Raw genomic sequence first — 72,089 nt, forward strand, 5'->3', positions numbered from 1 at the left:
CTTTCAAGAAGAACTTAACTCTAATCAAAGAAGGGGGATCACTCAAGCAAGGTATGAGCCTTTCTAGATTTGCCAGGTAGCAATATTGTATGCATATTGCAAATTCAATAAACAAAACTAAATCAATTCTACGCGGATTGCAGCCACATGGTTTCCGCTCATGCCTTATTTGATAAAATACGTGAACTAAATGTGTTTGCATGGACAGCGATTATCGGGTATTATTCTAGGATCGGAATGTATAAGGAGTGTTTAAGAATCTACGATGATCGATATGCAAACAAAGTGTGTTGAACCAGATAGGTATATTTTTCCTAATGTGGTAAGAGCTTGCACGCAAGCCTTATCGTTAAAGGATGGTATTTGTGTTCATAATTTGGTAGTGGGAATATTCCACAAGTGTATAATTCATTAATTGACATGTATTCGAAATGTGAAGATATTAAAATAGCTAGAAGGGTATTTGATGGAATGTGGCATAGGGATTTGTTGTCGTGGAATTTGATGATTTTTGGTATGGTTTCAAATGGGTATCTTGATTTGGCTATTGAGTTTATTAATGCTAACATCGTCGAACGCTCGAGGTATCTACTTAATTCCTTAATTTTTCGTTTTTTCTCCATTTTGGTTTAAATAGTTATACGTAGCATTATTTTAATTTTGGTTTTAATGTTGGTCAGATTCTTCAACTGGTCTGAGTTTTGATTCCATAAAATTTACTTCCTATTGGTTTGCATAAGAAAGTATATATTCGTACAAATTGTGTAAAAATAGAGGCGAGTTTCACTAAGTTTACGTCGGTGCTTATATGATTAGTAGTGCAACCTTCTTGGTAGATAACACTTGAGTAGCCATGACAAATAGTATTTTACAATTGTTTAAGGTTCCCAATGCCCCCATCCATGTACATATAATTGGTCAATACGACTATTTTCTCTTTTTCTCCATTTCTTCAATTTGATTCAATAAGTTTTTCTTTGGTCAACTATTTATTTTGAGTACGTTTTCCTTAAATTCGGCTGAGTGTAAAATTTGATTTCATTCCATTTATAGTAAATGTAAAAAATATATTTCATCCTACCTATATTAATATCCGTTTCTCCCAAGATGCTCATAGTGAGCCACATCAGCAAAGTTTTTAAAATAGTCCCTATTTGAAAAATAATTACTTGCCTTCTTACCAAACTAACCCTGAATTTGGCCTTTATCTCTAATTTAATATAAATTAAAATTGTCCTTTCATGTGTTATGCTAAAACAAAAACAAAGCTTTATTTCATTATTTCAAATGTACATAGGATAAAAAAACAAATTCTAAAAACAATGGATTAGTTAATTGATATGTATTAGTTATTGGATATGGATATGGATATGTATTAGTTAATAGATATGGATATGTATTAGTTAATAGATATGGATATGGATTACTTATTGGATATGGATATGTTAAACTTCCAAGTGTTTCCCTTAAATATAGGCCCAGACATGATGGGTTTAAGAATAACAGGCCCGGCCACAGGTCGGGCTGCATGGCTAGTTCTATTTAGTATTTACAATGTTTAGCATAAAATTCTCGGCTGTACCAATTCGATTTTTTTTTTGGGTATATTTCTATTTAAATTCCAATTGTTGTATATGTTGGTTTGATTTTGATTTAGATACAACTTTCTTTGCTTAGATTCTTTAAGTGGGCTAAATTTCTGTTCGATTCCTTTAGTTTTTTATTTGCTTTAGTATATTGATTTCAGTTATAACTATTTCGTTTCATATCCTTCTTCATACATATAGTTATTTCAGTCTATTGAGTTAGAATTTAAACTCCCAATCTAATGTGCATCTAAGCTTCCAATTTAATGTGCATCTAATTATTTTATTATATCACATCGCTTCCAATTAGGGAGTGTTTGGATCCTATTTATTTATTGCCAAAAAGTGTTTATTAGTGAAAAAATATTTTTTGAAAAAATAAATGTGTTTGGTTTCTATTTAAAAAAAATATAGTTTTTCATCCAAAAAATACTTTTTGGTCTCAAAAACTTGTTTTATGATAATTAGGTAAAACTTGTTTTTCAAGTTAAAAAAATATTTTTCTTTGAAGGAAACACTTTGGGTGTTAAAGGCAAATGAACTCCCCAGATGTTTTAGACTTTAGTGATTTATGCCACGATATGCCAAAATATATCGAAAAATATAGTGTGAAATCTGATTTTATAAAATAGCTTTTAAAAAAAATCACAACCAAACATATTTATTGAAAAACTGTTTTTAGAATAAATACTTTTTCATAAAAATATTTTTTAAGAAAAAATGATTGTTTGAAAAAATGAGAACCAAACACCCACTTAGACTTTCTACTGTTCTACCATTTTCTACTTTGAGTCTCCATTGTGCTCTTTAATTGGAACTCCATTCAGACCAAAACCAATATTTCAGGTATAACATTTCGCTCGATTTTGTTCTTAGAGCTCCCTTTATTAAACCATCATTTTAGTTATGACATTATTCATGGTCTAAGGTTTTGACATTACACTTTCTATTACGCATGTTTGACTCATTTAACACCGTGCAACGACAAAATACGGTACTCATCCCAAGAATATTTTTGACTCCCTCAATTTTGGAGTTGCCTTTCATACTATCAAAGCGACAATTCCCTATTCGACTAGCTTATGCCATTACGATTAATAAGTCACAGAGCCAGTTAATGAAGTATGTTGGCATTGAATTGAAAACATCACTTCTTAGTCATGGACAATCTATGTAGCCATCTCCAGATGTATTTCTTCAAAAAGAATATTTGTATTTCTTCCGCCAAATGCAAGAAATTGTACTACAAGTTCTACTCTGAAGACATCAATACTAATGAGAAAAGGTGAGTGGGAAATTAAAGAACCCTACCCTACTTTTATTCTTCAATATAATAGCTATAACATGATACCTATTATGTTGTATCTATGTAAGTTTTAATGATAGTTTTTTTTTTGGGACTAAACAGTTCCATATGCTCAGGCTATTTTTATTGCATAGTATACTGGTAAATGATATCCCTATAAACTGATTATTATTATTATTATTATTATTATTATTATTATTATTATCTTTTTGTCCCTATAACATTCTACTTGGAAGATTTTGATTCTTGGTTGAATTCGCATTTGTAGGTTGATATATTACTATATAAAGGAAGACAAAATGGAATACAATTCCAAGTGGAGCATCACAAGTAAAGATCTTTAGCTCCCATATTTTAATCAAGTTTCACCCCTGCTTACATAAAGGTACTTATATTTATGTGGTTTGCTTGCAGGTACCAAGTTAAATTATTATAAGTTTTCAACAACACGTTAGGAAGTTCGGACAGTCATTGGTCCGTGGTGCATTAATCTATAGGGAGGACAATAGTGTGCAACCATCTGAAGTTGATACAGGACCTCCAAATCAATTTCAAGTTAGTATCAAGTAAGATGCATTGGGGAGAAAGAGAGAAATGATGAGCTTAGTGAACCAAGAGTTATTTTTTCTTACCTTTCGTTACAAGAATTACTCCAAGGTGAAATGTTACGTGAAGTCCTCTTTAATGTTTAATGAATTGTCTTTTAGCTTTAGAAGTAATTTGTGTTATGTATAAATGTAAAATTATGAATCTTGGTAGGGTTGATCTATAAGAATTGTATTTTTCAGGTTATGACAGGATGTAGGTGTTTAAAATGTTGAAAATACAAAGGAGATTTTATTATATTTTATTATATATATATATATATATATATATATATATATATATATATATATATATCGGTTTGTCTACAATGCCACTCTAAATCTGCCACTCTTATCTCACACTTCTTCTCAGCCGTCCGATCTGTTCCTGAGATCATCAGATCTAATTCTGATAAAAACTCGAAATTTCAAAATTTCAAAAACCAAAAAACGAAAAAATACGAAATTGAATATCTTCTTCTTCTCCACTCCATAAATTTCCGAATCTAGATCTGGTGAAGCATTAAAAACTTTGATAGTTGAGTACACATCACCAACTAAGTACTTAGTCTTTGATAGTTTTTCCTCATAAACTTCAAGAACTTTGTTAAGTTTCTCAACCATGGGATTCAATGATTTTTTCATCTGGAGTTCCGTTATAGAAGACCGAATCACCTATCAATTTGGAGTGAAAAGCATAGTGAGATCATCGAATCTCTCTCAAATTCTTCACTTTCCTCCCCGAAAACTATACGAACCATCCTCAAATCTTCAACATCTCTATCTCACCATTTCCACACCACTTTTCTAACCCATCAAAAAGATCCAGTTTCAATATCCAAACATGTCTCATTCCATAATAAAAGAAATGTGTTCAGTCAATGAATACCCAAGTTTTAGTTGAGACTCTCTTGAGGAGACTTCAAATTTAGAAATTTCGAAAGACAGTGGAAAGCTATGCAAAATATTAACAACCCATATGGGTGACTCATCAAGTCTTGAACACTCCCTTGATAGTTTTGGCATTACAAATGTTTCATTACCATTGGTTGTGGAAGTGTTAAATAAATTAAGTAATGCAGGAGCTCTAGCACTTACATTCTTCCGATGGGTGGAAAAGAAGGAAGGGTATAAACATACTAATGAGAGTTACAATGCTTTGATTGAAGCATTGGATAAGATTAAACAGTTTAACTCGATATGGGATATAGTCGAGGAAATGAAGCGTAAAGGGTTGGAAACGAAAGAGACATTTGGTTTGATAATGAGAAGATATGCTCGGTGTAGAAAGACGAAAGAAGCAATTGAGACTTTTAAGATGGAGAAGTTTGGGATGAAGCATGAGTTATCGGATTATAATCGTTTGATCGATATTAATCGAGTAAAGTTGTGTTCAAGAGGCTAAACAAGTGTTTGATGAAATGAAGAAGAAGAAAAGGTTTATGCCTGATGTGAAGACGTATAGTATACTTTTGGAAGGGTGGGGTGAAGAAAGGAATTTGGAGATGGTGTAAGATTTGTGTAAAATGATGAAAGATGAAGGGTTGGAACCTGATGTTGTTACTTACGGGATTGTTATTAATGCTTATTGTAAGTCTAAGAAGTATGATGAAGCACTTGAGATATTTCGCGGGGCGATACTAGCTAAGAATTTGAAGCCTAGTCCACATATTTATTGTTCTTTGATTCATGGGTTGGGTACGGAAAAGAGATTGAATGAAGCAATTGATTTTTTTGAGCAGTCGAAGATAAGTGGTTTTGTACCTGAACTACCTACTTATAATGCACTTGTGGGAGTTTACTGTTGGTCCGAAATGGTTTAAGGATGCATGTAAGGTACTTGAAGAGATGAAGAAATCTGAGTTCTCACAATTCTAGGACCTATGAGATTATTATACATCATCTGATAAAGAACAAAAGAACAAAAGATGCATACCAGGTTTTTCAAGAGATGGAGAGCAAGTTGGGGTGTGAACCTAGTGCAAACACCTATGAAATCATTGTAAGGATGTTTTGTAGCGAGGAGCGTGTTGATATGGCTCTTCGTGGTTTGGAATCGGATGAAGGCTAAAGGCATCCTTCCTAGTATCGTATGTTTTCATCTTTGATCAATGGTCTTTCACGGGACAACAAGTTAGATGAAGCTTGTGCATACTTTCAAGAGATGCTTGATTCGGGGTTAGGCCACCAGTCCATTGTTTGGTAATCCGAAACAAGCTCTTCTTGAAGCGGGAAAAAAGAGTTAAGCGTTAAGTTTTTGGCTTTGAAATTTGGACAAAATAAGGAAAACTCGACTGGTCATTGAATGATGCTTTCTCATCATTATAATGATAAACTATTTGTACCATATATTGTTGAAAATGTATCTGAAATCTGAACTGTCAGAGAAAATTTATTCAGTTTAAGATAGAAAGTGTACGTTTTCACATGCAAATTGGTTTAAGAACATTTACAGAGTTTTCATGACGTAAATCAATTTGCCTCCAAGAATTTATTTTGTATCAAAGTTGGTATGATAGTAACTATTGTTCTAGCTACATAACGAACTTATTATCGAAGAAATATAGATTCAAAACTCAGCATCACATCTCCTATTGTTGTACATAATATTCTTGACAGAGATGGCAGTTCAATCAGTTCTTCAAGAGACCCAAGTTCTTGGTAGCATTTCACATAATCAACAAGAGTTTCTTACAAGGGCCTGTATCTCCATCCCAAGTGTTCCAATTTCTTTGAACTCATCTTTTCATCTGCTCCCACCTCGATAAAACTCTTCGGGTAATCGTAATTAGGATATATACTTGTCAGCTTCTCAACCATATCCCTAGCCCTCGTAATGTAGGCCAGACAAAGTCCTTGAGCTTTAGGCTTCTCATATGTTAGCAGCAGCGCATCAGCAACATCCCTCACTGACATCTACGACTTTCCGTACTTTGTTTTCCATTGAATCAAGCCCCTCGTTCAACATATTGATAAGTAGAAAACTAGTAGCATTTGCAGTGGATTGTAGCACGCCAAGCACTATGTGAAACTGAAACCCAGTACGATCTTCTAAAACTTGATGATCTAAAAGAATCAGCAGCTGTGAATGCTGATTCCAATCTTCTAAAACTTGATTTCACCAATTGTTTACCAAAGAATGGTGATTCCAGTTATGTATAAACTCAGTATGAAAAAAATCATTGAATCCCATGGTTGAGAAACTTAACAAAGTTCTTGAAGTTTATGAGAAAAACTTCAAAGACTAAGTAAGTTTTTGGTGATGTGTACTCAACTATCAAAGTTCTTAAAATCTAGATTGAAAATGGACAGAAGAAGAAGATTTTATTTATATATTTATTTTTGGTTTTGAAATTTTGAAATTTATTTTTATATATATATATATATATATATATAAGAGTATTTATATATAACCGTATATATATATATACAGCCGGCTCCTAAAAAAAGACTTTAAATAAGGACCAAATCTAAAACAACCACAACTTCACCTATAAAATGATTTAAAACCTAATCTTTTGTACATATGATCTACTAACCATAAAGAACATCTCTACAAAAATTCAACTCGTTTGATAATTTTTAACATTGGCAAAAGATGATTGCAAAAACTAGATATTTCTGGACCATTAGATATTTTTCAAAAATGGACAACAATTTTTATCTAAGTTAGAGGATATCAAACGAGTTGAATTTTTGTAGAGATGTTCTTTATGATTAGTAGATCATATGCACAAAAGATTAGGTTTTAAATCATTTTGTAGGTGAAATTGTGGTTATTTTAGATTTGATTGGTCCTTATTTAAAGTCCTTTTAGGAGCTGGGCTGTATATCTTACTATATTAGAAAAATCCCCCGATGAACAGTAATTTTCACGAACATTACAGGGGAAAAATCGTCTTTTCACTATCTATTGTCGGGGTATGTTAGTCTTTTCACCATCTAAAAAAAAAGATTGTCTCCGTAGTTCTCAATTATTCGTCTCCGACTCTCCCCACTCTCTTAAACCGAAGGAATGGATGCTCAATCTCCCCATTCTCTCTTTACAATAGTTTTTGGTTTTGATTAGAGAGGTTCCAATCAACATTAAAGGCAACTAAATCCAATTTTTGCACTTCTTTATTCATATTTTCTTGAGACAATTTAAATTATAACGGTGACAATATGGGTCAATGGCAATGAATGCGTATGTAGAAGCTTATGAGGATGAATACATCGTATTAGGATCTCTTTCTTCTAAGAATTTCAACAATCTCAAGAAAGTGTGTACTAATCTTATGTTTGTCTGGTGCAAAGACTAGAACTCTAAAGGTGAGAGGACCGGTCAGAATACCCACCAAAGTTCTGAAAATCACTGCCAGGAACTCTCCCTGTGGAGAAGGTAAGTAGATTGTCTATCTTGGTTTCGTGCTTTTATCAATTGTTTTTTTTTTTGGTTGGGAAAAAATACATGGTTTTACTAATTTTTATTAGAATGGGGTAAATTGAAATTTTTTATGCTTGCATATGAATTGTTCAAGAAAGTTATCAACGACACTTTCAGAGATTGAGTTTGTGGATGAAGGTTTTTGACAACAACACAACATGTGAAAGCTGGCATATCGTTGTGGATGAACTAACTTACTAGGAGTAAGATCACTTTCTACTTAATATTTGTGGATTTTGCAAATAGAGAGTTCATGTATGACATAAGTATGTACGCTACTATGACTTTTATAGAGGTATGCAATATATATGTATTGCTTAATCTTAAGCTTCCTATTATGATAAAAGGATCCCTTTGATGGCATGACCCTTCGAAGAAAACAAGGAAAGTGATAACACTATATATGTATATCAGATTATGGGATTTATACTTCGCCATGTTATATTGGTAATGGACATATAAATTGCAAATTCTCATTCTCAATTGTGATGGATTCTCACAGTCTTCTATGAATTTGCATTTTGTCATTAGCATCATGTGATGTGCATAGGCTGATTAACATCAATTATTATTATTATTATTATTTAAAGCAAGTGCCACACGATATATTTCCAATAATGTAACGTCCTATACACATTCTTTCATTATTAGCCTTTAAATAAACTTTTGGATTTCTGAAGTCTGAACAAAATTGTTGAAATGTTTTGAATGACTTTTAAGCGTATTTGATAATAATATCAGAGGTGGATAGTTATATTTGTTTAAGGTTCATTGAAAAGACTATCTACTAAAAGAAGTACTTTTATTTTCTTTTTTATTTAGTATGTATTTAGGGAAATGATATTAGTTATATAGATTCGACAAGAACAGCCATGATATTTTGGTTTTTGTCTGGTCCTCCTGATTTTGAAGCTGGGCAACTAGATACGAAAAGGTATGGTGAACAATATACCGATTTGACATCTTTCAAGTTTCTTATCATTGAGAGTGGAGGGTCATTGTTTTTGTATGCAAACACCGATGGGATTGAAAAGTGGTGCTTTGCATGTGTAGGTTTTATAAATAAGTCAAATTGAAATTATTCAGGTCATAGATGGGATTGGGAGCAGGGTTCTTTTTTTGGGTAGATAAGTGCCTACTCTATTAATGAAGGAGAAAGGAAAAGGAAAAATGTAGGTAGTAGAAAATATGACAAGTCCTATATTTTCAACTAGCAAATGTACTGTCTCAAGTGTATATGCAGTTTTCAATTAGTAATAGGTTTTGATAATTTTTTTGTGAATTTGAGCATCATGATTGTGCGTGTTTTGATTGCACTGGAAACATGTGTCATCTTTGCTAATGATATTTAATTAACTGGAAAAGTGCAAAACATTTACTAGTAGGTGTGGTGTTAAATGAATGACCTCCAGATTGGTAGTTTTAGAGAGTTGTTGTTAAGTCACGAGGGTTGCTTTCTTAGTAACAAAGTTCGTGGTGGTGGTCATAGACGTACTTAGTGTAAAATTGATTTTCTTACCATTTTCATCTTGAACTTGGTTGTAGATAAGGAACTTTTTTAGTGACACAACAATTCCTTATCTTACTATATTAGAAAAATTTGGGGTACGAGGAATAGTAATTTGATGTCACGTTTGTGTCCGTCATAGGGGTACAATTGTCAATTCGCACCTAATAGAAAATTCTATACGCCTCTCGATTTTTCCTCTCTCCCTCTCAGTCTCCCCATCTTGGTTTCTCTTCACACACGCTTTAACCTCGCCCTCCCTTTCTCTCAGCCCTATCTCAACAGTTCTTGAATATTCTTCTCTCAAACTCCATCGCTCTTTCTCAAACCCCATCAAAGAATCGGAAAAAAAAAAAACCACTGTCAAAGGAACAAATTGCATTTAAGGTTGCTTCATCAATTGTTTACGCATATGTCTTTGTAGTTGTTCTATCGTGAAGATTCGAATGGTCAAAATCAATGTCCATGTCCACTTGAAATACTTCCCTAGAATGGTTTTATGATGGCTGAGAATCCCAATCCAGGTCCAGCAGCAGAAAGAGGTATCTGCCTCCTCCCTCCTTCCGGTTTATTTTCATTTTATTTTCATAATTTCGTCCCAATGATGGTGAGCTGTTTTGCCTTCTAACTAAATTAATAAATTTTTTTTTGCTAGAAAATGTTTAAAGTGATTTCAGTATTTCTAACTAAATTAACTTTCAATTACATTGTTCATTACAATTCACACTATAATTCTATGTTTTAGTTATTTTTCTATGATTAAACATTGGCCATCCCCATCAAAACCAAACAGTGAAACTTGGATTCTTCAAGTCTGATCTTTCTGTCAAGCTCCATGGTCAATGAAATTTTCCCAGGTATTCATGCCTCTTAAGCCATTATTCTTCCGTAAGATTTTATGTGCATAAACTTGATTTTGATGTGCACTTCATGAAAAATACATTCATTATTTCTTACTTCCTTTTTACCATTGGTAATATGGTATGCATTGTAGTGAGTCATTGACTCAAATTAATGGTTATGTGACTGATGTTGGTTCTAAATGTTTAGTAAGGCCTTTGATGTCTCTTTGATGGCATAACCCTTCGAAAAACGCAATAAAATTGATAAAACAATGTGTATGAGATTATGTGATTTAGACTTCACATGTTATGTGGGTAATGACCATGTTAGAAATCATAGTTCAAATAATGATTACCATGAGTTGTTAATATCATTAAAAAGTCATAGCCAAACATTATAAAGCGAAGTTACAAAAAAAAAAAAAAAAAAAAAAAAAAAAAAAAATGATATACTTATACTATACTAACTGGGAGCAATGGTAGAAGTAGTGGTTTTCTCATTTCTTGGATTACTTCATTACTATATGAGAAATTGATAACCTTTGCTTTTTAATCCATAAATAAGTTGGTCTGTTATGGGGTGTTGATAAAGAGATGAAAAGGCTTTCTAGGACACTGTCAACAATTCAAGGTGTCCTTGAAGATGCAGAGGAGAAGCAAGTAGCAGACATGGCAATGGTATACTACAACTTAAGGATGCTTCCTATGGATGATGTGGTGGATGACTGAGCAACTGAGGCTAAGCAACTAGATTTTAAACAAGACTGCAAATGACTTATTCCAAGAAGATATGCAACTCGTTTTTGTCCTGCTTCAATTCTCAACATATCAAGTTTCGACATAAGATCGCATCAATTAACAACAAGAGATATTTGCTGACATTTTTGCTGAAAAGGTTTAAGTTCCATATGAGACAAGGAGTTGTAGAAAGGAGAGTTGGTTTATATTAAAACTGAGAAACTTGCTCATCTTTAAGTAACCTATGTGAGCTTTGTCAACCACCTAATAATGATATTGATTGATAAAGTAAACAATTCTACTCTACCACCATCATTGAGGACCAATTCTGGGCAAAGTTGATTTTACTCAAGTGTGACCATCATTTTCACATATGTATACTATATATTTGAGGGTTAACCAATATTACCCCCTAAATACAAAAAAAAAAAAAATCAAAGTGAATTGACCGAATTTTTTTTGTGTGTATTTAGGGGGGAGACCCTAATTTCCCATCTAGTGGGGGGAAATCCTAATTGGCTCATCTAGTAGGGGGTAACACTAGTTCACCCTATATTTGATTGTGATGACTAGGGAATGTGGTAGGTGCATATAGTTGTATCAAGAACATTCTAATTCATCTATTCAAAGACTTAATGAATGTTAAATAGGTTTGTGATGGCCTTAACTTATTGCAAGCTAAGTGGTATTATAGACTCTTGACAATGGTTATTGAAAACATCAATTAGTGTAATGATAGCGCTTAATGCATGGTGCAGAGTGGATATCGCCTAAAGTCACCAGAAACTGCTGTTTTTTTGTTTTTTTTTTCTATGGTTTCCTCAAATATTTTGGTACTTTGATATGCACTGCTTTTAACTGTATGCTTCTTGAGTATTTTTAGTAAACTATATATGTATAATGTTTTGTGTTTTTCATTTGATATATATTTTTTTCAACTATTAAATGTAAGGTTCGTATTTCTGAAATGTAACTGGAATTAATTTCCTTTGAAATGGGATCAAGGTTTTCAGAGATGTATAATGAAAGAGCAAATGTGGATCAGATATGGGAGCAACTCACTTATCCCTGTTGCAAGCAAAAGTCCATGAGGGTTTGAGGTGCGGTTTTGGTTCTCATATTTTTCATGTTTGCTACAAGTGTACTAGGTTTTTTGACTGATTCATGTGATCTCTAATTTAGGATGAGGAAGTCGGTTTTGCATACATAAATTTGTGTGGAACAGTGCACACCTTGCTGAGAGGGGACAAGATGGCTATGGATGATCAATTTGTCTTTTTTTAGACATGTTGTGCTCCTACGTTGTACGTACCTCCAACACCTCTTTATACAATGCAAATACTAAATATTATTTAAGAGTTACCTACTTATTGAATCCTATGTGTAGCTACCTATTAAATTATCCGATAAATAGTTCTAGCCTGATAACTCTTGATAAGCAGTACATATGCCCTGTGGTATAACATTCACTCGTAAGGTAAGTTTCAGCCCCCATATCCAACTAACAATTAGTGTTACTAAATGAATTGCATATATACTGGGCATATATTATAAAACTTTACGTGATTTCATTAGGAAGATTATTGTGTCATCTTCTACCGTTGGTTTCGTTTTTGATTGCCAAGATAAATTAGTAATGAAGGTGGTGTTGGACTGCTACTAACTCATTTGGTGATATTTTTTATTTTACTGGTTTTTGAAGCTTAGGAGAAATGATAGCACTGTTATGCATTCCATAGATAGCTCTCTTTGGTTTCAGGTAACCCTATCTATTGAATATTATATGTAGGTACTTCTGTTTTTCTTTTTACCCTTGGTGTTACGCATCTTGGCCTCAATGGATTATAGATATATGGCCAACTACAAAATCTTTTCAAGGTAAGTGAATTATGTCTGCAAATCCACGTAATAGAGATAATTCTTAGAGTATAATATGGAACTTAGCTTCTTGCAATGGGAAAATTGTCAAAATGTTCTTTGTTGTTTGTCTTTGAATCACTTTATCGTATATAACAAATTAAAGTGGTCGAAAGATTCCGATATGATAAGAATAAGTAATATATAGAATTACTTCATCACACTAAACAATGATTTTCGATCCCGCTTGCTCAAAGAACAAAGAGAACACTTAAAGTAGGAGTTGCCATTGAACTACCGATGCCTCAATGGATGAATGGATGTAGATATAAACTTACGTACATATGTTCTCAAAAAAGGAGTTTTAAGGCCACATAATTTAATATCCTCATCTTGCACTATATAGTAATTGGTCTGCAATATATTTTGATGGTGCTTATGATAGAGGTAATTTTTAACTTTATGTAAAAGACATGATGGACGACTTCTAGGTGCAGTTCTACAAAGAGTTCAAGGTACCATCCAATAGCTCGCGAAGGCTTTTGCAGTAGGGTTAATAGTATGACATGGAGATTAGAAGAGCACTGTACTATTATTTTAAAAAGCTTTTGAAGAGTGGTTTTTCAAGTGACTTTACGACCAGTTTATAGTTTTTCAAGTGACTTTACGTAAATATAATTATAACGCTCATAATATAGCTAAATGGGATAATAGGTATGGTGGAATTTGCCCGACCCTCGAGCTGGGTATATAACTTTGTACAACCTATGTGAGCATTCTTTTTGTTGTTTTCCTTCTTTCATTTAGTGTTCTTTGATGAATTGCATTCAAATAACCGCTCTCTTGAAATTGAAAGATTGAATGTCGAGAATGCAAAACTGGCGGAGATTGACATGCTTCAAGAAGTTACTAATTAAGGCAAATTGAAGAGCACACCATCTGAATATGAGACGATGTTATTGTTTGGCCGGTGCAGTGTCTTATCAGACATTTTATTCCTCAGCTTGAGAAGAGAATAAAAGAGTGTGCAAACAAAGATTTATTAGATGTTGTTGCTAGAGTCTTGCACCAAGGGATATACCTATCTGATGGCTATTGTAGGATAAAGTTTTAGAGCAGCTCTATGTGAGGAGAAAGAGTTATTTTCCTGTTGGCCTTCTATGTACTAAATATTTCTTTCAAAACTTGAATGATAATCAATGTACTTATGAACTGTACAGGAATTGAGCAGCTCGGCATTGGGTTGTTGTTGTAGTTTTTTTTTTTTTTTTTGGACAGTTTCTATTCCTGCTGCGTATTTTACTGGCCAATTATAAGTTAGTAAAAATATGTGTGTAGCACGCATGCATGATGTTAGTATATATATATATATATATATATATATATATATATATATATATATATATATATATATATATATGGGGAGGGATCTGTTTACCATGGTTTTTATACCATGGTTTATACCACGTCCCTTTACAAGATGAGTTAAAAAATAATATTTTGTGGATATGATCTCCTAACTATGGATAGATTTTCCACAAAAATTCAGCTCATTTGGAAATCTCTAACCTAATTAAAAATTGTTGACAACTTTAAATTTTTTTTAACGGCCCAGATTTTTCGATTTTGTAATCATCTTTTGACATTGTTAAATATCACCAAATGAGTTGAAATTTTGTGGAGGTGATCTTCAAGGTTTGTTGGACATATCCACAAAAAATTAGGTTCTAATTCATCTTGTGGGTGAAGTTGTGGGCCATGGTATAAACTATGGTATGAAAACCATGGTATATTGATCCCTCCCCTATATATATATGATGATGCTTTTAATTCAAGTCTCTCTCCCCTTATTTGTTCCTCATTCTATGTGTTGAATTATCAAAATGTAAGGGGTATGTATAATGAGTTGGTTTGTGAGAAACGAAATGCATAAGATTGTCATAACCTCACTTTAGAGTACGCATGAAATGGTTATGAAATATAAAACTGTTAGAAATTGTTATAGCATCGATCCACTGCTACCATGGAGATGGTATTTTGGGGAGTTAATTAAAAGTAATGTGTTTTGAGTGCCGACTGGCATGGGCATTAACTAGTTTGTAACAATTGAGAATCGCGGTGCATGAACTAGCTGCAACCTCCAGGTGCAAACCCAAGTTTTCCACCACCCACATCATAAACCACCTCAACTGTCTGTTGTTGCCAATTCCCAATTACCGCTGTCTCCTTGGCATCCGTATTTCCAGCAAAGGCCAAGCACACTTGGTATACGTTCGATGCATAAAATATACCAGAGAAATCCACATCCAAATCGGTTTCATTAGCAAAGTGCAATACTATCTTTGGTACATTGACAGTTTGAAATCCGCTGAAGTCGTAGCAAGTGTCCAATATAGACATTGCCGGTGCAGCGGGGTAACTCGCCATTGCTTGCTGAAATGCTGTCCGAAGAGCTGAATAGGCTAAGGGTGGCAGTCGGGTAATGACAGTGCCAGAGTCTATTATGGTTCCAGATAGGTTAAATGTAGATGGTGAAATCGCCAATTTCGTTGCTCCTACACTTATTCCTTGTAAGTCCAGGAAATAAAATGACGGACCTCGTGAATCGGTGAGAAGTGGTGTAAACTTTGCAGCAGTTGAATTGGACAAAGTCGAACTGGAAGCAGTTGAATTGGGAGCACCAAAGGCTAGGAATCCAGAACTGGAACCTGATGGAATGCAGTATGAGAATGACTTGTTATACTTTTGGGAAGTCTGAGATACAAAAGAGATATTGTCGCGACCAAGGCCAAGTAACCCAGCTGCTTCCCCGAATAAGCCATTATTTTGTTCACCACAACCGAATTGAAACTTGGGGAATACATCAGAGGGTGTCACTGTCAGTGTTTCTTCTGCAAAGAATCCATAGGAATATGACTGGTCTCCATATGTAATGCCATATACACAAGTAGAGGAGCTACAGCCAGGAATGTTGCTAGTGCCGGATTGGACCTGGGCGCAATCAATTGAGGTGCACGAAATGTTGGTATAAGACGATGAATATGAAGGATCAAAGATTGGGTCAAGCTGCGAATAACAACCACCAACACATGGTTGACATTGGATCCAAGTAAGGTCACTGCCTGTGTCAAAGATAATTGGAAGATCTCTCTTTGGTGTGCCAAATCCAATAGTAACAATGAAGTTGCCAGTTCCAAGGGAGTTTCCTGAATTGACTGGGAGTGTAGCTGCCATTGAGTCTATAGAGTGTACTCCTCCCTTAGGGATCCTAGACTGAATTGAGTGAATTCTTCCTTGGTCTTGGATGAGGATTTCGGTGTGGTTGAGAGGTTTTGTTTGTTGCCCCATGGAGAACAAGGCCCATTCTTGTTAAATATTGGTAGCTTTGATGCCTTCTTCCCTGGAAAATATGAAGATAGAAGGTCTACATGGTTAAAAAGTTTGAGCTACTGATCATTTATCTTTCATGCAATTAGGATAGCTAAAATGGAATTTTACAGTTTCACCATTTAATCATTTATACCAATATTATATAATATGGGTGATCCTTTTCAGCTGTGTGATTAATTAAGTAATTGCGATAATGGCATTTATCGAATATACAATGACCTCGCAAGAAAAAATAGATGTTTATTATACACAATTGAAAGCGCATGAAGAAATGTGATTGCTTTCAGGCCTGTTTATGTTCATTGACGAGTCTTAACAGAATAAGTTTGCACAGAAACCACGAGCTCAATGGTCGTGCATGCCTCCCCTGAAGACCTGAAAGTCATTAGTGCCGCTAGGGAGTTTTAGTTCGTGCAATTATTTAAGCGCTACAGGGCTGGCAGCAACAGTCTTCAGCAGTTCAGCTACATTTTCCTAGAGTATTGTAGGAACCTCTATACAGAAAGAAGTCAGTTTGGGGAGATTTAACGTACATGTTTTATATATACCCAAAATACCATGATTTTATTTATTTAAAGGTATATTGTACCAGCTAATCGAATGGAATTCGCCCATCGTGTGTAAATAACCAAAAAGACAGTTCTGAACAGCCTATTTTTTTAGTACCAGGCCAATTAAGCTAGTACAGGGGACTACAGCTCACAAGTCTTACAATCTCATCTAGACAAAGTCAAAGCATGATGAAAATAAACATTATGTACTCCTCACTATATGTATTCTGGTATATATTTATGCTTACCCCTAGGAGAGAATTCGGAACAAGAGGTTGCTGGTAACAAGGATTTGACCCTAATAACATGTTGATGATGATGAGGCCTGTTTGCTAATGTCTCTTCTATTCCATAAGCTTGGCTAAAGTAAGAGAGAAACAGTAAGCTACACAAGAGGCTGAGATTGTGAAAGACGGAATTGTCGTTGTTCATCACCATGTGAGAATAGTACTCTTATCTAAGTTTGAGTACTCTTCTCTTTAAACCCATTTGATTTTGAGTTTGGCACATTGTAATATATATAGAAGAAAAAGAAGAGGGAAGCCGAGCGTGGAAAGAGTACAATTTTGTTTTTTTTGTTCTTCTCTTCTTAAAACAAATGATTCGAGAGTACTTAATTGTCACAGTTGATTTTTTAATCTAATTTTAAAAAGGATGGTACATACATTCGTAAAATATTTCAAAAGTGTACGTGAAGACAACAAATTCTAATTTTTTAAAGTAAACAATAAATGAATTTTAGCTAAGAATAGTCAAATTGAATTTTTCGCTATGCTAGTTGATTATTTGTTCTTTTTTTAATTTCATAAGATTTTTTCAAATTTCTGGAATGTTTGAATGGTTATAACATGACATAATTTTATTTAGTTCACAATTACACCCAAAAAAAAAATGTAAACGGACTGTTTCTTGCGTCGGCCAAATGTCAAAGCTTCCTGTTCAACAACCAAAGACTAGAAAAAGAAATGTCTTCTGTTATGAAGATAATTTTGTTTTTATTAATTAATATTAATTGCATCTACTTATTATTTTTATTGTAGTTTAGGTAGTACTGATCTAGCTAGTAGTGCAATATAAGTAACATTGTGCAGCAGGCCTTCTCTTAGACGGATAATCCGTTAGAGCAAGTTTAATGGGGGGCTATATGGGCTGCTAAAGGCAAATATAGCACTCCAGCTACAGAAATGTCATTCCAATGGGGTTATTAAAAGGGTCTTAAATTTGGAAGGAGTCAAAACTCAGCCAAAGTTAAGACCTTCGCTAGTAGCTGCCACAATAAGTTTCGGGATACGAACGACATAATTTATGTCGTCTATTGGTTATTTATGTACGGACGGCAGAAACTATGCCGGCTGTCTCCCGTTTTAATTAAATGGACGGACACTCTGCCATCTGTACCTGGTAGACCTGAGAAATCAAGAAATTTATTTTCCACTAAAATTTATGTACAGATAACCATTAAGTTTCCTCATTTTCTTGCTAATCACCATTAAATTTCCTCATTTTCTTGCTAATCACCATTAAGTTTCATCATTTGTACAACTTTTTTGCTTATATAAAAACCATCCTCAAACTATATGAGATTAACTAAAAAAAACAATGTCTCCTCTCACATATTTCTTCCTTTCTTTAGTTGCTTTCATAGCTATCCCCGAATGGTCTCACTGGTCGGATTACCCTACCAGTGAGTATTCAAACGAAGAAACAAATAAAGAAGAAAAAAAAAAAAAAAAAAGATGATGAATGGGCTTGAGACCCGCATCTTGTTATGAAAAGGGTAATGACGAAGCAGATGAAGATGAAGATGATGAGGCAGATGATGAGGATGAAGATGATGAAGATGAAGATGATGATGATGAACATTGATGCTCTATTTTAATGTTTTATTTTATTTTCCTAATGTTAATGTTCTATTTACCTTTAAAAAGTTTGAATAATAAAACAGCTTCATCAAGTGAAGGATTGCCTAAATGTTCATAATAATGTTCCTAATTATGTTATCTTATATTCTTTTATTTTCCTAATGTTCCCAAGTATCTTTGAAAAGAGAGGCTATTAAAGGGATATCGCTACCATCAATAAGGCAAAATTCAGGTCTGAAGACTTCATTGGCATCGGCTGACAAGACGGAGTTAAGGTTTTGACCATCGGGAAGGCCACTTTCACCCCATGAGTGAGTTTTTCTTCTTTTAGAAGGGATAGTAGTAGTTGGAGGGGGAATGGTGGTGTTGTGCTGAGAAGCAGAAGGAGGCTTATCTTTAGGAGCAATAGGAATGGAAGAAGGAGCAGGTGGTTTATCAGCAGCAGTTGGTGTTGAGGAGGGCTTAGATGCTTTCTTTTTCCCTTTCTCAGATAAGTATCGACCAGCGTTGGTATTCATCGGCATTCGAGGAGCCATATCTGTATACAATAAAAGATGCTCATTAAATATACTTTACAATATCGGATATTCATAAAAGTCAAGAACCTCTTCTTTAATATCAAGGAAAAGATTGGGAGTCATGGTGCAATTGTCATCTAGATAGTCATAGAAACTTTTGGGAAGGTTAGGAGGTAAGCCATGCAAGGCAAAGGAAGATACGAGAAAGGGAAGATCGTTTGAGGAATTGTTTAAAGGAGATTGAGGGGGAGTTGGCGACTGACCCATTTTTTGAAGAGCTCGGTGTTTGAGTACGTAAAGAGGTGCGCAATAGTTTGAGATGTCAGGAAGAGGAACAATAACTTTGGGATTCCCTTCTTTATCGGCACCCGTTTTAACATTGACATCGACTTCAATTCCTTCTAAAAGGCTCAATACTCTGTCTAAATTTCCTTGGCTTTTTGCAAAATGAGGAAGAAGAACTGAGAACGCACAAAGAAGAAAAAGGTTAGGTAGGAATTTCGCTATTCTTAAGATAGAAAATGAATCTAAATGAAGATATACCTGAAGAGTTGAAGACTTGATGTTTCAAAGGAGGATTTCTTTGGGATATCGGGCGCTCCCCAATTACCCAGAACGACAATCGGATACTGGGTCCACTGTTTGTCACTATTGCGGTTTTTTCAAAGGATGCCCCTAATGTTTCGGTTGGTATGTTTTTTGGGATAAAAATATCCGATAATTTTTTCACAAAATCTATAGTGCATAAGAATATTGGATAGCCTAATACGGTCAGCTTCATATCTATCGGGAGAAAGGTGGCTATTGTAGAAATTACAGACAAACAGTAACCTCCAGAAGTTACCCGTACCCTAACCAGGGGAAAAGTTCAAATGGTTCAGTACTTCACAATCGAGGTTGGATAAAGGAAATCTCAATCCAGCGGCGAGTTGGCCAACAGTGACAATGATTCCATTTTTGGTACCACTCTGACATTGAGTAAAAGTCCGAGTACCAGCGTAATGTTGTAAATAAAGGGTGGAGGGAATTTGATAGGCGGCTTGAACTAAAGCTAGGTTTGGTCGCCTGATGAAAAAACCACAAAGTCCATCGCTCTATCGGCTGGTATCTTCAATAGTATCGCGCTCAGATTCAGAGTTAGTGGTTTCAAAGGGATGGCAGGGAACACCTTCTACAACATAAGATAGCTCCCACGACATTTGGGGCCGAGATTTATTGGTTGAGGTAGAGGCAAAGTTTTGGCTGTAGGGTCTATCATCAAGAAGCATATCATCAAAAAGAATGTCATCCGATATGGTATCCTCAGAAGGGAGACTAGCATCAGAGATGATATCTTCACTGGCCATTTAAACGACTATACACAAAGAAGGAATGACAAAGGTATTTTTAATATCTGCAATTCAATATTTACAAAGCGTTATTAGCAGCATGATATTAGAGTATCGACAATATCGATATAAGGGTTGAATCATCGGAAATACCGATGTATAGATTCATATTGGAATAATATAGTGTTGGAATATCGGAAATATGGTGGTACATGCCGATAGTAAAACCAGAACAAAAAAAAAGATGAAAACAAGGTTGTGAATAAAAAGATTCGAACTTTTACAAGTTTTGGAGTTTAAAATAGTAATGTATGTCAGTACATAAGCATTAGCACGCGAGTATATGCAAAATAAAGGATTTCAAATGTAAACAACTAAAGTTAAGATAAAATATCGTATCTACTATTACTAAGATGAGTATATCAATTCATGTTTTAGAAAGATTAACGAAGTGCAGGATGAAAGAACATACCTTATGGGTTGCAAGATTGATGGATTTTCAAGAAGACGAGATTAACTTTCGGGAAGGTTGAAGAAGAAGAAAATCAGTGTTGTTTGCTTTGAAAGCGTACTGAAGAAGCTAAAGAGGTTTTGTGTTTGGAAGCGTACTGGAGAAACTAAAGAGGGAAAAACGGTTCAGGTTTAAATTTACAATATTGAAAAATTGGGCCGAGTTGATATCTGGGCCCGATAGTTTTTCATATCCGTTATCTGATATAGTTTCTTCTCGAAAAGTTGAAATTTCAAATAAAAATTTCAAGATTTCGAGAGGGGGCAATGTAGTGGGCAAATATCGTACCTATAAACATATTCATTTCAGTATTTTTAAACTCGAGATATTGGCATAAAGGCCAATATCTCGGTATATCTCGTGGGTGTTTGAATTGTGTTGCAGGTAGAAAGCGGGAAATGAAAAACAAAGACAAGGGACACATGTCAAAGATTGACTGGGTCTAAGACAAATTAAGACACTATATAAAGACTGGAAGAGGATCAGAAAAAGATTCATGTTTTCATTCAATCCAGATTACAAAAAAGTGTAAAAACAGGGGAGAGAAATAGAGAGAAAGAAAGATTGTAAAATTCTATCGCCAATCAATAAAACTTTGATTCAATTCATCTTCTTCATTCATTCTTTTCATTCATTCTGATTCATTAGTAAGATTGTGTGATCTTAGAACATTTAAGAAAGGTGTTCTTAGACATCACAATGAATGTACTGGCTTGTCCATGATCCTCTGTACATGACTGCATGTAATGCCTACCAAACCAAATTGTAATGTTCATCACTATTGTAGGTTTAGGACAACTCCATGACCACAATGTGGTGTATGATAGTCCATTTGTAGCTTTTGGTTGTTTTACAGTTTTACCATTCAAAATTCCTACCTGCTACCCAGAAAGTCACCTTGCACGCACTGGGATGGGCCGTGTTTTTTGAATAAATGGAAAAAACAAAGTGTGTTCCATTCATTCACCGAGCAAAGTAACTTGCACTGTGAGTTTGGGAGTGCTCTAAAATGTAGAGTAATCCTACAAATTCAAGCAAAATTGGAACTGCAAGGTGTTCAAAACCAACGAAAAATGCAATTGTATTGGCGATGAACTTCCAAAGGCTTGAAGTTTGAACTTCTTGTTTCAAATAGGCATTCAAACTAGATTACAACGGTGTGTATAAGCTTAGAAACTGAACTAGCCTCTTATAACACCTTTGAAAAGTACAAAAAATTGTTCAAAGGGAGCGATCTAAAGTACACATAGTGTAAGTTTCATTTTAGTTTTGGTAAAAGTCAGCTAATTTTTATCAAGTTTCACAAACCAGGGGGAGGCCTCATTTTATTTACTTAGCTTGCATTATTAGTGCTAACTCAGGATCATCTCTGGAGTTACTTCTACATTCACACAAGCATACACTAGTATCTCGCTTAGATAAGAGATCTGGGCAAAGTTAGGGTCTTAAATCAGGTTCACCATGGTAAACGGCTAGTACGTATCTAATGTTTTGTAGAGTGCAGTTGTGCACGTCTTCAGCAGACAACATGTCAATCGTGGTTTTAGTCCCACATCGAATAAGCATACAAGATGTCATGTGAGACGATTGTAGAAAATCAAACTAAATAATACATGCAAACGTACTTACCTGGACGGGGTCAATGGGGAATCAAGAAGGTCCATGGCCAAGGTTAGTGACCTCCATTACACTTAGGAGGGGCGCTCGCCTAAGATATCTCAAAGTGGGATAGTCTACGTCATAATTTGTTGTAAAGGGGGAACGCTCGCGTTATACGGCCTACCAAATTTGTATTCAAAGTTTTGAATCGTGAATCATGGTAACTAAATTCTTTGTTTATCTTTGGACTCAATATCAGATTTTAAGGGAAAACCTTTCAAAGCTTAATCCGAGGACTTCGGTACCTACCAACTACCAATCCCGAAACCAAAAATATTAGTTGGCGATTTTTGTATCATGCATATATGGCGTGATTTATTTGTTTTTCCTCATTAAATCGAGGAATATATATATTGATCTCCTCGCTTCTGGACCCGAACTTAAAATATTTTGATCGGAGATCCATTGATCTCCTCTCTATGTAGATTAGTAGATACAGTAATGGTAGGTTTTAACTTAATTTATACATTATTTGATTTCCATTTTCCCGTGTCTAACTCGAGAAAATCCTTGATGTGCCTGCAGCCCAACTAGGCAATTGACAGTTTAGTAGCCTATGTCCACCTGGTCTGACCTGGCAGTATCATGGGAATCAATCCATCCATATTTGTGGTAGATGTAATGGAGATTTAACGATGTAATATTTTCATTCTTTTTAAAATAATAGAAACGAGATTCCACAAAGTTTTTATCCCGTCACATAAATTTCCTTTTGTTTGGTTTTTCTTTCCGGTATATTGTTTATTTTATTTTATTTTATCTAGCGTCACAATGGATATAGAAGTGCCTTAGCTCATTTCAAATTTCTATTGTTAGTTGCACAGCCACGAGCCCAGAAAATGCTGCCAAAATATTGAGTCATTTGAGTCCGGTGACACTTGGCCCACATTACCAAATATCTGTCTCTATGCCTAATTTATCAAAAGTTCAATATTAACATAAAAATTAGTGAACAAGAAATCAAGAATACTAAACTTGACTGGAAAATCCAGAGCAAAATTTATGATATTAAATAGATATCAAAATATAAGCTTCCATTGGCAGACATGGATGCACAACAAATAAGCAAAAAAAAAAAAATCATAGTTTAATGACAAGTAAAATGTAAATATCACTTAGCACCACAGAATCTCTTAATCACAGGCAAATCTCATGTAGCATCCCAATCCAGTCAAACTTCTGCACAGATACACTTGTCAGAAGTTCTATAAGTTTGGCATGCCCCTTCCAGTTTTGGAATCGTAAGTCTTTTCCAAGACAAGCTCAATTGGCGTATCTTTGGGACCAGCTGCAAATTAACCAAAAAGAAGGCCATTAAAACAAGTTCCAATATGCTAGATCTCTACCGAGGAAGGTTCACATTTCATTAGTTTCTGTGAGATTTTTCAGAAACATCACCCTCAATAGGTACTTATTCTTTTTTTCTTCTAGCGGAAGATAAAAAGCATCAAATAATTGAAGGAAAGAAGCATTTGTTGATAACTCATGAAAGCTTTACTTTAATTACACACGAGAACAACATGAAAAGTGATGAGCAACGTAATAAATACCTATAGTAGGTCTAGGTGCGGTCCTTATTTTTAAAATCTCAGGACGAGGAATAATGGATCCTGATGTTCCTTCCCCTCTAGAAACTCTTACTTTCGTACTGTCTTCCAAATATTCGACTCCAGTCTTACAGGGCTTCCTGAACAATTAAAAATAAGGACACCAATGAATATGGGAACAAGTGGTAATGCAAATTATATATCCTCTCTATTTTCCTTTTTTTTTTCGATAATCATATACCTTCTCTATTCAAAACCTTAAATAAAAGGTATAACATCGAATACATACCCTGTAATAGGGTCAAGAACTTGAACATTTGACACATGAAGTGGTGCCTCCACAGTGAATATTCCACCCTCATGACCCTGCCCTTGCTTGATGTGTTTCTTCACCTGAAAATTCATATATTCCAATCAATTCACCTGTCACCATATTATAGATGAAATGCAAGAATTGCATAAACAAAAGTATTGTTCCTATAAAATCTGTGGTGGTAGGCAGAAATGGCGAAGTTCATAAGATCTTGGTGGAAATCAAGAAGCTTTTGTATAATTAGTCAAGAAGTGTCAATCTTTTTAGGAAACTTAGATTTCAAAACTTTATCTGTAATTTGGATACTTTAGATTTGTAAATCATTTCGTGTAGTTAGGTTATGTTGTGGGGTTGTTATTAGCCACCACTAGCAACCTGCTAAGGATTAGCTACTTTTTTGGGAATTAATATATGTTTTATTGATCAAAAAGAAAATATGGCAAGCTAGATGTGCCTACTCCAGCAAATTGCAAGGTAGAGTATCACATAAGTCGTTATATGTAGTTCGACACAAGAAATATGTAATAGGAAAGTTCCATTTTCTAGAAATTTACTGTGTCCGAGACTTCGGAATCGTATTCCATAATAAAGCATGTTAAACAAGGACATCCTCCTGATACTGCGACGACACAAACTTACAAAAACAAGATCAAGGGATAGCATGATTTTAGATGTATTAGAAAGAGAATAAGAAAAAGGAAAGAGAGATCCCTAAGACGAGGAAACTCAATCTTACCAAATTTTTGCCTTCAACAAGAACACGATTCTGAGAGCGAATGACATGCTTTATGACACCAGTCTCGCCTTTATCTTTTCCCCTGATTATCATCACCTGCATAACAATGTGATGAAGGGCAAGATAATAAAAATAACGCCCGAGCAGATGGAAATTAAAAGAAGAGAAACAAATATATATATCAAGTTAGATAGACCAAAATATCTATTGTTTTCTTTTACATTGTCTCCTCTAAGAATTCTCCAGTTCTGTATCAGCTTTTGAGCTGCTTTCCAACCCATGCCAGAATAAGATCAAATCAAGCTCAAGCTATTTACTTTCTGCTCTCTGCCTGAGTTATCTGCATATGCAATAACCAATTAGAAAGTTCACAGTACTTGTTCCCTTTAGAAGTCTTAGCATATATGTCAAAGCTAATAAAGCAAACAACTACGATTGTGTTGATATTCTAAAAGCTAAAAAGTCCGTTAACATTTGGAGACTACATGAAACTCTTTTCCTCTAGTGATCATGCTTTTTATACTGTTGATTACAAATAATATACTACTTAATGGCTTTTCCATGTATACAATATCCTATCATGTATAAATAAGTTCATTCCACTACCACATAGCCACCTTCAAAAGACTTTGGCCTAACGCAGACTTAAGTAAAAGATAAAAGCGAACAACGCTATCCATTGCTAGAAACACAACCAATTACTTATTTTGCACAAGTTCACTATGATGCTCCATACATGGAACCACCAGGTTATATAGCCATAGGCTTAAGGTAAAAACGAAAGAACTTCTCTTAACTTACTAATTAATAACTAATAATCAACAACAGAATGAAAACATACATACTAATAAAGTTCAATCACATAATAAATATAACGTACACCTAATAACTGAGCAACCCCAATTTTTTTAATGAATTGAAGATTGAATTTTTCTATTTTTAAGAAAAACTCGGTTTTTTTTAGTTGAACTAGCAATGGCATACACCACTTCCTGAAAATGAACAATTGATGACTGAGCCGAAAATAAATCCACCAAAATCGAAGTTAAGAGGAATAATTGATCCGTAACGAAATTGAAGGGGAATAAGATATTACCTGAACGAGAAGGAGAAAGAAAACAACCAAATGAGATGAGTAGGAGAAAAAGTCGACCAAATGACCAATCTTTACTAAAAACAACTCAAAGATTTAATCTTTGAATATGAATTTCACAAAATAACGATCTACTAGTTTTCTCCCTCTCTCTATTTTGAAAATTTTCGATAGGTTCCTTTCTCAATCCTGCTAATATTTCGGAATAAGCGGAACTGAAATTTTGGGTTGGGGCCTCTTAAATCTAAATTTTCGTGAGCCCCCGAGAAGCTCAATTTTTCATGTTCACGCTAGGACGGCTAATGCCCCTATTATTTTTACGAACGTTAGCGACCGTCGTTTATACCGGGTTGTGGCTGTTGTTTTTTTTTATCAATTTGGTGTAGTGATTGATCTTTCAAAGGCTTGGACATTTTGTGTGTGCTTGTGAGATGTGAAAGCCAGAATTATACATACTGATACTAGCTAGGAAAACATTCTGATAATCAATCAGGTGCATGATATTGCTCATAGACTTCTTATGGGGAGTAGGGAAAATGTATAGATTCAAATTGAAACTTTGTTTGATGAAGTGAAACGCATGGACGCTTCACCAGCATCTGCATTTCACAATGGGCTAACTGACGTGCTATGACATTTTGGTCAGGTAAGCTACCTCTCTTGCATGTTCAAGCAATTGACTTAAAAGTGCACATAATACCGTATGAGTTGGTCTCCAACTCGGTTACAAAGTGTTCGACATAAAGGTCTTTGTCTTATGACCAATAGCTAGGGTTTATACATTTGAGTGGATTGATTAGTTAGTTGCATACTTGCTGCCCCATAAGTTGATTCTAGTAGTGGTTGGAAACACTCTTTAGCACCTAGTCTTGCTACTGTAAGTGTTTAGCAATTCCATTTAGTGTTATCACTTTCAATTCAAATAACGTTTTTTTCCTTTTCGTGCTTTTTTCTTGGTGCAACTTTGATTTTTGCAGGTTAAGTTTGGACAAGGCTCGATGAATAAAACTCAACCCATGCAAACCGTTCTTGTTGAGACATATTTTTGGTTAAATGTATGTAATATTTTGAGATGGTGGAATGTAAAGGATTATGTTTTGTGAATGAATCACGATCTGGCTAGTTTGTTACATTTGTGATCACGGTGAGTTGTTTTCAGTGGAGTTTGATTGTATACATGTTAAATGATTTATTTAATTTTTTAGGATATTAAATAATTTTTATTAAATAATTTTTTTTCCATAAAATGTATATTGTTATGACAGCTTTGCCAAAACCGTCACAAATTGAACTGGTTATTATGTAACAGTCAATATTTTACTACCTATTACGACGGTTTTATCCCTATTTTTGACATAACACCTTTGAAGTACATAACGTTTTTACGAAAACCGTCATAAGTTTAATGACGGTTTTTGTAAACTTTTATAACGGGCTCTATAATGACGGCGATTGTTTCTTTAATGAAAAAATGACATTAAACTTGTTTCATGACGGCTTTTATATTTTAATTATTTTTTAAATATTTTATTTTAGCCGTAATTACAAATCATTTTTTTAGTAGTGCGGAAAAAATGGAAATCAAATAATGTATAAATTAAATTAAAATATGCAATTAATGTATTTACTAATCTACATAGAGAGGAGATCAATGGATCTCCGATCAAAATATTTTAAGTTATGGTCCGTAGCGAATGGCTGCCTACAAAATCTCATGGTGTTATAAGAAGTAGTAGCCTTCTACTTAGCATATATGTGAAAGCTAATAAAGCAAACAACTACAATTGTGTTGATACTCTAAAAGCTAAAAAATCCGCTAACATTTGGAGACTACATGAAACCATTTTCCTCTAGTGATCATGTCTTTTATACTGTTGACTACAAAACCAGTGACAAATGTTACATGCCTAAGACTCGAAAGGGCCTCTACCACCTCTACCATGGCACAATAAAACCCCTCATACCACTAGTTTTAACAAGATCAACCCCGAATACTGCATTGTTTTCCCATTCCCCAGAAAATCGTACATTTCAGATAGATGATATATGAAGTAATGGAAGGCAAATCATCCATATTCAACAGAAATCAAACCAGTAGATAGTTATCCAAAAAGTTATATTTGAATAATTGTATATCTAAATGTCAAGGTTATTTGAAGACATTTGATTCTCATTCAGCTCTATCTAAAGAACTTAAGGATGCCTAACTAATGAAGAAAGTATATTTGTAGATAAAAATAAGCCAAGGAATTAGTAACATCTCTATCTCTTATTGGACGTATCCCAAAATCAACCATTTCAACATTTATATGCTCTCCAGTGCCGGCCCTAAGGCAAAGCCATACAAGCAAGCGCTTTGGGCCCCCATTATTTTGGCAAAGTAAAGGGCCACCAGTCCACCACTAGAGTCTACTGTAACAGTTTAACGCCCACCTTGCAATATACACTTATTAATAAGAACAATATAGTTATAAGCTTAATTGAAGCTTATATATGGGTAATGAAATTATTAAATCCACTTGCTATTTCATATATTAAGAAGTCAAATGATGCATAAAATCTTATTTGTTACATAAAACAATAAAACAAAAAGAAATTCGACTAAAAAGAGGAGATAACAAATAATAACACTAGACAAAAAATGCATTGATTTTAGTTTTTGACATGTGAACTTACACATATAGGGCCACATTTTAAGAGTTGGTTTCGGGCCACCAGAAACTCAGAACCGACACTGATGCTCTCCTCTAGAGATCAGCCATAAGAAGTAGCCCACCCAAACGCATTCACCACTAGAGGAATCTCATGCTCTACGAGCCAAGAGTAATTAAGAATCTTAGCCAGAGTGGAATTTGATAATGAAGTCAAATCTCTAAAGTTTCAATCTATAGCCAAAAGATAAATGCTGAAATTGTTAAATGTTATTTGTATAACAATTTTAGACCAAGGTTAAATACTTACATGAGTCCCACTATTTCCATTTTGTTAGTATTCTTATTTCACATGAAACTGATACTTTGTTTCTTGAAGGTTGCTTTGAGGACAAGGAACATGGAGTGGAGCTCTCTCTGGTGGGTTTTCTGTGAATGTTTAGAATATATCGTCAAAATATTTGATGTTTTTTTTTGGGTGCAAAATGTTTGATGTTTTGATACACTCGTGATCATAGCATGTTTTTCATTTTAAAAACTTTGAAAGTTCAACATTGCAGTGCTATTTTTTGCAAACAATCAAAATGGAAATCTCAAAATTAAGAGCAAGACAATCTGAACTCATAACTTCATTTTGTTTTATAAAAAAACCTGCAGTAAGTTTTATTTGTTGCTTACAATCTTACATAGTAACATACACTCCCACTTCCGTAGATAAACGAGAATTCATAGTTTACAATCCCGCTCTCTTCAACATCAGATTCAGATGGAGATATGATCTTTGCTGATGGCAAGATCCAGGTTTGACACGAAACACTCGAGTATAACTTTGACATTCTATTCATGATACTTCTTGATCCTAACTTGAGTTTTTTGACTATGGATTTGCAGGCCTGGGCTCTGGACTAAGAGGTACATTGCCACACCGGAAATTAACAGTTGAAAATTGTAAATAATGTAATTTTGTAGCCCTATATGCAAATTACTCGATGATTTGCCACAAAAATAAGTCAGTGTAGCTTAGAATGAGATTCAAAAAGGTAATACTAGTACGTTAATTTCTTTACTTGGCGAGGCACTCCTTAAATTACGAATGTATGCAAGGACACGTTAAAAGATCAAAAATATGAGTTTGAAAGATTCCAATACCAGTTCTATCAAGCCCTCCCCCCCAGAGCAATCCCAGGAAACTGAGAAGCTGCAGAAACACTGATATCTAAAGGAATGTCCCAACACCACATAACATCTATTTGCACCCCAACTAAACAGGACTGTTTTCCCTTTGCAAGAACACAATCATCAAGCAGCACTGAAAGTTTTATGTTAATATTTCTAGGTCAGCCACAAATCCTAGAAGTATCTAGTACCCGTATCGGTATCGTACCTGACCGATACAGGTGCAATGGCATTTTAGGAGTATCCATGCATCATAGGCCACAATAATCTTAAAACATTCGCAGTTTTTATTTCCCCTTCCTTTTCACTAGGTTGAGCCAGTGAAATTTGTTATTTGATGGCTGCAGTAAATTGTTTCTTTATTTGAAAAACATACAACCGAGGCTATGGAAAAAACCATATAGTTTTTCTTTTTCTCTTTCCGCATCAGCATTCATGAAGTATATATGTTGGAGTGACTTCTACAGTGGCCAAGTATATAGCTTCAGTTCCTTTACATCTAGGTCTAGCACCCTGAAAAGTGTAAGAAATAAAATCATTCTACATCACCTGTAAACCATGCAGAATCTCAGGCATAGGAAGTTCGGGAAAATGTGCAAGATTTATGAATCCCATTTCCTCTGCCCTGTTGGCTGCTTCAGTGGCTTGCAGACAGAAAATTCAAAACAAGAACTGCAATTCTATAAATCTGAATTGTGACTACATCCGAAAAATGTGTGTGAGAAACCAAATCACTTTGAGCTGTCTGATCCGCACAAAAGGGAACCAACACAATGCTTGAAAATACACGACTATGAGTTCTAGGCATGCACCCAATAGGCAAAAGAGAAAACCACCCATGTTTGCAGTTAATAAATGAAGGTTTTCTGTTCAAGTCAACCTCCTCTTTAAGTACCGGAGGGCACAGGAGAGGTGCAGTCCTGCCAGAAGATTCCGCAATGCACTGAGCTCCCCTGCTTATGCTAAAAGATGAATACTTCTCTCTCTTATCTGTGAATTCATTTCCTTCATTGATTTAAGCCACGACTTCCGATGTTTTGCAGCTACGCAGATGAACATGAGAGTATGCTCTATTTCCCTCAGAGCAGTTAGAGAAGTTTGTGTCTTCTGAGTCCGAGCTCTTTTTTTTCCAAGAACATCAGATGGAAGATATGGAAGATCAAGATGATATAACATTACATAATCTTTCTCAGAGAAGAAGTATGGTATGACAGTGTCCACAAAATCAACACATGACGAACTGCCTCCAAGAGAATATATCATTACTGTGACAACAGTCAAGCCAAGTCCCCATATATGCTGACGCTTTTCATCTTCACCTGTTGAGATTGGAACCCCACTTCCATTTTGAACAGAGAAGACAGTCTTCTGGTCCAATAATATATTTATTAGCACTTTAAGAGAGAAAAAAATTAGCAGTTTGAAGCATCTCTGCCCCTCCTCTAATTCTTGCAAGGGTCAAAAGAAATTTCAGAATTATCGAAACGCATGGGAAAGAATCCCTTTCTCGAAGCTTCTGAATGACAAGTTGCAACCTTAGATGCTTCTGAATAATGGGTAACCAAGTACTAGAGGTCAAGAAACCATTCAGTATTAGGTCCATCAAAGCCACTGAAAGATTACAACAGTCGACAATTTCCGTACAGCTGCAGAGAATTGGTAACAGCCCCTGACACAGGAGAGAAACTTCGGTGAAGGCTTCAGCAGATTTCTTATCTTCTTTTTCTTGAAAACTTGAACTGGACTGAAAGCACTCAGCTGACAAGAGAAGTGCCAGAAGAAAGAAGTTCATGATCGCAACAAGTGCATCCATTGATGGTACTATGCTGCACAGCACTCTAAGGCTGGTAGCTGAAGTTTTCAAGACAAGTGCAAATATACGCAAAGAGAGCAGCCTGTTTGTTTTCTCTGAAAACCTTTTGCATAATAGTCTGATTAAACAGAGAAGTAATTCTGCTTGTGCTCCAAAGAAATTGATAATATCTGCAGAAGGTCCCACAGCAGAAACTAATGATTCTACAGTTGTCTGCAAACATTTGCATACACCTTCAACGCATGAGCTAAGGAGTGTCTCAGACATCCCTCTACCAATTGATCCTGTCTTTATCTCAGTCCACTGCAAGAGCATGGAAAAAGAGAACAAGAAAAAAAAATCAATGCATATTTGCATTCGAGATTTGACTAACATAATAGTTTCCTGTGACAGAAATATGTCACTCGCACAAATGAAAACCAAACTAAAATCAACCAACCAAGACAGCATCACCAGATCAACACAGTACCGAACCAAATCCAGAGTGTATAAATGCGTGAAAATAACATGAGACAGTATCTACAAATGATGTGGACGGCTCCTTGAGAGTTTAGTAACAGAGCCATGGATGAATCGTTTCTTAGGTGGTGGGAATTATACCCCATGAGTATAGCCCTAAGTGGGGCCTGTTGGTGTTTACTGGCCATGAGTGGTGATGGTAGGAGCAAACTTTACTTCCAAAATGATTAGGAAGTTGTCAAATTATGTACCATATACTAGTCTCCAGGCCCTTACAACAAACAGGTTTCATTGCTAATGTCTATATTTATTTCTTCATTTTCCTCCCCACATGCCAAACTAAAAACACGTGATAGTGTCACATAGAGAAACAACGAAACCTTGACCACTTGTCCATGGGAGGTCAAGATGGTTCTTATAAAGGTTTGTACACTTGCAACACTGTTATCTTAACAGTGCATGTGTTGTGCACATTGTCAAGACAATGAACGGAAGAAACAAACAATCTTGATTTTTGCTCAGTGGACGAGTGGTCAGGTTGTGGTGTTTCAACATTTCGCCATGGGACGCACACCTACTCTAGACTGAAAATAAGGTGAGATGTACCATAATGCATGTCTGCGTACTGTGGGGACTGCTCCATACAACTGATTATATTTGGTGCATGTGATACACTGGTTTTTATTTCGGAAACTTACATTCCCCCCATACACAGATAAGATGGTTGCCAATGCCTTCAACGCACGAAGCTTGGAACTCAAGAAAAATGACATCAAGTTTGCATCTTGCATGTATGACAACATCTTTTCCACTATCGCTTTCGATGCCTCCCACTTCGAATGGTCCCAGAACGGTAAACCCAGATCTTTTCGTATGCATACAAGGTCAAACACGTAAACATCACTGACATGACCCAGAAAGTCCCTTTTATAGTTGTGCTCGGTCTGAGAGAAATTCGACTGCAGCAGAAACTGGGCGAGCTCTTTGAATGGTGGAGAATTCATCTTACGACCCTCTAGTTCACCTTGTAAATGATAGTAGAGATCGCTGAGTATTAAACTATTCAGCTCCTTACCTCCACTGCAATCAGAAATAGATGAATTGAAGAAATTGGATAAAGTAACAGAACAAACCGAACCCAAAGCATATGCAAACTGAAATGTTCATAGTATCAAATTAACAGATAAAATTGAAAGAAACACTTCAAACGAGGGATCATAGCAATATTAAAAATAGAAATGTTCATAAATGCTTTATCATTTTCTCCAGACCAGCCTTCTGATCCCCCATCCTCCTGGACCTGTTAGTTAACTTCTTCTCACTGGCGGAGCCTACCTTCTTATTTATGATTGGGATTGTGACTGGAATAACAAGAGTGTCACAAAGCACAACTTCCAATAGATCTTGGAACTCAAAACATCTTGTTATGATACCAACAGATATTATACGATTTTCCTTGTTCTTTGGAATATTTGATTTCGTCAACTTGTGTAGAAACAATTACACCTTCATACTTAGAAATGAAATATTTATTGCCACCCCAATAATACTTCTTCCACTTCTGAATTTCTGATATGCCATTCACATTTATATATACATCCATCGCATGTAAAGCATGCCGGAGCTGATCAGAATCTGAAATCATTAAACTAGTGAAATCAAGGTCAACCCTAAGTTTGATCTCAGGTCCTAGTCAACTTCAACTTTACGGGAGACCATATCATTCCGCCCGGGTGAAGGAACATAGGGTCCTTCAGTAGAAATTAGGCCATGTAACTCGTTTGGCGAGAAATAAACAGGGGAAAAAGCTTTTAGTCGGAGTTCAGAGGAAAAAGATAGTACTATTAATACATGTTTGTTACTCGATCCAAACTGGGCTGATTATCCAAACTCGATCCCATATAACAAGCATCAGTATAATTTAAAATGACTAATCAGGACTATGCATTTTAGAACTAAATTGTAGTGGCATAAGAAAATAATAGTTGGACTGACAAATTATGTGGCACTCTACCTGTAACCATGCTGTGAATATTGAACTAGAAGTTCAGAAAATGCAGGTTGCCCGCATAACTGTGATAGAGAAAATTAGAAAAGACTTAGGCTGAAATACTCATTTAAGGAAACATCTAAATCTGATTAGTTGAATAAGCAACTAATTAATGCGTAAGGATGCCATATCATTGCATTGCAAAGACAGGAAGTATACCAACCTCCTTTGAAATGTATTGAATCTTCCTAAGTAATGATAAAGACAAACTCCCAGTGTCTCCAGTAATTACTTTCTCCATCACATGCACCAGGAACATATTCGAGGCGATCTGAAAGCTCATTTACATAAGCTCAACACATCAGTAAATATACCACAAACGAAAATAATACGAAAAAATATTATTACTCCACACATGTACATACTTCGTGGACCCCTCCATATCTGGACACATGGCACTTCAACAAGCATCAGGGTCATTAAGACATAGACCACTCAATCGGTCAGGTTTGAAAACATGACCACCAGATCAGACAAAAATGTGTGCAGCATATGACGACAAAATTAGACTGTTGATCAGCAACATGAACAGATTCAGGTTCGCCTAGTCGACCCACACCATATCCATTCTTTTGGACTTTTGGTAGGTGGACCAGCAGTTTTGAGCCAGATCAGATACACCAGGTTCCACTCTTGTCCTAATCTCCAATAGTGACAATATTACCCATTCCAACTCCAAAGAGCACATTTAATTTTTATTTTTATTTTTTTTTGCATTCCTATTTTCTCATTTGCATACTATTTCTAACCCCACAAGAGTGAATCTGCTGTACACAACTGGTCACTGTTGTCACGTAAGAAAATCCTACAAAATTTACAGGAAAAGAAATGGATCGGAATATACCAAAACAACAATATGGATTAACTTCTATGGGTTGAGTTGAGACTTGAGAAGAAGAACAGTTGGAGGAGATGTAAGGTAATGGGAAGCAAACATGTGTCACCGTGTCGCAGAGGGGTATTAGTTTATAAAAAATAAAAAATAAAATCGGAGAAAATAATATATGAAATTTAATAATTTATTATACCCTACAAAATTCAGTGCCTTTTCTTTGTAATTCAGATTAAATATTATTTGTTAGAAGTAAATCCTTCTAGCTAAGGCAAAGATATGCAAACCAAATGAGAACACACTTATACATGATGTAACTGAGAGAAACAAAAGCATAAAAAATGGGACTTAACAAGGGTACCTTTGCTTGAAAATGTATTTCACTGTCATATTCACAAGATGCATATGACTTGATCAGGTTTTCCATGGCTGTAGATTCACACCACGCTAAAACTATATTCTGTACATTGGCTGGACTAGCAGCTTAAGATTTTTCAAAAGTCTGTTCTATAGAAGATTCAGTTTGTAATAGTTTTTTCTCTAAAAACAAGTCATATGCCATTATTTCTATTACAGCCGATTGACATTGTTACTTGTATGCAAGGCTTGGTGAGTCATTTCCAGTCAAATTTCGATGAGGATCTTTGTTGCTTGCAACTTCCAAAATGGAGCACAAGGACCTCCAGAATACTTCTGAGGTTCTAAACAATTCCAATATTTGCACATACTGACTAGTCCCTTTCCATAGTACTTTTAGGAAGATTAGCACATGCAGTAGTAAATGGGGGTGGCTGGAAATAAGAAAATATCAAATAATGCAATCACATTTTCAGGGATAAAATCATACAACATAGAATAAAAGATAAAGCAATCATCAGCCTGGCAAAATAACAAACCTCTCAATAAAATCTTTTGAGCTTTGGACATAGTGGAGTAATGCATCTATGATATTAATTTTCTTCAACTCCAATGACTGTAAAGAGGCTTTCACTGGCGGCTGTTTAACAATGTCGCCATACTTAAAGGAGTTACTACATTCTCCTTGGGCGCTATTATAGATACAAGAAAAGCAGGCAGCAAGAAAGATTCGTAAATATTTCTGTATCCCTAGAAAAATTAAGAGACAGACATATCTGGATATTCAAAATGACTGAAACTGAATTTGGAGGTAATTTAAATAAGATCTTAATCCCTTTGCTCTTTGTTGGGGGTGCAGGGGGGATTCAGCTTAAAAAGACAGAAAGACACATTTCGAGAGGCACTGTCTTTGGAGTGACAATCAAAAGTCTATTCAGTGTTTTCTTTTTCTTTTCTTTTTTTCCAAAACAAAAAACACACATTGAGGAGTGCCTCGGAGCCTCAGAACCATTTTTCACATCAAGAGGTAGTACAAGAAGCTTACGCTTCTATGATATGAGGTGCACACCTTGAGGGAGTTGAGGCAAAGCAAGAGGTAGTACAAGAAGCTTACGCTTCTATGGTATGAGGTGCACACCTTGAGGCTAAGCACTGAGGCGTATTAAGGCTATATAGTATCCCCACATTAACCCTCCACACCCCCTCAAATATTCAAAGAAACTTTACATCATTCTGTGTAGTCTGATAGTCTCTAAAGCAAGGACACGGCAAAAATTTCACTGTGTCGGTGTCGGACACATGTCAGACGCGGCTTGGACACGTGTCCGACGCAGCACATGCGCGTCCCACGTGACACAGCAGTTTGGATGCGGATTGGACACATCATGGACGTGGATTAGGACTGGAATGGAATAAAAAGAAATGAAAAGCCCAAAAGTACAATTAAACAGACTTCATAAGTCGCTTCCAAAAGTCTGCAAAGTTTCTCACCCCCAACAACCACTCTTTTTATTGTTCTTGTGGTTTTGAATCTTGATAAATTATGATATATGACCCTAAACCCAATGCTACATAAATACAAATAAATTTTTAAATTTTATTTAATATCTGCATCCTTGCTGTGTCCGCGTCCTACTTTTTTAAGATATGCATGCGTCGCCGCGTCCACGTCCATGCTTCATAGTTGATAGTATACCCACAAAGGGATAGCCTATAGCCTCAATAGTTATTAAGTTTGTTTTAGCTTTATTAGTCGCAGGACATGTTGCATCGCATATATTTCGTTATTCAGTTTCTTGAAATTTCAAGTTTTTTTCCTTTTTTGACTTTGAGGGCTTTCCTTAAGCCTCTAAGAGGCTTGGCGCCTCAGGCTCTTTTGTGCTTCTCAAAACAATGATGATATTGTTCCTATTGTCAACAAGATGATTGTGATTAAGCTTTAACTCTCTGTTTTCACATATAAGTAAAAGGGGAAGTCTGTTAGATTTCTTTTTACCCATCATGTATGTCAGTTGTCTTTATTTGTGTTGTGGTTTCACTGTTGCCTTCACAATTCTTGATATGTTCCTTAACTTATTTCTTATCATTTTCATTCATATGGATGAGTTAAGAACCTTTTCATGTAAAGTTTGACGCATGAAATATCTCTGGTAAGAGCAAAATATGCAAAACAGACCTGATAACGTGCTGCAGATGTGAGAAGTTTCAGAATAGCAACAAATAAATCTTAACTTTTAGGTGTTTCCTCGCTCAAGATGTCGTAAATTGAACATCTTAGATTTGTTACCTGTAGAAAACCACAAAAGAATTAAAACAAAAATTAGACGATAGCTGTATAACGAATTTTTCAACAGTGACCACAAACAAACAATAACAAGGGCAGTAAAGCAAGTTTTCAAGCATGTCATACCTGCTTATCATCTGACACAAGGGAGACATTCCCAAACTTATAAGGTTGTGTGTTCTCCGCTATAACGCACAACACCGATAGAACTTTAGCAGCACCTACTTGTATTGCCTACATGTACAATTCAAAATCCTTCAATTAAAACCCTATCAGACACCGGGAAATGGAAGGCCACCAACCCAGAGAGAGAGAGAGAGATGGAAAACAGTGGCAGAGAGAGAAAATGAAACAAGGAGAAGTCAAGAAGAAGCATACATTCGGCATCAAAGAACACCTCTAGCCACCGAAATTAAATGATATAGGCATATACTATTCGAGAACACATGGAATTTTTCAAAAGCAGTGGCAGCTTTAGACATGCGTCATTGTTGAGAGAGAGTGCTCGAATAGACCAGAGAACCGTTTTGTAATGATACCTTGCGGGGCGGGAAGGGGGGAGACCAAATGTGTATTGGTGTATAAGACTTCTTTATAGCATAACCATTAAGCAGTTCCCACTGAATGTCTAGCATACTAGTGAAATATTCACACCAAAATATCTCTGCCTACCACAATTACCCCAATAACAAAAGTATAACGTAAACATAAAAATGGCATAAAATTATAAAGGTTCTCTTACTTTCACAAGTACTTGCGAAAAGAGTAACTTGTGCTTTTCTTAAATGTGATGCATGACAATTATGTGTAACATGGCGTAAGAGATTATTTAGGAAGCATCTTTTCTTTAGATTAGGATAAATACGGATGTTCTAAAACAGAGGCATTATCTTTTGATTGTGTATAAAGAATACTCTACGTTGAGATACATATTACAATCCCGCATCGCGAGTTTAAAGCCTTGTGTATTACAATATAAGTACCTGGGGACGCTCCACTCATTGCCAATATGTTTTATGTTGGATGCTCCAAAAAATTCAAAATGGTAGTATGCTATTTCAGTTTGGTCCAACGGCCAATTTCTCTCACATTAAATGTTAGTCCACGTGTTAGGCTCAAGTAACGTCATGCGTGAGAGGGCGTGTTCTCTATATTGTATTCCGACATCAAGAGTTTAAAGCTAGGTTACATTGACACGGTGAGCTATAAGAGATCGACACAGGGACACGGATAGGAATAATTAATTTTTTTTTTAATAATTAGAAATTAGAAATTTTTTCAGAAAAACAATAATAAATTGGGGAGAAAAGTCTTATCTTACATACAAAACAAATATTAAAAATATTAAACTAATGATATAGAAATACAAAATGAGCTTACAAAGTTCAGGATATTACATAGTTACAAACTGTACTGTTTTATTGGCCCAATTTGTTTTTGAAATGTCTGTCCATAATATAAGGCAAACTGAAGTCTTTTGAAACATTAAGTTACAAGCCCAATTTAAGGCCCACTAGGGCTTACAAAGAAACCAATCTCTCTCTCTCCCATCTCTTTCTACTGGCGAGTGCTCTCTCTCCCATCTCCTACTCGGCAGCTCTCTCTCTCCCATCTCCTCTCCTACTCTCTCTCTTTCTCTCTCCCTCTCCCTTTACAGCCGTATCTGAACGATTTAAGCCGTGTCAACACGCGTATCCGTGTCGACACACATTTTTTCCAGAAACTGCCGTGTCCATGTAACCTAGGTTTAAAGCCTTGCATAATTGCATGTAAGCTCCTAGGACCACTCCCCTTATTGCCAATTGGTTTTGAATTGGATGCTCAAAATTCTAATAAGACTATATATTAAAATTATTAGTTGGTATTTGTAGAGAATAAGCATCCTATGAGCTAGGAGTACTAGATCAAATCCTCATATTGAGGATATTTCACAATATATGAGATCTAGAAATATCTCATAGTATATGGGATCTCTTAGTATAAATAATATTTCATAGGAACAATATAATAGATCTTATAGTATAAGGAATATTTCATTTATAGTAATGTTGTAACAAGGTAACAATGTACCTATTAATATATGAGATCTAAAGAGTTGGGTATTTATCTCAACCATTCTTATCTTTCTCATTCTCTCTCAATACTTTTCCTATTTACTTCTTCATTATCAGTTGATTTCTATTATTTCATTCATCATATATAACTGATGCATCTAATACTGAAATCAAACATGGTATCAGAGCATTAGATGTATCAGTTATTCCCTCAAAACAACTCATACGTAAAAGTATTTATCACACTAGTATGAAACCCCAGATCTAGTTCAGTTTCCAGTTATTCTAGTATCATCGTTGTTGACCCTCTCTTCATCGATTTATCTCTTCTCAAAGTATTCAAGAGTGTTTTTTTTTTTTTTTTGAACCTACCCAAGAAGATATGTCATAAGCTATTAAAATGGCTGAAAAGGGAACAAAAGCGGAAAATCACAAGTGATCAACCAGAATTTTTTTCTTCCCCAAATAACTTCTTTTCCATGAGGGATGACATCAGTGAAACTTAAAGGTACATCTAACTACCTTCAATGGGCAAAGTCAGTAGAGGTTTTCCTTACAGCCAAAGGGAAACTGGAGTACTTAACAAAGGAAAAACTAACAGATAAGTCTAATGACAATGGCACCTGGATCAAGGAAGATGCACAGATCAAGACATGGTTGTGGAACAGTATGGAGACATCCATCGAAAATAAATAATGTGTAGTTCTTGGAAACCTCCAAGGTAATCTGGGATTTCCTAAAGGATTCTTATTCGGCCGAAAAGAATTCATCTCGCACATTTGAGTTGTATGAAGATATTTTAAAACTGGAACAAGGTGATAAAACACTAGGAGAATACTATGCTCTTCTACATGGCATGTGTGAGGAGTTAAATGTATATCATCCTCTTGTGTTAGACCTAGATGTTTTGCGCAAACAACAAGACTTCAGAGTCTCGAAATTTCTCTCGAGTTTGAGCCTGAATTTGAAGTAGTTAGATCTAAAATTCAAGCTGAGAAATCTCTCCCTACACTTGCAGAAACACATTCTCGTCTATCAAGAGTTGCAGTTAATCTTCCTTCTTCCGAGAAAAGTGACAGATCAGCTCTAGTTGCGCCTTTTAGTCGCTATAATAACACTCTGGGAAGAGGTCGTGGTCGCGGAAGACGAGTATCAGGTAGAAATGGACGTGGTAGAGGTCGTGGAAACTCCAATTTTCAGCCATGTCAGAATTGAGGGTTATCCAACCATGCCACTGAGTTTTGTTGGGATATTGTTGGTAGACCTGCCACACACCATGCTAATCAAGCATCCACCATAAGGAATATTATATTGTTCCTATGAAATATTCTTTATACTAAGAGATCCCATATACTATGAGATATTTCTATGAAATATTCCTTATACTATGAGATCTCATATAATATGAAATATCATCAATATGAGGATCTAATCTAGTACTCCTAGCTCATAGGATGCTTATTCTCTACAATATTAATGTTGTCATTGTTCTCTATTCATATGATCATATGCAACACTATGATTTTCTACTTATCCAACTTTTATCTAAAACTTTAACAGTGAGCATTTAAGCAATCCAAGAAAAGGATGTTCTTCCACAAAAGTAGATCTCTACGAGCAAAAAAAATCATGCCAACTCCGTAGACAAAGCTCGGTGATAATGTTTTTTATAGGACAGTTACAAATTCAAAGTCGCACCAAATTACCATGATATGAATATCTTATGTAAATAGGATTGTAAGTCCGTGTATTACTATAAATAGAAAATGCTATTTACATCATACAAGCTTTCTCTTAAACGGACATATTCGTGGGCAGTTTATATAGTGTCTTGAACAGCTTATTTAGTGTCTTGAACAACTTTTTAATTTCCGCTGATCAACTTGTTTAACAGATGACACGTCGACACTATATAAGTTGTGAAAGACACTATATAAGCTGCTCAAAACACTACATAACATGTCCGTTTAAAAAAAGCCTGTTATATCATAATCACATACGCAAATATATATAAAGTTAGTGTCAACCGCTTGTGTGAAAACAAAGAAAAATATAGGTTTCACTGTAGATAGCTCTTACAGGATCCCAGAAATAAGATGTCAACGAAATGACAGCTGTTACAACCGGTATGGGATTGGTCGTGTAGATGACAACATTGCTTGGTGAAAAACTGGCGTGCTGAAAGGAGTATCCTGCAATGTTCCAGACCAGGAATTCAGTTCAAAATTGAATAATCAAGTAGAACATGACAAACCATCTGCAAATTGCAACGAGAGAAAATATTGAAAATATGCACATAATTTTAAAGAGCGATTAAAATAAGGGGAAGAAACATTGTGCAACTTTCAAACCAAATGTATGCAACCATTACCCACTAGCTAAAGAGAAATAAAAATATCCAATTAAATTGTCCACTATCCCTGTGATGCCTTTATCTTGACCCCTAAACCGATAAGTCACTTAGGATATCTTAATGACTCAAGTTGAATTAGGCATTAACACTTGAGCAAAAAAATTCAGAAATATTTCTACTTTATCGCTGGTTTCCTTGCGGTGAGTACTTCTCAATGACACAAAGCTAATCCCATGGCTAATTAACACTGAAAGTTATGAGTCGGTGCCCGACACTGGTGCCAAGAGCCGAATATGACACCCAAGATACACCTGGATATAAAAATTATAAATATACATGTGCCTATAAATACAGAATATACACGACGAGGGACCCCCATGAAATCCGTCCTCTATAGTCCTACCAGGCAATAGGTTAACCGCATTTTAAGAATAGTTGTCAAAAAAGAGATTCATACCATCCAAAAATTTGACCAAAAACCCTAAATCTACACTCCTGCTGCTAGAAATAGATTATTGAGAGCTTTATGAGATTCAGATCTGGATTAAAAATTTTATATGATGATTTCCATGGTATGTAGAAGTTATTGAAAGGTTAAATTGTCCAGGCTCCAGTGTGATCAACCGTGGGCTCCATAAGTCGGAGTAGGAATTGGGAGCAAAAACAGAGAGCATGTTCACTCTCATCCATTGTTCTTATTCATGGGCAGTCTGGTGTTATTTTGTTCATCAATTTTGAATAGTGTGGTCCTTCATCGGTCAGTGAAGGAGATGTTACGTTCCTGGGTTCATTCTTCTGTCTCGATAAGGTTGTGGACTATCATAGCATTTGCCGCTATGTGAGGCCCTCTCTGGCTGGAGAGGAACACGAAAAAGTTTGACAATAGATCTATATCAGTGGAGTAGGTGATTATTTCGATCAAAGTGCCAATTTCCCTTTGGTCAAAGGTTTCACAGATGTGATACCCCATTTTTGGAATCTGAAATCATGCTTATTTAGTTCTTACTTATTCATGGCCTCGAAACACAGCTACACAAGAGCAAGCATAACTTCCTGTAATAAGTCTTTCTAGAAAACAACATACAACACAAAGTTCACACAACAAGCCATGATAGAATAGGGAAGCAACGCAAAACGACAACACATTTAACATAATTGTGAACCAAATTGTAACACACCTTTGGAAAAGCAGTGAGCATAGCGAATACAACATCTAAGGCAGAACATACAGACATCCGTAATCCTTCAATTTCCTCGACTTCATAAAGTCCGGGCTAAATTTAAGTTTCTGTTGAAACGTAAGTTGTAATAGTAAGTAACTTTTTCTTGTTGGATAGGAATGTTGTGTGTCTCTCAAGGTTTAGAGGGGCATATGGCATACCTCTAATGTTTCGGTAGTTATACACATTATCCAGTAAAGTGAGCTGTGGACAGAAGGATCGGAGAGCAAACTGTCCTTAACAATCCCACCCAGTTTCTCTGAAATTGGGACTGCCATGACGCATATCTTCATCAATTCCAACACCTACTTCCACATAAATCAATATGACGTCAAGAAACCCACAAACTCAAAAGAATATTACCACATAATTAAGGCAAGAGGCTATAGTTATATAATAACGTATTGAAAAAGAGAAGAAGAGAGAAAATGTGTGAGGCCTTGCTTAGTTTCGGACTTCTCTCACACATTTATATATCAGAAGATAATACACATTATAGGATAAAAACATCCTTAAAAATTCGGGCACAGCCAAGGCCCTTAGATGCCCTCCGGAACTGTCCCATGGAACTCCCAACAGTTATCGATTTCCTTGGAAATGTTACAAACATACAATAACTTAGTCTAATGCAAAGTAAAAATGCCATTTCACTAAAAGAAACTTTTTTAACAATGCAGAAATCAATGCAGCATGTAGAGACTTCTGTATCTAAAATATAAATCCTTTTTGGTGGAGATGACTTCTATGATGCTAGTTATCATGATAAGATGATTAAGCTGGCATAAAACAAATTTATCACCAAACAAACAGCCCCCAGAAAAATGAGAACTAATCCAGCAAATTGACATAATCTTCATCCACAATTTCTCTTTTCTTAGCTCAACATGGAACAAAACCAATTTATAACAGAAAGAAATGAAAGAAGTTTGAGGATATACTCCTCAAAACGATCTGTGTGTAAAATGCCTTACACACGTAAAAGTAACACTGGCATACAAGAGGCATACACCTCATTGGCCGAGATGTATCGAGGCATAAATTTTCTAAAGATGCACCTATATCTAAAGTCTAGCAACACACTCCAACTCTTAAATCTTTTTAAATGTCTTTGGACCTTCTCTTGGGTATTTAATACATGTTAAGGTATCCTAGAGCAGATGGTGAAATTTCAAAGAAACATCAAGCACGATGATATGAATATGGTTCTCTCCAGAAAAATGTGCTGAATTAATCATTCTTAAGCATTCAATAGTGATAAGAATCGCTTTTTTTTTATTCGCGATCTGTTTTCTTGGAGATTCTGGTCAGCTTTTGAATTAGTCCAAAGCTCCATGGGTGTGTGTCCTACAGTTATTAGAGTGTTGGGGTCTTGATCCTTTACTGCATCAAGGAATCGTCTTTATTGTACAGAGCATACAGATGGAATCAAGGAGTATACAAGTTGTCCTTTTGAGCATCTTGGAGCAAGATGGGACCATCTATGGTACTTAGATATTTGAGGATTTTGGTCCCACCATCCCACTGTTTACACCTATTCTGATTGTATTTATTGTTTGATTTTTTGTAATCTGAATCTTGTTCCACAGTCAAATCAAAAAGTAAAATGGTATTGTTTGCAATGACAAGTAATGAATAATGGCTACCTTTAGTGTCACTTTCCAACGAGCGTGCTTGACCCTGTATTTCCAAAGTTCGTGATTGAAAAAAATATATTGAAGAGAAAAAACCACAAGAGCCATTGAAACATCATCTTCTGCACCAGTTTCCACAAGCTGCTGCGTGAAGTCAGGCACTGCAATGGAAAGAAACAAAGTATTCAGGAGTGTATAAACACAATACTTAGGCATAGTACAAGTATATTATCGAAAAAAAAATAAAGGCATAGTGCAAGTACAAACAAAAATGAACAGGAACTAAACTTGTAATGAACTAAACTTGTAATGAACAAACTTAACAAAATTGATAGAATTCAATAAAAAAAAATACAATATATGTCTCGTGAACAAACATGCAGGAGTAACCTACTTTAACCATACGAATAATACTCTACTTCCATAAACTAAATATTCGCAAACTCAAAAATTAGAATTTGGTGGTTTTAAACGGGTCCTTGGGTCCTTGACTAACAAATTAGTGGCCCCAATTAGTATGAATCTCTTAATCTGTGCCTATTTGCTATTATGTCAACTATTATCTCAATTAATTATTTCACTGACATGTTTCACTTGTTTGACGAGAGAAATTTTGAAAGACAGATAGACAATGAGAACGGGTAGGCAAACATTATTTCATCAGTATGGGGATGAATTTCAATTGTGATAACGTATAAACAGAATTCGCAAGTGATGGCTGAATCGCAGCCCAAACACATTCCCAGCCCTCAAATACTGCTCCTACTTGGTTCGACTCCTCTACACCCTCGACTCCCAGCCCTCAAATACTGATCCTACTTGGTTCGACTCCTCTACGCCCTCAATGACCACAGTGCATCCGTCGAAGCATTCTTTGACCTAATTTCCTACTAATCCCTTGAGACCCCTTTCCCCTGTGAAGGCGGGAATCAAACCCAAGCCTTGACCTGTTCCACTGAACACCTTCAGTCACACCATTGTACCGACTTTTGAGACCAAAAGACGTGTCATTTTCTTCAAATTCTTTCCACAATGCATTAAATATCTTCCTATTTGGTTCCCATCTAGGTTACATGGACATGGCAATATCTCAAAAAAAGGTGTGTCGACACGGATCCGCATGTCGACACAGCTAAATGCGGGGAAATTCGGCAGACCACAAGTAAAGAAAATTTTGTCGCTAATTAAATCAGGAGGAAAACAAAAGAAGCCAACGACTAGAAAAAGTAGAGAAAAGACAACACACAAACGACTAGAAAAAGTAGTAAATGATGAAGAAGATGTTGGAGTTTAAACTCAAACTAGTAGTATTGTTTTGTTTCAATAAGGGTCGTGTGATGTGTCACCAAGTCTTTTGTTGGACCAGGTCTTTACCTGTTTCACACAATCTTAGATAGATAGTGCCACAAATATAGGAAGTGGTGATGGCTTAGTTGAATCAATTTCTTTAGGAACAAGTAAGAGTCTATAAACACCTATAAATTGGTGTAGTCTTTTGGATTGAATAAGATAGTAAATATTTGATTAAAGTCTTCACTCTTTCTAAACTTTTATGCAGCAGTTTATCTTTTCAGTTTTTTTTTATCATTTAGATATTAGAATTCATATATAATATCTTACATTTGGTATCAGAGCTTGGTTATATAGTGTTCTTATTGTTACTTAGATTGCTTGAAAGCAAGTTACAATGATGAATGGATCAATTCAACCCCAACTGCCGAGGTTTAATGGAAAAAAATTTGATCAATGGTGCATCCAGATGAAGGCTTTGTTTGGCTTTCAGGAGCTATCCGAGATTCTCGAGCTTGGGTATGTTGAGCCTGTTGATCAAGCTGCAGTTACAGCTCTCACTCCAGCCCAGAAGGAGAGTTTGAAAGAAAACAGAAAGAAGGACAAGAAGGCTTTGTTTTTTCTCTATCAAGCCGTGGACGAGATTGTTTTTGAAAAGATTTTGATCGCAACGACGTCTAAGGAAGCATGGGAGATATTGCAGAAAACTTATAAAGGAGATGAGAAGGTGAAGAGTGTAAGGTTGCAAACTTTGCGAGGTGCATTCAAATCTCTTTATATGAATGATTCACAAACTATCTCTGATTATTTTTCACGAGTTCAATCTGTTGTGAATCAATTACGGGTTAACGGTGAGAAATTGGATGATTTGCGTGTTCTTCAAAAGATTATGAGATCCTTGGCAGGACGTTTCGATTATGTTGTTGCTGCAATTGAAGAAGGAAGAGATCTTTCAGCCATGACAATTGAAGGGTTGATGGGTTCTTTATGTTCTCATGAGCATAGGATGAACCAAAGGAATGCAGGGTCGTCTGTAGAACAAGCTTTTCAGTGCAAAACAAATGTGTTCAAAAAAGGTAGTACTAGCAGTGGAAAGACATCAAGTCACAGCAAGGGTGGTAAGCCTAATCGCTTCAAAACCAATGTCTCCACCAGTGAGAGAAACTCTGATCAACAAGTTTCTGGAGATTGGAAGTTTGATAAGTCCAAAGTTAAATGCTATGGCTATAAGGAATATGGTCATTATCGTTCAGAGTGCACAGGTAAATTGCCTAAGAAAAAGTCTGAACATGCTAACTATGCTCAAGATGAGGTCCAGGAGAAAGAAACCTTGTTGTTAGCTTGCAGTGCTTCGGAAGAAGAACATCATGGCACATGGTATCTGGACACTGGGTGTAGCAACCATATGTGTGGACGGTAGGAGTTGTTTTCTCACTTAGATGACTCGGTACGCGGTGACGTAAATTTTGGAAACAAAGCAAAAGTTTCCATTATGGGCAAAGGTACAGTTCTCATTCGAATGAAGGATGGTTCACATGAACATATTTCTGATGTCTATTATGTCCCTAGCTTACACTAGAATTTGCTAAGTTTGGGCCAACTTTCAGAAAAAGGTCTTAAAATTAGCATTAACAAAGGTGTTTGTAGTATTGAGAATCAGAAAAATGAGCTTGTTGCTATGGTGAAGATGACCAAAAATCGAATGTTCCCTCTACCTTTGAAAACTGAAATGGTCTGTTCTTTTAGTGCTCTTGTTATGGATAACAATTGGTTATGGCATTTTCGGTTCGGTCACCTAAATTTTCATGGTTTACGATTGTTGGCAAAGAAAGAAATGGTTACAGGACTACCTTTGCTGGAAAGCTTTAATCGGTTGTGTGAAGGTTGTATTCTTGGCAAGCAGTATAGGGACTCTTTTCCAGTGGGGAGGTCATGACGAGCAACACAGAAATTGGCGCTTGTGCACTCTGATATTTGCGGCCCAATGGAGACTGTATCACATGGAGGTAATCGTTATTTTCTTACGTTCATTGAGGATTACAGTAGGAAAACTTGGGTTTATTTTCTGAAGCAAAAATCTGAAGCTTTTGAAAGATTTAAAGAGTTCAAAGTCTCTGTAGAAAAGCAGAGTGGTCTGAGTTTGAAGGTTCTTCGCACTGATAGGGGGGGAGAGTACACTTCCAATGCTTTCTCTGATTTTTGCAAAAATCATGGAGTTAAGCATCAGCTAGCTATTCCCCTCAACAAAACGGTGTTTCCGAGCGGAAAAATAGAACCATCGTTGAAATGGCACGCAGCATGTTACAAGCCAAAGGAATGCCAAAGAGTTTTTGGGCAGAAGCTGTCTCTTGTGCTATATATATCTTGAACAGGTCTCCTACCAAAAGTGTTCTTGATATGACACCCGAGGAGGCATGGAGCGGTTACAAACCAAATGTTGACTCTCTTCGAGTATTTGGGTGTGTTGCATATGCTCATGTACCAGCTGAAAAGAGAAGAAAGTTTGATGGCAAAGGTGAGAAATGTATTTTCATTGGTTACAGTGGTATGACAAAAGGCTATAAATTGTTTAATCCACAAACCAGTGAAGTTATTGTGAGTAGGGCTGTCGAATTCAGTGAAGTTGAAGCTTGGAATTGGACATCTAATGAGAAGAACCCGATGGGGATTCCTATGTGTGAAGATTCAAATGTTAGAGTCACACAGTCTGATGCAATGCAGGGAAATATGGGCAGTCCAAGATCACCCAATTCTTCTCCAACTCTTGGTGCCGCCATACGCACCTCGACATCGCACTCATGTTTTGCCTGCTTTCGCTTGCAAGATCAGACTCTCACTAATGATAATGATGCATTTGATGAGGAACTTGTAAACTTTGCATTATTTGCCGATTGTGATCCTATTACCTTTGCAGAAGCAGCCCAAGATGATGGATGGCGTGCCGCTATGGATGCAGAAATTCAGTCCATTGAAAAGAACGATACTTAGGAGCTGACTTCTCTTCCTGAAGGAAAGAAATCGATAGGTGTAAAATGGGTTTACAAAACCAAGTGTAAGCCTGATGGCAAGGTGGACAGGTTGAAGGCTCGGTTGATTGTGAAAGGGTACAAGCAAAAGCCAGGCATTGATTACTATGAAGTTTTGCACCCGGCGCAAGACTTGATACTATTAGAATGGTGATTGCTTTAGCCGCCCAAAAGCAATGGAGAATTCATCAAATGGACGTGAAATCAGCGTTCTTGAATGGGTTCCTAGAAGAAGAGGTCTTTGTTGATCAGCCGGTGGGTTATGCGGTGGAAGGTCACCAAGATAAAGTTCTCAAGTTAAAGAAAGCTTTATATGGGTTAAAACAGGCACCGAGGGCGTGGTACACTCGTATCGACTCCTATTTTCTGGAGAATGGTTTTCTTAAGAGCCCCTATGAACCTACACTGTATATCAAATCTACTTCAAATGGAGCTATGCTCATTGTCTGTTTGTATGTAAATGATTTGATATTCACAGGCAATGATCCGAGCATGTTTGCTGAATTTCGGAAGGCTATGCATAGTCAGTTTGAAATGACTGACATGGGGCTTATGTCTAATTTTCTTGGGCTTGAAGTGCTACAAAGTGATGCTGGAATCTTTGTCTCACAAAAGAAGTATGCGTCAGATATCTTGAAGCGGTTCAAAATGGAGTCATGTCAACCTATAAAGACTCCAGTTGAAGAAAGGTTGCATTTGTCGAAATTCGATAACAGTGAACTTGTTAGTCCTAAGTATTATCGGAGTTTAGTCGGTAGTCTACGTTACTTGACATCTACTAGACCTGATATTGTCTTCGGAGTTGGCGTTATTAGCAGGTTTATGGAGACACCAAGCCAAGCTCACTTGCTTGCTGGAAAACGAATTCTGCGCTATGTTAAAGGTACTATGAGTCATGGTATTTTTTATGCTTCTGGTGGTCATTGTGAACTTGTTGGATACACGGACAGTGATTGGGCAGGTGATATTGATGAAATAAAGAGCACTTCTGGTTTTGTGTTTCACATGGGCAGCGGAGTAGTTTCATACTCATCGAAGAAACAACAAGTTGTTGCCCTTTCCACCACTGAAGCAGAGTATATCGCTGCTGCTTCAAGTGCATGCCAAGCTGTTTGGCTGCGACGCTTATGTGAGGAGCTGCATCACAACCAAGCACTCCCTACTACGATTTATTGTGATAACAAGTCGGCAATTGCTCTCACTAAAAACCCAATGTTTCATGGGAGGAGCAAGCACATTGAAATCAAATTTCATTACATTCGCGAGCTTGTCAGAGACCACGAAGTTGAAATGGAATATTGTAAGTCTGAAGATCAAGTTGCCGACATTCTCACAAAGCCATTGAAGGCTGAAGCTTTCTACAAGTTGAAGCAGATGATGGGTGTTTGTAGCTTTGAAAGTTTGAGTTTAAGGGAGGATGTTGGAGTTTAAACTCAAATTAGTAGTATTGTTTTGTTTCAATAAGGGTCGTGTGATGTGTCACCAAGTCTTTTGTTAGACCAGGTCTTTACCTGTTTCACACAATCTTAGATAGATAGTGCCACAAATATAGGGAGTGGTGATGGCTTAGTTGAGTCAGTTTCTTTAGGAACAAGTAAGAGTCTATAAACACCTATAAATTGGTGTAGTCTTTTGGATTGAATAAGATAGTAAGTATTTGATTAAAGTCTTCACTCTTTCTAAACTTTTCTGCAGCAGTTTATCTTTTCAGTTTTTTTTTTATCATTTAGATATTAGAATTCATATCTAATATCTTACAGAAGAATGGTGGCAAATTTTTCCGTTTTCGACGATCTGGTTTTCTTCTTTCTTTGGTAGGTGTGGTTGGCGGCTGCATCTTGCACCAAATATATTTTTGAGAAGAGGTAGGGTTTGTATGTTGGGACAATCTTAGTGAGAAGTTGACTGGGCTTGGGCCTTGTTTAAAAAATATCAGAAAAGAAAGGATTGCGTATAAGTTGTATTGTACAGGTGGTCCACTCCATCTTTCTGTCTCCAACCATAAACTTTTTGAGACTTTAAAAAAGCAAAGCTGATATACAAATTCACTTCCCTGATTTTTTCTCATTTTCTGAAAAAACTTCTAATTTATAAATTTTACATCTATTAAAAAATTAATTAATTATTCCTATCCGTGTCCCCGTGTAGAACTCCCACAGCTCGTCGTATCCAACACCCTGTATCCGTGTCGGACACTAACACGCGTGCCCGTGTCAACGTAACCTAGGTTCCCATACATGTAACCATCGCATCATATGGATGTCCAAAATAATGTCATGATAAGAGGTATGTACGCGGGCATCCATGAAATAATATTGAAATAATGTTTCCCTCAAAATGTCATATGTGAAACCATGCTTTGCCTTCTGCCAAGGGGTAGCTTCCTTGAGAAGCTCAGACATTAGACTCATAAGATTCTAATGACCACACCAGAGAAGGCTCTTAAAAATTAAGATAAAGAGGGAAAGACACATCACAGAGATTGATGTATTAAGAGATTAACTGTATTTGAGGGAACAGAATTCAAGGTTCAGGAAATTGTAATCCACCTCACTGGTGACTAATGATTTGAGGGGTCACCTTGAGAATATCCCAAACATATATGTCACTATAACCATATGCGGTCAGGGGCAACGTGTTAGGTTTCTTAATTAACACCTTGGGCTGCTGTTGACAATAATTTGCAATTATTTTCACATAAACTATTGAAAAATGATTCTTGCATGAGTATGATTAACCCTCTCCCTATTTCTCTATCTTTGTTTATTTACGTCGAAATAAACATTTATTTATTTACATTACTTGCATTACCAGTTAATTTATTTAAACCAACTAAAAACCTAAAATCCTACTCACCAAAAGTTGTAATTCGATTTGTAAACCTTGTGAGCCTAAGGTTTGGGCGATCCCTTACTTTCGACCTATCCTACCAAACCAGCGTAAGTAAGGTAACTTGACTAAAGCAGGGGCGACTATATGGACTTTGGACTTTGGACTTTGGTCTTGGACTTGGACTTCAAACTTAAGTAAGAAAAACCAATAGCGTCAATCAAAGTTTTATCAAATGGTTACATTTGCGTGGGGGAAGGACTTTGGACATTTCGCGTAATAATTGGAATACATCAAACATAAATCCCTCCTACCCCCTCATCTTTTTTATTTCTATTTCTTTTGCAATACTAGCGTCGTTCGTGCCTGTTTGCCCTAACTTTTTACTAGCGGATGCACGTGAACGGATCTTGTTTATTTCTATTAGCATAGTCTAAGTATTCTGTAGGAACTTGAAGTACATCTTGCCCGACAAAGAATCACCAGGGCCGAGACTATATTAGTAGCGCGCGAGACTAACCTGGAGTATCAACACTTAGGTTTTCAGGTATAGGCCACTTTCCTTTTCAGTACTCTTTTGGACTCTCTAGTCTTGTTTATACACCATCCAGTAAGTTCATGAGCTCGGGAGTTAATTCGATCGTTGTACGAGGAATCACGGGACGCCAGGTTTCGAATTCTTAAACTCCTCAAACTTTGTTGAGGATATTATTTGGTTGTTTGCTATAACTTTGTTTTATCTCGCATATGTTTGTGTGTTGGCATGAGAACTTTTTGCATGTAAATGTGGTTCATCATTACATTTTCAACGTTAACATGATTAATATGATTCGAATATATTTGGATGTATGTGTAATTTCAAACCATCTACTTAGAATATTTTTGTATGTGTATGTTACATCAATTCGTGTACGTGGTATTCATTGCATGAGTTAGTTCTCGACATTCCCCTAGCTCACATATAGTACCCGCGTATCGGTGGCTATAGATTATTACATCGTTGAACATAATTCTATTCACATATAAATAATATAAATTTGCATGTGTAAACTTTACGTGTAAAACTAGCTTGTGTTAATTGTATGTTTAGTTTCTATTTTGGCATCTATCGTTTTTTAATTACATGTTCCATAATCATGTCTCCATAATACATTAATTAACGTAAACTAAAAATAATAAAATAATAAAATAATAATAAAATAATTAAAATAATAAAATCCTAATAATTAAAATTTCATCATAATCATCTTAATAATCCATGTAATACACCCTCATAAATCATCATCCTATTCCATCGGTGTCTATGAAACTTGAAAAATTGAGGGTTGCCTAATTAAGGAGCGTCTTGCTTACGAACAACCTCCAATTCTCTCCGCGTGACATTTCTTTGGAATATTCTGCGCGTTATCTAGTTTACACGCTCAAGTTAGCGGCTTTCTGGGAAGGCGTGCTTCACCTCCCTCTTTCCTTAATTCTAAATCCTCTGTCATAATTTGTTTTCTTATGAGCCTAGAATTAAAACTTGTGTTTGTATGAGACTTCACGGTATGATACTAATAAGGAATTAGAACTAACATATCGTCGTTGGAAATATAATAAACAAGCTGCTTAAGTTATCTCTAGACATAGTTTTTCCTCCGTAAACCAACCTGCGTCAAGTATATCCATTGCCATTATCTCCGCCAAATATGGCCCGGGGAAAATCCAGCGGTCAAGAAACCCTTTTCGGTTCTATCTTGCCTTACAAGAAGGACCTACTTCTGCATTAAACTTCGATGAGATTGTAGGAGATTTTTGCATTCCGCCAAACATTTTAGGTTTGTTACCTATTTACCATGGTCTAAACCGCGAAAAACCCGTACAATCACCTTCCGTGGGATGCAACAAGTAGTCACCACTTTCGCCATCCGACCGTTACCAGCGAACAAGCTAGTCTTGCTTAGGTTGTTTCCGCTTCACCTTAGGTGATAAGGCTTGGGTTTGGCTCGCGGGACAAGCGCCACAATCCGTTGACACATGGGCCAAGCTTCGTACAAGCATTCATAATAAAGTTCTATACTTTCGAAAAAACTACAAAATGCTTGAAGATTCAAATATTTCACCGACACCCTAGGAATCCTTTTAGGAATCATGGGGCGGATTTATTGATACGCTTCTCGAATGTCCCCATCATCAACCGGCTTTTTATTTGTATTGAATCCGTTCATTCTTTAATAGTCTCTCGACCATCAAAAGGAAACATTAGATATCATATGCGGCGGTTGTTTCATGGACAAAGTATTCTTGAAGCATACAACTTTTCTTGAAAGCGAGGGCTTCGCGAAGCACCTATTGGGGTAACACCCGATTCTTCGGATCTTCTAAAGAAACTCCTACCAAAGTTATGTCTATGTTGAGGTTAAACCCAATCCAGAATTAAAAAATATGATCGAGTCCCTAACCAAAAGGTCGATGCTCTTTTCGGTTCAAATAAATGACCAAAACCCCAAGCAGGTCATGGTTGCCAGTAACTTCCCCATGTCCTCTTTGCTTAAGTCGGAACACATCGATTCTTACTATCCCTTGGTATACAAAGTGCCCTCCCCAACCTTCTAAAGAGGCTTGTGCTTTCAACATTCCTAATGCACCTTGGCGACAACATCGAATTTGCCCTTGCCCAACAACAAACTCCTGCGGGTGTCAACCAGCGTTCTGTCACGACCACGCATGAACTACAATTCCTCTTGTCAAGGGAAATCCTCCGCCAATTCTAGCAAGGGCAAAGGTAATTTTCCCAACAATGCAAATATAGGGTACCAAAACAACGCTGACCTTGTTCCCTAATCAAGGATATGGCTACCAAAATCAACCCGTAAACAATAACCGTGAACTTGTTCCTCTTTTGCTCCAACTGGTACAATCTGTTGCCCGATAAAACAACTAAAACTTTTTTGACTTACATGAATCAACATAATCAAATCTTAGCATCTATCTACTTGGTCTCTTGTTTGTTAGCCGGGATAAAAGTCAAAAGGCGTGTTCCTGGTGGCGGTTCCAAACCCTAAGCCACAAACCTTTGCTTTTGAACTCAACAATGCACGGGATCTAGTAATCCAAGCGAGGGTGAGGTAAATGCCATTACCACTCTTTGTTGGCGAACTATCGACAATCACATCATTATGCGGGCGTCGAATCAGCGGAAACCGGCGGCTGGCGTCCTTCCAACTCTACCTGCATGACTATAGCGGATGAAGTTATTCCTTCCAAATCTACATCCCGTCCCTAGGGAAAGGCGTCATTGATCCATATCTTGGCGATTCGCCCAAAGCTCCATTCTGCCCGTTTGGCAAAGAACAAACTTGGCGAACATTTGATGAGATCGTGAAACCTTCAAAAATTTGACCATAAACCTACCTTTTGTAGATGCTACGCATTTGCCTAAGCATACCAAGTTTTGAAGGACATGTGCACCACCAAGCGGCGTGCGAATGTTCCTTAACAAGCATTCCTCACTAAAAGCGGTTTCCCTCGATTACTACTACCCAATGGTGTGGTTAAATACAAAGACCGGTCGACGGTTGTACCATACCATACGTTGGCGACAAGTATCTTGCTACCGCGACTTTAGACCTAGGTGCGGTGTTAACCTACTTCCCTACTACTTATTTAGCGGTTAGGTCTTCATGAATTAAAACCTACCAATATGACTCTGCAACTTCGCGGATGGCTCCATCAAGTACCCAAAAGGGCATAGTAAGCGTCATAGTCAAGGTCAAGATTTTTACTACCGGAGTTGATTTTGTCATTCTAGATACGAAGTAGCACGTGACTCCATTCATGTATCATTTTGGGGCGTCCATTTCTTGCAAGCTGCTAACGCTCTCATAAATTGTAGGGATGGTTCAATGACATTGTCTTTGGGGAACCTTTCTATCAAAGTCAACGTGTTCAAATTAATGAAACAATTTCCCGATCCTATAATGGATGGTGAGATTAGCTTGGTTGATAATTAAGCGCGGGATTATTTCACAAACTCTTTTTCGAAGGCGAGGTACACCAATTTCTTTCTTTTGATAATCCCGAGTTTGGCGATGACTTCATTACATTAAGGATGTCCACACATTATTAGAGTCGGTACCCACTATTTGACCCTATTACTACGTTGCCATCGATTGAAGAAGAACGGACTGGCTCTTTTCCATTGAAGAGATGGCCCCTCCACGAATCCTTGATCCCCCACTCCTCCAACTCCAGATTTAAAACCTCTACCCTCTGATTTGAAATACGTGCATCTCAATCCCGATGGTAGTCACCCTATAATAATTTCTTCTCACTTGACTACCCGGCGAAGAAGCACATTTGATTCGTGTCATTACGTGAACACCGCTCATTTATCGGATGGTCCTTAGATGATATCAAAGGAATAGAATCTAATGTATGCCGCGCGTCGCATACATCTAGATAATGGCTCAAAGACATCAGCGAGAACACCATGCGTCGCCTTAACCTGCGCCATGAAAGAGGTGGTGAGAGAGGAAGTTTTTCACGTTTACTTGATCGCGGGTATCATATACCTATCTCGATAGTGACTGGGTTAGTCTGTCCGCGTTGTTCTCAAAAAGTTCGGCATTCAAGTTGTACAAAATGAAAATGGTGAATGCATCTCCACTTTCGCATTCCATTAAAATGGAGAATTTGTATTGACTATCGCGAAACTTAATGTTATAACCGTAAAAATCACTTTCCTCTCCCATTCATTGACGGATGCTAGAGCGTTTAGTCGGTCATGCTTACTACTGTTTTTCTTGATGGCTATTACGGCTATTTTCAAATTGTCATCGATCCCGCCCGATCGAAAAGACAACTTTCACATGTCCCTTTGGAACCTTTGCATATGGGCCGAATGCCTTTTTGGTCTTTGCAATGCCGGTGCATCTTCAATTTTGCATGCTTCACATTTTCCGGTGATATGGTGGAATGTTATATGGAAGTCTTCATGGACGACTTTTCATTTATGAAAATTCCTTTGACATTTGTCTATCAATATTTCTAAAGTGTTAGGCGTTCGCGAAAGAGAAAAATCTGGTCCTTAATTGGGAGAAGTGTTATTTCATGGTTACCAAAGGACTTGTTCTAGGTCACATCGTTTCAAAAGGCGGGATAGAGGTTGATAAAGCTAAAATTGTTAAAATTGTTTATTTACCTTTCCCCACGTGCAATTTGTGATATCCGTGCCTTTTAGGCCCATTTGGGGTTTCTGGTGATTCATTCGGGGATTTTTCTAAAGTTGCTTGACCCTTAACCAATCTCTGCTTAAGGATCGCGGTATTCGACTTCAATTTCAATTGTAAACAAGCTTTTGAAACTCTAAAAACCACGACGACTTGTTCTATCATTGACTCCACGATTGGTCTTAACCATTCAACCGATGTGTGCCGGTGGCGACTTTGCTATTGGTGCGTACTAGGCCAGCGACATGATGACAAACCCATTGTCATTTACTATACTAGTAAAACTTTTAATGGGCTCAGCGTAATTACACAACCACTAAGAAAGAGTTCCTAGCTATTGTCTATGCTTTGGATAAGTTTCGCCCTTACCTAGTTGGATCATCCACCATCATATATCTTGCGACCATGTCGTGCTTCACGGTACTTACTGCGCCAAAAAGGGCCTTGAAAAGCGTGATTGTTCCTTGGATCCTTCTCTTGCAAAATTCACCACTGATATCAAAAACAAGGAAAGGAACTGAAAATGTCGTGGCCGACCATTTATCAAGGCTGGTTGGTGACATTGATAGTGATTCTGAAGCCATATGTGATTCCTTCCCAGACGAATATTTGTACTTCATTTTCTCCTCTCCATGGTACGCGGATATAGTTAACTACCTGTTCTTTGTGGAAGTTCCTTCCTCTTGGTCACGTCACGTCGTAAAAGTTCTTATCCTTTGTAAAATTTTATTTCGGGATGACCCCTACCTCTTTAAGTATTGTTCGACCAACTTATTCTATTGCCGTTTGCATTCCATCGGGAGCACACCGACGTATTATCTTTGCCATGAACAATCTTGCGGCCGGTCATTTGATTGGAAAGAAAGCGGCCAAGGTGTTACAATGTGGTTTTCTTGGCCTATCCTTTTTGAGATGCACACGAATATTGCATAGCTTGCATTAGTTGTCAACACTTAGGTCGAATTACCAAAGCGCAATATGATGCCCCTAAATCCTATCTTGATTGTGGAAATTTTTTGATGTTTGGGGCATTGATTTTATGGGACCCTTCCCTATTTCTCAAGGGGTTTCTCTACATCTTTAGTCATTTGTAGACTATGTGTTCAAATGGATTGAGGCACTTCGCATGTCGCTCAAATGACCATAAGGTATGTCGTGAAATTTGTAAAAGAAAACATTTTCTCTTATTTTGGTGTCCCCAAAGCTATCATCAGTGATGGGGGTACACATTTTTGTAATAAATTTTTTGGGTTTTTAATGAAGAAATATGGAGTTACTCACAAAGTTGTTACTCTATATCACTCACAAACGAGTGGCCAAGTAGAAGTCTCCAACAGAGAGATAAAGTCCATTCTAGAGAAAACTGTCAATCCATCAAGAAAGGACTGGTCTCTCCGCTTATCGGATGCTTTGTGGGCATACCGAACAGCATTTAAGACACCTATCGGGATGTCTCCTTACCGCATTATTTTTGGAAAACCATGTCATCTGTCAATTGAACTTGAGCACCATGCCCTTTGGGCCATCAAAAGCATCAATTACAATATCAATCGGCGGTGAAAAAAACTGCAATTAGATGAGCTTGAGGAGATTGAATTGATGCTTATGATCTCTTGAAATCCTACAAAGCTAATATGAAAAGAGTGCCACGACAAGCACATTTTGTGTAAAGATTTCAAAATTGGCCAAAAAAGTTTTTATTGTCTGACTCAGTTACACATTTTTCTGGTAAATTGAAAACCACGGTGGTCTAGTTCTTTTATTGTGTTATTTTGTGACCCATTATGGGGTAATCTTTTTGCTTAATCCACAAGATAACTTGGCGAATTTCAAGTAAATGGATAGCGCCTCAAACATTACCATGAATTCGGCTCCCCGGATGTTGAGCGGACTCTTGCCGGGGATCCGGTCTACATAGACTAGATGTTTAGTTTGGCGTACTCAATCTTGTTTATATAGAGGTACGTTCGCCATTTGGTAACGGGCCATCTTCTATTTTATGATCTCAAAAGTTCTTTGAAGTGTGTGGTTGCAAGCGCCGGAACCTTAGTCCACAAAAACTCTATTTGAGAATTGAGTATAAATGCCTTCAACAACGCGAAGCAAACCTTCTGCAAGTAAACAATGGGTACCAAAATTTCCCCTCCTTCCTTCTTTTCCCTTTTCTACTCTTTGCCTCATGAACTTGACTAATCATTTGGTGTAAGTCTCACTCATCACACAAATAGGTAATGGTCAGTAGTACTTTTGCTTGTAAGCGGCGATGCCTTGTGAATGATGGGGTGGTGTATGCATTGTCAAACACCTTTCTATCAGTCTTGACTTCCTATCCGATACTAGCTGGTATAAGGTATACTTTTTGTCGACACCAGCTCCACGGGATAATCTTTGTCGCGCCGTTTCTCCCACAGGTTGGGAATCGTCTTGAGGATCTGACGTTAAAAGACTCACCTTGTATATATATATATATATTGTTGCCTTTTATAAAAAAATTTCCTGTGCATTAAGTTGCGCACATAGAGATTCGTGTTCAACCTCGGATGTTGCATACTTGGAACACAAATGGGCAATGGATTCCACCATACCAACCCCTAGAATTGGTTACTTTGAGTTCCCTTTAGGGCGGTTTGAGGATAGCCGTATGTAATAAGGGAAATATTATTAGACCGTAGTGCGCACGGCCCAGGATAGTATTGTCCTGCCCATATCCCCATAATACATAGAGGTAAAGCCACAGTCTGGCTGGATTGGGTTCGCTCTAGAGCCGACATGACAGTTGCCTATGAATTTAGATGGTGACACTTCGGACATCCAGTGTTCTTCACGTATATCTCCCTTGTATATATATAAATAAAAACTATGTTTTTAAATAAAACACCCTTTTTTCTTTCAAAAACTCTTGTGACCTTTGAGAATGACTCATATAATTGGATGATATTTTTCGTGGCTGATCATTTCGATATCTCATTCATCCAATTCGAGTTCGAACGAGTGGTCGTGGGTGGCGTTTAGATTTTTAGGCTTGAATTGGGCTTAGGAATTTTTTGGGCCAAACTAAATCTTGTATTCTCGGCCCATTTAAACCCCAAGAAACCAAACCACCGCATCCACAACCTCATTTTTTCTTCTTCCTTAAAAGTCGGATCTTGTTCCCCTCGATTAAGTCGCGATCTAGAGATAGGCCCACGTTATATCCAGGTCTTGCGCGTGACCACCACAGCTCCGAATCCAATTCCCTTCTGTCAGCAACTCCAAATTCTCCCCCTCATCTCAAATCAATATCCATCCACTTCATACGATCACCAATGGGCCGAAAAGCGGATTTCGTGGAGAAAAATTTTGGAGCTCTATTTGAGAATGGGTTGTTTGCTCCCTTCGATCACGAAAATACACTCTAGAGGATGGGAATATTTGTTATATGCCAATAGTGGGCTCTACTCAACAGATTCGGTGTTGAAATTTTACAACAATGGGAGCTTTAATGGCGACCATTTTTGGGTCACCATCGACGGTGTGCGCCACGAAGTCACGCCCACTTTGATCTCGAATGTAACGGGCATACCTGTGGTAGACCACGTGCTGACTCAGTAGCAGTCCGTGTACCCACGGACTTACGACCTAATGCTCAACACGCTTATCGAGGGCGAGTATAATATGGATGGGAAATGAGCGTATCAGCGCTCGGTGTGACGGAACCAGCTAGCTGTGACTCAATGGCTAGGACAGAACGTCATTGGCACTTCGAAGCCCTCGAACATCAACATGACATTCCTCCACCTTCTCTGGATCCTCCAGGAGCGCAAGGGTAACCGCATAGTTACCTTTCTTTTTGATATTATTACGCATGCCACTCGGGTCATTGACCCTCTCTTGCCGTTCTTGTAACGCAAGTTATGATTAATTGGGTTTTCTGTCTGCCACCCGTTACTCCCTATGCCACTATATGAGAATATGCTTGTTTTCAAGAAATGCATCGCCCCTTTGGGAACCCCAACACCAATGGCAACCGAAAGCACACTAACGTAGGTCCATCTCACCCACCCTTCTTTGATGGCTGCTATGAGTAAGATGAGCCACCCTATGGATGCCTTACGTGCTATGAACAGTGGCATGAGAGACATGTACACTCGCCAGGTATCAATAAAACATACCTTGAGCGAGTTAAGAACGGATATTACCACTCGCCACGAGTCATTGACAGACAGCATGGGCGAATTTCAGCAGAAAATGTGAGCTTCCATGAATGCATTTCAAGACCAAATGACTACTCGCCAGAACAAGTTCCAGCGAATGCTCATGGCGAACCAACATCCGTTTCAAGCTCAGGTGATGGATACTCTAGGTGATATCCAGGAGCAGTTAGCCTCCGCGAGAGCTCGTCTCTTGCGCCGTCCGGGACTCCCGGTTCTTCTTCGCGGCCACGAGGATTCTCCTACTGACCCGAGGATTCTCGGTAGGCGGTTTATTTTCACCGTTCTTGTATATTAATTATAGCCGGATATTTTATTCACGTGTTTGCATTTTTATTTTCCAACCTAGGATGTCTATTATTTCCTACATTTTCCAAAATTTCTGCCTAGTAAAATAGTATATTAGTTATCTCCAATATTATATTATATAGGTAGAAACATATATAATAATATTAGTAATAATAATTTATATAGATATACATAAAAATATATACAATTTTTAACGTCACACTTAACGGAAAATTTTACCGTAAACCAACGTTTTGCAAAACGGCTAGGAAACGGTCATGAAATCGCATCCTAAAAATGGTTGGGAAAATGGGCAAGAAATCGCTTCCAAAAACGGTCAGAAAACAGCTCAATTTTCTTCTATAAATAAGTTCAACACACTCTTCACATTTCACTCCTTTCATCTTCTCCCCCCTACACTTCTTATTCTAAAAATCGTTTTTAGATCGCTCCAAGTTTCAAAATTCATGGATGCACTAGAAAAGTTTGAGTAGCAGTATATTGAATATGCTACTCAAGTCTTCATGCTCGGTTGTTTTAATATAGTAATGTTGTTAATGTAGCATATAGTTCTATCTAATATTTAAGTTTGTATTTTATTTCCCGTGTCATTATGGTGTGTTTTCACATCTCTGTACGTTGTTACATCTTATTGTAATATTATATCTACATTTTCCTTGTCCTTCTACCTACGCTATTTTACGCTAAAAAAAAAAAAAAAAAAAAAAAGGCACTCCTTGTCACATGCCCCATTCTTCTCATCCACACTACATCAACGTTTGCGCCATATTTTAGAAGATACACGTGGTCTAACTACCCTGTGACACCTCGATCCATATTTTCTATATCTTCGGATTGGTGCCTATTTATAACAAGGATAAACACCTCTAAACACCAACTTCCCTTTTAACGCTAAATTTTCTTCATCACTCCATCTTTAATGGCACTCACTCAAATTTTCATGCCCGAGCAAAATTTTATGGAAAATTTCCAAAACGGTCTTTTTCATCCATTTTTTGACACAAAAATTTTACGTCGAGGATGGTACCCTCTTTTACATCATAAGCAAGCATTTTATTCCAGAGAATTGGTCCTATTGTTCTATAAACACGGTTATTTCCAAAATGGGCAATTCTTTGTCTGTGCAAACGGATGCGAGCGTGAATTGACTATGGAAATCATCTCCGAAGTTCTTCAAATTCCCATTACAAACCAAGGAGTACACCTTCAGGATTCACCTTTCGACAATATTAGACATTTGATGTTTGCAACTATCCTTTACGGCGAATACAACCGGAAAAACTGTATTGTTTATCAGCGATCCTTGCAAAGAAACCAATTATTTGTGATCCAATGGCTAGCTCATAATGTGCTTGGCACATCCAAGACTTCTGAAATAACAAAACCCCTCCTCCATCTACTCTGGGTCTTGTAGACTAACTGCAATGATTTTTGCATTATTAAATTTCTCTGGAACGCGATCTCACATATTAGGAAAAAGGCAGCTCCTTTGCCAACCATTGTGACACTTATCATGATGCGTTCGGGTTTTTCTATTTCTGCTCCTAATACACCTCTCAGAACAGCTAACATTCTCACCATTCACTTTCGGTTTGTAGGAACGGTTTTACGGAATCCCGGCGTTGCAAAGAACCATGTCGGTGCGTAAAACCGACGAAGCTTGTTCCGCTGACAACATCTTCACTGAAAATGCATTATACAACGTATTTAATCCTATGGAAGACATTCGTTTAATTCAACAAGGACTGATGACATTATACAAACGTCAGAACATTATCATCACCAGTCTCCTTGAATTTCACAACCTGCGGACAATACAAGAAGAGGAACAAGCACAATTCTTGCACAGCCACAACCTGTTCTCGGCAAATCACACTCTCATAATGGAGAACCACGCCGAGATTTACCATACACAGAGTGAAATGTTGCAACGAGCTGTTGCACAGATTGACGGCATCAAAAATCTTATAAATGGATTCCTCTCACAAAAGGATCCTCGCCGTTACTTGGGCCCATGACACAATTTAAATTTTGCAATTTTATATTCTTTGTCAGTTTCTTTTTAGTTTTTAAATATACTGTAATTTTCCTATGATAAATAAATGTAATTTGTTTTAATTAGTCATTTCCATCGTATTCTCATTTTTGTTTATCTTTGTCTATAGGTGGTATCTTTCTTCACACGTCTTCTACGATGGCATCTCCAAAGATGATTCCAGAATAATCTTTCCATTCGTTGCTGAATTCTCCTGCATATGGACATCTTTTCAGAGACTTCATTACTCGAGTTGGTTGGAACTCCTTGATACTACACCCTGAGCAGACATACTCTCCAGGTTTGGCAACTTACTTTTACAATCATATGGAGGATCTACTGGCTGGTTGGTTTTCGGCGAACAATTTGCAATCCGTATTGGTAACACCCGCCACCCTTTTTACGAGCCAGCAGTTGCTATGGCTCTGGACCTTCCTCCTTTTCAGCCAGACATCCCCATTCAATACATGATAGAAAACAACTTTAACGACTATTATTGGGAAAATTTTGCCGCCCGTTATGGCAATGGCCTTGTCCAAGTCATTGAACGTGCAGAAGCTGGCCGATGGCCAGACATCACTATTCCACTAGCCAATATGACCATGAATGTTGTAACTGCCATGTTATTTATTCTTCTGAACATCATAGGGGATTGACATTTTTCCACTGCCTCAAAATCAGCTTGTAAGGCGTTCCATGCGGCCCAACAACATACCACCTTTGACATCACAGACCTAGTAATTGAGAACCTTAAGAGGGCTCGGTCCTTTCGACAACACTATATCACTTTGCCAGTTACAACATGCAGGATAATGAGGACGTACTTCCCACAGTTTGCGGCAACATTTCATGACTGGGTAAAGGTAGACTCTATGTGTCTAACAAACAAGATAATTCGTTCTTTGCGATTTCGGACATGGCGGCGCCCGTCAAGGTATCTAAAGAAAGTTCGTTGTTTCCCTGATGACGATAAAATGATAGCTCATCTGGACACTTCAAGGAAGAGGAAGTGGTTTAAGTCTGGAAGGCTATGATAGATTTACGTGACGCAAAGGAATGACATTTCTACAGAGACGAAGCAAGGATGGACCATCCCCCAGTTCGTAACTGGGGCAATGTGAGTTGATGTACATATTTATTTTACGTTTTGATATGAAAAATAAATAACCTAACAGTGTGTTTTCACTTTTATGATGTATAATATATATAGTGTGTTACAATAAATTTCTGAGGAAGATGTCAGCTATATTTTTGCTCAAAGCCTCTCAGGTATATTCTTTCTTCCTCTTAACACTTTGAGGACACAAGTCCGATTTGTTTGGAAATTGGCGAGAACCTTTCGCAAAAATTAAGCATTCATAGTTGTATATAGTTTTATTTTATGTCTAAATAAACGTATTTAGTGACAAATTCTCGTTTCCTTTTCTGTGATGAAAAATATTTAGAAATCTCACCCTAGCATTAGAATTAGGACTTGTTCTTAGAAACTTAATTTAATCATTATGCAATAGTTTTACGTCTTTTCATGAGCATTCATGCAATCGACTATTATTAAATGTACACAAAGAAAGTTTTCGGGACCCACGGTTAGAGCGACTTAGTTTCCATATCGTAAGAATCTAACCAAAAAGCCTCAAAATATGTGATATGTGAGTAATAACACAGAAGAGTAGTTTTTTCGAATAGAAAAGTTCACACGTCTACTTACTTGATCACTACCCAAATCTTAGGCGAGAATTTAGGCCTCCTTTGGATCGATATAACCAAAAATTCACACCTGTAAAAAAAAAATTTACCGCTAGTCGCCCCACTGAACCTTTTATTAATTAACCCTTTCTATTTCACAAAAAATTCATTACCCATCTATTAACCACAAATAAATAAGCCTACCTAGATGATGAGTATGAGAAATAGGATGAAGTGCGGAAAAATGAAGAGAAAAACTTGTCACAAATCAAAATCAGTTACCTATTTCAGAAGAAAAGAAAAAGAAAAATAGAAATATGTTTCCAAAAATCAAAAGAAATATCAAAGTTAGAATCCCCCCCAAAATCAAATCAAAAGGGAATACAAAAGCGTGAAAAAGCCAAGTATGGAAACTCATGTTAGAAGTAGGAAAGAAAATAAGGATTTCTCTAGTATAAATATCTCGAAGACCTTATTATCTCATACTTATCATTTTTTTGAATTTTCTATTCTATTTTTTTTCTACACTACCTCCTAAGCCCCATAATACATAATAAAGACCTCTAGCTCAATTAGGAGTAGGATAGTGTGATACTAAGTAGTAGTTGTGACTTCTCGACCTCGGCTCCTCTGATTGTCATTGAGTATGTGAGGAAACGTGTGCCCAATGCACTCTGGAGATAGCAAAACTTGAGTGGAAAAATAAGAGAGAAATTGTGTTTCAACACATACCTGTAAGAACCTACTTAAGGACGATATCCAAAAGATCCAGAAACGGCCCTGCTCGTACATTTCATTATAAGATCACTGCATGCATGCTCATATGTAGATGTTTTTATTATTGTATGTATATTAACTTGAATTTCGAAAAGAATTAAATCCTTGTTTTCCCCGCATTAGTGAGATGTATAGATATCCGAGATTAATTAAGGAAACGGACCTTTGTTCTTGAAGTCGTTGTAGTATAAATGAAGTTTGTGAGTATCTTTTCGAAAAACACTCACGAGGCTATAACTTTCGTCTACTAGGGAATTCCTAGTGGTTTAAGGCCTTGTTACATACGGTCAATGTAACTACACTCTGCAAAATGAGATTTAGCTTAGGACAACACATTTTTTGGCCACTTATCATTTTAATGTCTCTTCTTTGCTTGAGGACAAGAAAAGTGCTGTTTGGGGGTGGTGTGATAAGCACCCAAAACTATAATATTAAACACCGAGAGACATAGCATTTTGGTCGATTATATGTTTAATAATCATGTAATAATTATATTTTCGTACTTTTGCAGGTTTCCGCAGTTAACATAAATATAATGATAAAACAGGCATCGAAGTACGGGAATACTGGAATATTTGAAGTTTCCCACTTAACCTTGATGAAGCCCAACAAAGCGACTAGAGCGAATTTTCCAAAAGAACAAAACCGGTCGTAAGCGGGTCCACATATAAAGAAGCGACAAACTTCCAAAGCTCACATCCGATAAATCGGATGCCGACGCGTTGTGAAGTAGAGCTAGAAGGCGACCAGGGCGACAAACTCTACGCAAAAGGCAGTAAAGTTGTAAAACGCCAAAATCAGCGCTATCACTGGACACACCACGTGGACCCACTCTGTGGGCTCAAAAGGCATGACGAGTCAACATAGGCAGGTGGCAAGTGATGGTCACAATTTTGTGCCACCTTGTAATGGGAACGACACGTACCAATTCATTATTTGAATTGAATTGGGCTAAAAGACAAAACCAAAACATAAAAGGACAAAACAAATTATAATAAGACAAAACTTTATAAATACGAAGTTTTGATCTTAGCAAATTGAATGAAACAAAACCTGTTAAATGTGGGGACTTCACGTGAAGGGTCTCCAGCCTATGTATATGTGAGGGGGGTCTTCATTATTTGGCCTTCAGCATTTTATACTTTAACATTTGCTCAATAGTTAGTTAGCTTTAATTTATCGTCTGTAGTTTCATTCCAGTATTTTACATTCCGTCATTTTCTCTTCCAGCAGCTTCAATACTGTAAGTTATTTCTTCTTAATAAAAGTTATTTCTTTTCAAGTTTAATATATGTCCTGCATTTACTTATTTAATGTATACAACAAGTTTAATTATTCCTCCAATGACCATGAGCTAATCCCCCCTCCCCCCCTCAGGGGGAGGGTTATGCTGCTCGTGTGAGAATCCAGATTGTCACTTTAATGTTCTAGAATCACTGCTTAGGAATTAGGTGTAAATTATACATCCGGTCCCAAAATGATTGAGGTCGCACAAATTTGAGGCCGATGCTCGAAACGCCTCTCGCGAGAGACCCAAAATGTTTACTGCTACGGTGTCGTGTCGAACGACTATCTAATTTGTCCAGCTGATGTAGAATCGAACCAGGAGCTGAAATGATATTCCAGAGATGAAATATTAGTTCAACTCCTTATGCTAGTGCGATGCGACTAAGAGATGTGGGCATTTCGCTAGGGATCGATACTCGATATCGTCTCGGGTTTGTCTATAAACTCGAGACGAATTAGAGCTGTAGTGATGTGGTAATATAAAATATTGAAAAATGATTATTGCATGAGTATGATTAACCCTCTCCCTGTTTCTCTATCTTTGTTTATTTACGTCGAAATCACTGTTATTTATTTACATTACTTGCATTACCGTTAATTTATTTAAACTAACTAAAAAACCTAAACTCCTACTCACCAAAAGTTGTAATTCCAGTTGTAAACCTTGTCGAGCCCTAAGGTTTGGACGATCCCTTACTCGACATATCCTACCAAACTCATGTGAGTAAGGTAACTTGACTAAAACGGATGACTATACGAACTTTGGACTTTGGTCTTCGGACTTCAGACTGTGGACTTCGGACTTAAGTAAGAAAAACCAATAACGTCAATCAACGTTTTATCAGTGGGAGTAGTTGTTAGGAATTTTAAAGCTCAAAGTCCTGAGGAGGCAGAGATGGTGGCAAGTGAAGTAGCAGTGTTGTTGGCTTGCTATCTAGGTAGATATAACTATGTGGTCCAAGGAGACTGTTAAGAGATCATCCAGTCTTTCAATGGAGGAGGATGCAGGTGGAGTCTGAATGCTCTACATTTTGCTGTAACAGTAATTTAAAATTGGTTATGTTTAGCTGGTTAAGTAGGAATGTAAATGATGATGCTCATCAGTTAGCTCAGTGGGCAATCCACCACCTACCTATGACAGCTCTGCCTAAGAGTATGGTGGAGGCAAACTTTGTTTCAATATGGTTATGAGTTTAATATATGGCATGGAAGGTTATCGAAAAAAAAAAAAGATTGTATCCCTTTCTCTCCAACCTCAATCTAATATCTTTGCTAAGCTAAAAGAAAACTCTCTTCTTTTTATCCTAACTTCATAAAGATAACCCCCCTCTCTCTTGTTCTCCTAAATTTTTTTCTCTCAACTCACCTTTTGTTATGCTTTCCCCCATTTCTTTGTGAAGTAATTCTAGTAGTTGTATACATTAAAAATTGGGAAGCTAGTCATATTTCCAAAACAAAACAATGTTGTGTATAATTTATGGGCCTATTGAAGTTGAGGTGGCTGGCAGACCTTAGCTGTTTGCTGTTTTAGATGTAATGGACTTGGGCCTTTTAAAAAGTTTGTTGACTTGTCAGGGGGGTTGATGATAACTAAGTACATGATGGAGTTTAATAGTTTTATCAATGATATGGGGTTAGTGGATTTGGGCTTCAAGGGTCTTAAATTCACTTGGAATAATAATAGAAACATGGGGCTCATGTTTTGGAAAGGCTGGATCGGGCTATGGCCACCCCCTAATGGTTGACATGTTTCCCTCATGCATATGTGAGGACAATTACAAATGCGTCTTCTGATCATTTGGCTTTGCATATTTCTCTCATAAGTCCGGAAGATAGATGCTTAAAACCTTTTAGATTTTTTAGCATGTGGTTATCTGATATTTCTTGTAAACCATGTATTGATGCATGATGCTTGGAAGTCTATTATGCATGATATGTCTGATGAAAATGTTCTCACTAGATTGCATGCCACAAAAGATAATATTAATTTTTGGAATAAGAATGTCTTTGGAAACATTTTCCAGAATATTAAGAAAACTCAAAGAAAGCTGAAAAAAGTTTAAACAAAGGCATTCACAATTGAGAATCATAATAAGGTTAAGGCTCTCAAAGCCACCTTGCTAGAGTGGTATGTGAAGGAAGAATCCTACTAGAAGCAAAAATCTATAAATTATTGGATAAAGGAAGGAGGGAAAAATACTAGGTTTTCCATCTTTCTACTATCTATAGAAGGAGAAAAAATAGGATTAAGAGCATCAAAGACAATGATGGTAACTGGCAGATTGGAAGAACTAATGTGGGTAAGGCTGTCAATGAATATTTTGAGAATATTTTTTCTTCTGATTGCCCTAATGATAATAACAACATTTTGGAGCTGTTTAAGCATGTTATTACTGATAGAGAATGAATTGCTCACTGATGTACTATCTGCTGATGATATCTGGCAAGTGGTAAGGAAAATGGGGAAGCTCAAGGCTCCTGGGCCTGATGGGTTCCTAGGTATCTTCTATCATGACTGCTGGAATATTATAGGAGATAATATCATTGCTTTTGTTCAAAAAAAATTTGCTTCTGGTAGACTGCATCCTAGCTTTAATGAAACTTTTATAGCTTTGATTCCCAAAGTGTCTAACCCAGATCACATGGCCAAGTTCAGACCTATTAGCCTGTGCAATTTTAGTTACAAGATTATCTTTAAGATTATGGCTAATAGGCTGAAATGCCAAATCAATAAGATTGCGTCCCCTTTCTAAGGAGCCTTTATTAAGGGGAGGAGTATATGGGATAACATTGGGCTAGCATGTGAGGCTTTCCATAACATGAAATGTATGAAAACAACAAAAAATGGATGGATGGCTCTAAAAATGGATATGGCAAAAGCCTATGATAGGGTGGAGTGGTCCTTCCTTGATGGCATTTTTAAAAAACTGGGTTTTAGTGATTGTTTCGACCCCCACCTACGTGGCAAACGTCCATTAGTAGGGGTCTCTATTTTATTCATTTAATCAACAGGGCTAAAGCCCAATTCGCAATATCATGGATCAATGTACAGGCCCATTAACTCATATGGCTAAGGCTGAAGCTTAGCCACATGGCTTGCCACTAATGTACATTGATTTATGTCCAGATTCATTTCTTATCAAAGAGATAATTATCAGTTGAGAGTTATATTCTATCACAATTACTCAAGCAACAAGATTACTTGAGCTACAAGGACTCTCTACTATACCTATATAAATACCACATTATTTTTCATAAGGAACTACGTTGAAACTTGATCCCTAGAGAATAGATCTTGGGTACGTAGGCAGCCATTATTTGGTTCAGTTTCATCTCCCCCAACATCAAATTCCTCTATTTCTTAGTGCGTTATTTACCATTGCTCTCGTTGTGTTGAAGCAGTTTATTGCCGAAACATAATTGGCGCCATCTGTGGGGACTAGAGAATTCATTATCACGTGAAACAATCAAGATGGTAAGCACAAGAAGCAGACCAAATAGCCAACATATTCCTCCTACTAACAAGAATCGCAACCCTCAAAATTCAAATCGGCCGATGCATGAACCGTTGAACAATCAAGTTGCTCCTAGTAGTAGAATCAATTCTCAACATCCAACTGTAGCAGCGCCACCGCCTCCGCAAAAGGCCGTACAACCGCCGGCACCAACCCTAACAGCCTTGCAACAAGAAAATCGTCAAGTCAGTAATCCTCCATGCGGTCCGCCGTCTGTCCATGTCAATCCTTCAGTTGACATGGATATGGACGTGGACATTACTCTCACGCCAACTAGCGGAAAAGGTGATAGTAACAGCCAATTCACCCCTAATACGGTTGAGCGGGAGTTACGACGAGTCAAAAATTTAAATAGGAACTTGAGAAGGAAGTTGGCAAAGAGGCAAAGGCCGGTGGACGATGTTGCAAATTCAACAACATCAAGGCGACCACGAAGGGACGCAGGCCATTCCAGTGTATGGGACCGTCTTGACGATCCACTTTGTCGTCCTCAGCAACGTGCTATTTCTCAAGCACAATCAACCAGTGCACGCTCTAGGAGTAATGACCCTATTACCCGTACTTATGGGGAGAATCAGATTGGCAGGGATAACTACTATCCTAGACATGTCCGATCTAAAAGGAAAGATTTACCACTGAGAAGCAATTTCAGGGAAGACCGCCATCCGAGATATGCCCAACATGACTGGGAAGGCGGGCAT

The 72,089-nt window shown here is 36.9% G+C and overlaps 4 protein-coding genes, 1 non-coding gene and 1 pseudogene across 15 annotated transcripts; 3 read left to right on the top strand and 3 right to left on the bottom strand.

Moving 5' to 3' along the window:
- The first annotated feature begins 4,430 nt into the window (after positions 1-4,430).
- On the top strand, positions 4,431-5,785 carry LOC147495237 (pentatricopeptide repeat-containing protein At5g15010, mitochondrial-like; annotated as a pseudogene).
- An 8,971-nt stretch (positions 5,786-14,756) lies between these two features.
- Positions 14,757-17,364, bottom strand: LOC147495238 (aspartyl protease family protein At5g10770-like). Its single transcript, XM_086563859.1, has 2 exons — positions 17,036-17,364; positions 14,757-16,246 (listed from the first exon to the last, which is right to left on the bottom strand). Exon 2 carries the CDS (start codon positions 16,192-16,194, stop codon positions 14,974-14,976), a length of 1,221 nt encoding a protein of 406 aa, XP_086419985.1. The 5' UTR covers positions 16,195-16,246; positions 17,036-17,364; the 3' UTR covers positions 14,757-14,973.
- A 5,263-nt stretch (positions 17,365-22,627) lies between these two features.
- Positions 22,628-22,785, top strand: LOC147495239 (U1 spliceosomal RNA). Its single transcript, XR_015200553.1, has one exon. It is a non-coding gene; the product is annotated as a U1 spliceosomal RNA (small nuclear RNA).
- Positions 22,786-23,625: 840 nt separating this feature from the next.
- LOC147495240 (uncharacterized) lies at positions 23,626-26,659 on the bottom strand. The gene is made up of 6 exons (XM_086563871.1): positions 26,358-26,659; positions 25,483-25,601; positions 25,262-25,357; positions 24,502-24,605; positions 24,216-24,352; positions 23,626-23,953 (listed from the first exon to the last, which is right to left on the bottom strand). The coding sequence occupies exons 2-6, from the start codon at positions 25,540-25,542 to the stop codon at positions 23,871-23,873; spliced, it is 480 nt and encodes a 159-aa protein (XP_086419997.1). The 5' UTR covers positions 25,543-25,601; positions 26,358-26,659; the 3' UTR covers positions 23,626-23,870.
- Positions 26,660-30,566: 3,907 nt separating this feature from the next.
- On the bottom strand, positions 30,567-45,395 carry LOC147495241 (uncharacterized). Of its 11 annotated transcripts, none has more exons than XR_015197369.1 (11): positions 45,247-45,395; positions 43,562-43,908; positions 42,110-42,222; positions 38,103-38,210; positions 36,232-37,979; positions 35,697-36,126; positions 34,667-34,774; positions 34,468-34,526; positions 33,152-33,533; positions 30,731-32,297; positions 30,567-30,642 (listed from the first exon to the last, which is right to left on the bottom strand). XR_015197369.1 is itself a non-coding variant. In XM_086563861.1 (11 exons), exons 7-11 carry the CDS (start codon positions 35,760-35,762, stop codon positions 31,578-31,580), a joined length of 1,335 nt encoding a protein of 444 aa, XP_086419987.1. In that variant the 5' UTR covers positions 35,763-36,126; positions 36,232-37,979; positions 38,103-38,210; positions 42,110-42,222; positions 43,562-43,671; positions 43,765-43,908; positions 45,247-45,395; the 3' UTR covers positions 30,567-31,577. The 11 variants fall into 11 exon arrangements, 10 of the variants coding, with proteins under 10 accessions (XP_086419987.1, XP_086419994.1, XP_086419988.1 ...); XM_086563861.1 differs by having other exon boundaries at positions 30,567-32,297; positions 43,562-43,671; positions 43,765-43,908; XM_086563868.1 differs by lacking the exon at positions 35,697-36,126 and adding an exon at positions 34,869-35,308 and having other exon boundaries at positions 30,567-32,297; positions 36,232-36,332; positions 37,869-37,979.
- Positions 45,396-46,924: 1,529 nt separating this feature from the next.
- LOC147495242 (uncharacterized) lies at positions 46,925-47,944 on the top strand. The gene has a single exon (XM_086568337.1). The coding sequence runs from the start codon at positions 46,925-46,927 to the stop codon at positions 47,942-47,944; it is 1,020 nt and encodes a 339-aa protein (XP_086424463.1).
- Positions 47,945-72,089: the final 24,145 nt, after the last annotated feature.

The sequence above is a fragment of the Coptis chinensis genome, chromosome 6 (genome assembly GCF_015680905.1).
Source record: "Coptis chinensis isolate HL-2020 chromosome 6, ASM1568090v1, whole genome shotgun sequence".
In the NCBI taxonomy this organism is placed as follows: domain Eukaryota; kingdom Viridiplantae; phylum Streptophyta; class Magnoliopsida; order Ranunculales; family Ranunculaceae; genus Coptis; species Coptis chinensis.

What these genes read in the sequence shown, in the direction of transcription:
- LOC147495240 (XM_086563871.1), bottom strand. Translation starts at nt 25,542, where the DNA reads ATGGGTTGGAAAGCAGCTCAAAAGCTGATACAGAACTGGAGAATTCTT. An exon ending in GAATTCTTAGAGGAGACAAT is followed by an intron (nt 25,358 to 25,482) that starts GTAAAAGAAAAC and finishes ATTGTTATGCAG; the next exon opens with GTGATGATAATCAGGGGAAA. An exon ending in CGCACCTAGACCTACTATAG is followed by an intron (nt 23,954 to 24,215) that starts GTATTTATTACG and finishes GTTAATTTGCAG; the next exon opens with CTGGTCCCAAAGATACGCCA.
- LOC147495242 (XM_086568337.1), top strand. Translation starts at nt 46,925, where the DNA reads ATGAATGGATCAATTCAACCCCAACTGCCGAGGTTTAATGGAAAAAAA.
- LOC147495241 (XM_086563863.1), bottom strand. Translation starts at nt 35,762, where the DNA reads ATGGAAAACCTGATCAAGTCATATGCATCTTGTGAATATGACAGTGAA. An exon ending in TTCAATACATTTCAAAGGAG is followed by an intron (nt 34,527 to 34,666) that starts GTTGGTATACTT and finishes TCTCTATCACAG; the next exon opens with TTATGCGGGCAACCTGCATT. An exon ending in TATCTGTGTATGGGGGGAAT is followed by an intron (nt 32,298 to 33,151) that starts GTAAGTTTCCGA and finishes ATGCTCTTGCAG; the next exon opens with TGGACTGAGATAAAGACAGG.
- LOC147495238 (XM_086563859.1), bottom strand. Translation starts at nt 16,194, where the DNA reads ATGGGGCAACAAACAAAACCTCTCAACCACACCGAAATCCTCATCCAA.